Source organism: Aptenodytes patagonicus, chromosome 2 (assembly GCF_965638725.1).
Source record: "Aptenodytes patagonicus chromosome 2, bAptPat1.pri.cur, whole genome shotgun sequence".
Lineage (NCBI taxonomy): Eukaryota > Metazoa > Chordata > Aves > Sphenisciformes > Spheniscidae > Aptenodytes > Aptenodytes patagonicus.
The window spans coordinates 95,529,363-95,591,489 of NC_134950.1; the positions used below are offsets into that span (position 1 = coordinate 95,529,363).

At 43.7% G+C, this 62,127-nt stretch overlaps 1 protein-coding gene across 1 annotated transcript; it reads right to left on the reverse strand.

The window, feature by feature from the left end:
• Positions 1–12,933: 12,933 nt before the first annotated feature.
• Positions 12,934–58,214, reverse strand: DUSP22 (dual specificity phosphatase 22). The gene is made up of 7 exons (XM_076330454.1): positions 57,957–58,214; positions 51,755–51,788; positions 43,490–43,572; positions 27,427–27,476; positions 21,887–21,961; positions 19,616–19,787; positions 12,934–16,749 (listed from the first exon to the last, which is right to left on the reverse strand). Exons 1-7 carry the CDS (start codon positions 57,975–57,977, stop codon positions 16,564–16,566), a joined length of 621 nt encoding a protein of 206 aa, XP_076186569.1. The 5' UTR covers positions 57,978–58,214; the 3' UTR covers positions 12,934–16,563.
• Positions 58,215–62,127: the final 3,913 nt, after the last annotated feature.

The window sequence follows — 62,127 nt, forward strand, 5'->3', positions numbered from 1 at the left end:
GTATAATGTAAGTATTGCGCTTGGGTTCATTTGTATCTAAGTTCAAACCCACATCATTTCCTGGGTTCAAAAGATCAACTTGGTTTTGTATACATTTTGGGGTTGAGGTTCCACTTCAAAGAAACTGAGCTGCAAGGAACCCAGTTAAATCAGAAATTGACTTGGAGAGGGAAGGGATTAGGATGACACAACAAGAAAAATCACTGAAAACTAAACACTGAACATTAAAAAAATCCACAAGATCTATACTGCATAGGCATTACCCTTTCTGCTCCCGCTACCTACCACAGTTCTCCATTAAATATAAAACTGTCTGGGTTTTCCGTCCTTTTGAATTGGAGCATCTTTGTGAAAAGCAATGCAAAGCAGGAATTCAGATGATAAAGGACTCAGAAGGGAGGGAGCTTTGGGAAGTTTCACAAAAAGCATAGATGCGGCTGCCACTGAGATTTCCCTGCTTTAAAGAAGCTGGGAGGCTCTCCTCTTGTCTGTGGCCATTGTAGGGTGGAAATCACCGGTGGCACATACATCCCTTTGGAAGGAGATGTTTTAGAGACCATAGGTATAGCATACCCCGTACAATTTCAAACATGATTTGGTTTCATCCTATCTTGATTAGTGAGGGGTAAATCCTCAGCCTGGACTTACTGAGCAGATGGCGATGAGATGCAGATGGTTGTGAGAAGGAGGTGGTAGCGATGGTCTAGCAGTTTGTGTTACCTTCTTCTTTTTGATAGACAAAAGAGGAACTCACAGCCCCAAAGGAAAAATATTTAGTGAGCAAGGAGGGCTATAATCTAAATTATTTAAAGAAAAAAAATCCACTTACTAATTGCTCTTCCTTAGGCAGGAACACAACCTGCCTGTGTTTCTCTGTTGAGGAGAGACCTGACTCATCGTTCACAGCGGCACAAGGCAAGTTTGGCTGTATGCTAGAGGGAGTGAATGCGAGCCCTAAATGAATGTACAGTGGTATTTCACTTTGAAAAGAAGCGGGTCAGCCCTATTAGATGTGCAGAAGAATGATTTAAAAAGAAACAAGTCTTTGTAAACAAGGATTTTGGTGGAGGGCGAGAATGGGGGATAGCGAGTACATCCAGTCAGAATTTCTCCTGCTATCAATGATCAGTCTAGCACATACATAAATCAATGAATGCTTTCCGAAAGTTTTCAAAAACATGAAACACCTTCATTAGCTGCAACACCACATGCAATCGAACATCACTTTACAGCACGGCGCCGGATGAACCGCTGGATCCTCAGCGGTTTCAGCTCCAGCACTCGGATCATGGGGCAGCACAAGCCGCTCAACAGGCCAGCTGCCCTAGGCAGGGGCTTTGGGGCAAGCTCTTGCAGGAGGGAAATCGTCCTTCTACAGTCCTGTGATGATTGGGTCATTTGTGTTAACAGTCCTCCTTGCCAGGTGCCTCTATAAATGAGAGGGAATGGGAGCGTGGAAAGTGCCTGACACTACAAAGTTTTAATAAATTGCTCGAAGTAGTCTATCCCTTCTGGGATGTCAGCGTCTTTCTGCCTAGAGGAGCTTTGGCATGGGTTTTCCATACCATGGAGCAGGGTGGAAGGGGCAGCCTAACCAGGCTTCTCCTCCTCACTGATGCTTGATCCCCTGGGCACGGGGCCAGGTGGAACAAGGAGGTTGGAGCGGGGCTCCCCAGGGCTCGCCTTGCGTCACATGCTCCTCCCTGCGCAGGAGCCGGCCACATGTAAACTGGCCAGGGAAGAGGTGAAAGCTGGAGGCGCAGGTGCTCTGCAAACAGCAGGCTACTGCCGGGGACCGGAGGGAGAGCGATGGCTGCATCGCTCCTCAGTTGGGTACGAGGCGCGCCTCTCCCCTACGGCCAGTAAAGCCTGATGGAGGGAGGCTCAGGGTTGCTTCTCCTTCCTTGGAGAGCCTGGCAGCACAGTGCTCATAAAAGCCTTATTTCCAAAGATGCTGAGAGCGTACCATAATCTGCAAAGAGCAAGCAAACACCTGGGTGATGGAGGATAAAACTACAAAACGTGAGGGGAAAATACACAAGAGCTGAAATGTTGTCAGAAGTCCAGAGGAAACTTCACAACATTGTGGCCACTTTGGAAAAAGAGATTTGGCTGCTTTTGGAAACGTCTCCCTGAACAGTGAATATGTGAAATTACAGCAACAACATGTTATTACATCTCCTCCCACCTTTCTCCACTCCAGATCACAGCAGCTTTTGGTATCGCCGCGTAAGGAAGGGCCGTGGCAATCGTAGCGCTGCAATCTGCGACGGTCTTGTCAGGAGAATAACATTTGGGACCCAGTGAAGTTTAGGTAGAAGAAAATCTTACACCAGGTGCTAGTCTGCATAGGTGCTGGCAGGGAGAACTGGAAATGCCCTGCACAAGCGAGAGCGTGTACGCACATCCAGAGGGTTTCCTATGGGCAGTGTTTGGTTTTATACTAACTTGCTTCACAGTGGCTGAAGGAAAGCACTGACCACCAAGGGGAGATTTGCAAAGGGAGGGAGGGAAATTTTCGGTGGCAGTGGGGTGCTGCTTTCCTTTTAGTGACATGGGAAAAACTCCCCTTTTAAAACGCATTGTCCACCTCGTTTTGTTTCACTTTATCTCAGGAAAATTCTGAATATTCTCTGAATTTCACCTGACAGTTGATGCTGGCCCACACTACCTTCTGAGGAGTTAACAGCTGCAGCGACTGTTGACAGCTGATGCAGCCTGGATGGCCTATTGCATTAACTTTTGTACCAGGTTGCTCTTTTCTAATGGTGAAAAAAAAAAAAAAAAAGAGGTCTCTGCATGCATGGCTACCCTTGGTTAGCATGAACAGGAAGGATACTCTGAAGGGTGACTTACTAGCATGGGCGAATGCTTCCCTTTTGAAGCAAAATAAAGTTTTTCACATTGTCAATGATGCAAGCTTGGCCATGCACACTTCTACCAAAGGTGCTGCGTGCTAGAAAACACCAAGAATTTCCCTCACCCACTTAGCATTGCTCATTTTGTTACATAATTTTTTTTTTTTTCTTTCTGCTGTGAACTGGGTCAACAAATACAGTGCCTGTTAAAAATCCTGTCTGTTGAGCTTGTTTGTAGCAAATGCAGTTCTGGCTGTGACTGAGCGGGAAGGCACCATGGGCTACTGGTCAGAGCAAGAGGCTGGCATGGGTAACTTGCCCCTGGTTTTCCTGCAGCACCTGAGGTCCACCGTGGGACAGTTCATCCCTCCTTATTATCACCTCTGGATATTCAGACCTACCAGACTTACAAAGGCCTCCAAAATCTCCTTGCAGTGCTCCCCGGCTCTTATTGCTTGAGAAGCATACAAATCACTGCCAACGGTTGCTGTAAAGAGCTTATTATCAAACCTGCTAGGTGTTCTAAAGCTTCTCTAACCCTTTTCTTTCACAGACATTTTGTCCTTGCAGATGGGTGAATTTATTTGTGATAGTGCAATAGTATGAGAAGTAGAGAAGCAATGCAGTTTCACCTTATGTGAGGCAAAATCCTGTTACGTCTCTTTGGTACTACGTTAGCCTTTCCACCACGCTGGTGCTGCAGCTGCCTGCCTTGAGAAGGGGCGGGGGGGAGAAGAAAGAAGTGGCCACTTGGTGGCCTTAACAAACTGCTACTCAAAGCACGGAAAGCCAGATCCCGCTGTCACTGAGCTCGGGAGGAGTTTCCTCACTGGCTTCACCGGGGGCAAAGTGTCCCGGCCAGCAGCTGGCTGTTGCAGAGAGACAGGCAGTCCCCATCCTGCCGATGCAATGGGCTGCCTGCTGCTATACCGCCCCAGCAGCTGTGAATTATGAGGTTTCCCTCCCCAGCTGCAAGGCAGTGACTTTTTAAAAGACTTTTTGAAACAGGCAGGCAGCAGCATTTAAAGGGATGTGGACAAAATTCCCTGCTGGCACAGTGCTTCGTGAGTAATGGTAAATGCTCCGCACAAAATGGCACACGTATCGGGGCTTCTGAGGCATCTCTCGCGTGAGGACTTTACTGGCATAGTTACTTCCAAGCCTCCACAGCCCTGGCAGCACCATATTACTAACAGCAGTCCCAGGACACAGTTCCAGTGATGTTGTTCCCTATCCACCGAAACTCCAGTGTGAAACCTAGACCAATATCCATTTAACGTGTAATGTATCTCAATATGTTAGAGAGAGCAGTGTCTAGATACTCCAGTAATCCTATGTTTGGGATAGGTGTGCGTTTCCACATCGGACAGTCAGATAAATTCCTCTCTACTAAGGACTAGGAGAGCTCCAAGGACTGGTGCTTAATTTTTGTAAGGCAAATGAGAATCATACCATATTGTTAGAGAAGCAGCAGTACAAGCTGTCCTCATTAGGAAAGAAAAGAAATGTCTGACTGGGACAGGGAACTCAAGAACATCATTACTGCTGCCCGAGGCTCATTTGGGAACCCATATTACAAGGGCTGTTCCAGCTCTGCTTGAGACCAATTCTTTCCTCTTCCCTCAAAGGTCCCCTTGAACCAAGTTCCCATAATTTTGACGCTCACCAGAGGTTGAAAGGATCTTTTTGGGAGCTCCCAATCTATAAATTTACACTTTAAAATATTAACTCATGTTTCCAGAGCACGGAGACCATTCAAGGAAGGTCCATAAGGCAGAACAGGGTTGCTCCAGCGTGGAGAAGTGATACAGAGTGGCACAGAAGAAGCAGAGAGTCACCCCCGTCTTCGGTTTATGAATGCATGAAGCAGCTAGGGTGCACGGGATCGACAACAAGTGCCTCCAGTGCCTTGGGATGAGAATAACTGTTGGTGCTACTAAACAGCACAAAAAAAGGAACCACATTATACCTGCAGAACCCAGAAAAATTATTCAACTTAATGCACACTTTAATCAAGCTCCTCAGAGCTTAAGGGAGCAGAGGTTGTCCACCTGCAACATCATCTTCCAGCTGCATTTTTGGCTTCCTTTCACCCCTCCATGAAGACAGGACTTTAAAGCACAAAATATCAGTACAAAGAGTGGAAAGCTGGGGCTAGCTTCCCACTGTTCAGGAGAACATCAGATGTCAGCATGGGCTCACGTAGTCTAAGTCTGCAAGTCCTAAATCTTCTCTACCAGTGCATTCACGCTCTCTCCTCGTATTCCCACTCCTCACTAGAAGTCCTACAACGGTGCTGTAACCATTGCACTGCCAAGTACTGTTCACCAGCAGCCAGTTTGTCTATACACTCTGGACTAAAACCATCAGTTTGGTTAGTCATCGTGTTTTCATTATCGGGTTTTTTTGGTGTATTGAGATACAACGTCAACGTAATTCTTGAAGAAGAGTCCTTTTCCTTTCATCTTTCTGTTTACATGCAATATTAGCCATCTTTTCTGCCCTCTAGGAAAATCCAGAACAAAAACTTAACTCTACCTCACTGTATCTTTCTCAGAAAACTTACGCAGTTCCTGAAAGTTCCTCCAAATTTTCCTTCCAACTCCCACAGGTGCCGCTATTTGCTTGTAGAGCTTTCCCCTTGTGACAAAGCAGCAGGAAACCAACAGACCAAAATCAAAGCCTTTGCTTGGCTTTATTCTAACAACATCATTATGCTTTTCTTTTACCTTCACTGAGCCAGGCCACTACAAACCCCATTAAGATCAGGTTATCTGTTATGACTGTTCACCTTCAGGGTCTGAACAAGTGTGCACTCTGACTGTCCAACACACCAACAGTGACAGAAACTGAGAATCATTGGTGCAAAGCTCTAGAAGACTGTAGGAAAAAGAGAAATTTGATGACAACCCAAAGTCATACGATGACTGAGAGCTTTTCTTTTCCATTACATTTTACGTGTTACTTTCAAAGACGATCACAGCAGACATCTGCATAGGTCAAACAACTGTCATGTTTATTGTCCAAGCTATCAGATGCCAGGAGGATTTTAAACATGCCACCTTGCTGCAAGTTCTTTTGAAACCTTAAGATTAGGCTATACACCATCAGTAGTCTTGTTTAAATAAATAAATTACCCTTCTGTACACTGTAATCGTCATAAAATCTTCCCACACCTAACTATTGTTGACAAGTGGAAGGGAAAGTATATCATAATAGAGGTCTTCCTTTTTCTGGCTGCTATGACTTCCCTCCAGGAATGAGTTAGCATCTGCGGGGCCTAATAAAAGTCATCCCTGAAATGGGAAGCTCTTATTTCCTAAAGCTGCAACAACATGCGACAGACCAAGAATATTGATCACCCCCCTTTGAAGGGTGGCTAAAAAGCAAAACTGCCCAAAGCATCGTTGACTTCTGAAAATGTGCACTAAAGGCTTATCTTAGGATTGCACTCGATGTTTAAAGCTTCCCCTCCAGGTCTTCAGGCTAATCCTCTCCCAAACAGAACATATTCAATATTACCGATGCACAATCAGTTGCCTGGGGTACGGCTTATCCAGTTCGCCGGTAAACCGCGCCGTGGGTCTGTGCTCAGCTCAGCCTGAGCTGGGCAGGGTCATCAGCTTAGCCCTGGCCTGGCTCTGTGCATTCAGACCCAGCTGTGCCCGAGCTCACGAGCCCTCTGGAAGCCGGGGCATGCCGTGTGTCGAAGCACAGAGCCAGCTGGGATGCACAGGCAGGCAATCCTCCTCGCTGTGCAGGTTTTACTCTAGGTGATGGCGACACGACCATATTTATTACCATTTACCCAGGAGAAGATGGCCGTTACATGCAACTTCATTGTCAAAGATTTCCTTCAGGCACCATTTTGGTAGCTTCTATTGAGATGGGGTTTCTAATGTCTCATCCTGTCCCTTCTCAAACAAATGTTCTCCTTAACCGCAATCTAGCACCAGTTACAGAAGCTCCTGCTTGCTTTAATTGCAACCGCTTGCTGAAAATATCCACTGCCCATTTGCCCTCCCTCCCCCCCAACACGCACATGGGTGGAAATTCTCTTGCTCAGAGGTTCACGGGACTTCATGAAAGGTGAAATTAGAATACGGCTTGTTTAAAACAACTTTTAATGCCTTTCTTCTGTGGCCCACAACGCATTCTTGTAACCAAAGCCACAAAAAAGGAGGTATTTTTAAACGAGCCGTGCAGATTGATTCACTGATTACTGTCTCTTCCTCCCCATTATTATTTCCCATCATAGCTGGCAAATTACTCTCAGAGCACTCACCAAACCATGCTCTCCCTACTCTTACCTCGGCTATTTCCGCAGCCCCATTCCTCAGATGGGTTATTTTCAGCTAGGTAAATCATCTATTAGTTTCTAACCACCCCAATATACATGCTTCAAATTAGAAGTGGATAAAACTGTTTGACTTTGTTGAATGAACGAACAACACGGAGTTCAGCAACCACCTTCATTCCGTCCTGAAGGGAGGGAGGGAGGCCTGGAGGGACTAAACCAGTCCTCATCACCCAGCTTAGTCCTGGAGGCAACCAGAGAGAGATGATCTAGGAGACCTTGGCCACCGGTAGAAAGACAGAGGCTTCTCCGATACGCAGTTTGGATCTACTCTCGTTCGAAATCACAGGGAGTTTTCCTTTCTTAACTGAGGTGGCCACAGCAGGTGCTGCAAGTTCCCCAACCCTGCTTGAAGTTCAATGTGTTTCAAGGCACCGAGGCTCCCAAATCACTCAAACTGAGGAACGGAGGGTCTGAACGCACTAACCTTCCCTCAGAAATGACCTGAGAAGCGGTGCTGACTGCATTTCACACAAGTGCAATGCATTCAGAGAAAAACAGCTAAGTCAAGGGGGAGTCCCTTCCTCTGCTGCCTGGAGTTTCCAAGCCATCTTTGGAAATGAATCAAATTCATGTCTTCCATGAAAGAGTCCAAAAGTAGCAGCAGCTTGGCCAAGGAGGCGCTAATCTTGTTCCTCCTCCAGTTCTCATCTGCCAGAACAGGTTTTATTAGATGAATTCTCCATATGCACTTTCTTTCCAGAACAAGCCTAGGGGAAAATCGGGACATCACTTTTTCTATCGTCATGACCATATATCTAAAGTATAGGAAACAGCAGAGATTCCCTTTCATTATTTTTTTCACCCGCAGACTTTTTCCTGGAGTGCATGGAACGTATCTCAGCACATCTATCACTAGCCCTTACCACGTTACCTTTAGGTATTCCAATGCTTTAATTTTTTCCGTATGCTATTCCTCCTCCACTTGCCCCCACATCATTCTTGACATCACAGGCATGTTACGTATCCCTACCATTTAATTTTTACCTGAGATTTTATGTTCAACAGATGCACGTGTGGGATGAATTTTGTCTAGGGCAGTCACAACCAGAATTGCCCTGGACCTCTTCCACTTCACTCCGTCTTTTTCCACATAGAAATGACGACATCTGCATTTTATATAATTCACGTTGAAATACAGCAACCGGTACCTGGGGAATCAGACCTTGATTTTTTCCCTATTCCCATCAACACCCAAGCACCATCCTGTGCAGCCCAGCACTTCCTATGCAGGTGGGACTGAGGTGTTGAGAATAAGCAAGAAGCCACCACAGCTCCTTGCCCTGCTTCAGAATCTCTCTTGTTGCAAAGGTATTTTAACACCCCTCGGGGAGCTGATACCTCATTTAACACTACACAACCAACACTCACAGTGTTTGCAGTGCTTTGCATCGGGGGCTTCGCAGAGCTGTAGCAGGGAAAGTCGTAACACTTCTTCCCTGTTTCATTGGGAAAATGAAGCAAACCAGAACTGAAGCAACTTGCCTAGTCACACAGCAAGTTGTAGGAGATTCGGGAACAGCAGCCCAAATGCTTCTCAGTCCAGCATTTTACGGATTGGACAAAGGTGTCTGACTCAATATGCCTTCTTGATAAGCCAAAAACCACAAGACACTTGCGTCAGAAGGGACTCTTGAACTTCCTAGCCCGTCTTACTGCATCGCAAGTGCTCTTGCAACCCCTTCTATGCCATTTTGGAAATTCACGTGCATATCAGGGATGTATAATTCTAAGGGAGAAAGGCCCAGCGAGAAATATGTGAGATCTCACAAGACAAACATTTCCTCCAGTGCAATCAACTTGATGCAAGATGACCACCCCGGGGAAATGAAGGACAACTCTAAACATGTCACAAGCCCCACCTCAGTCCCTTGAAAAGAAAATATGGTTAAGGAAGAGAGGGAGTATTTAAGACCCTTCCAGCGACAGCAAAGTCCAGAGTGCGCTTGCAGTGAATTAGTACATTACTACAAAACACCCTGGTGGGTTTTGTATTGTGACAAACCTTTTCCCATTCCTCCCGCAAACTTAGTACTGATGGTTAACTTTAGAGTCATACAGCCTTACCCAGCTGAGAAACGATAGAGACATACTTGCACAGCCTCCAAGGTTTGCAAAACGCAAATGGTTTTCAGCATTCTCAAACAGAAAAGTCTTTTTTTCCCCCGGGGTAAATGGTAGCAGTAGCCAGTAAAAGCCCAACCAGTTCACTTGTGGGCAGCAGAGGCACCTTCCGCACCTTGTAAACGGGCCCAGGCTGCAGACTTCTGCAAAAATGAAGCTTTACTCAGAGGACGCAAGCTGTTGCGTGACATACCCTACCTTCCAGAGGAACGGAGATCTTTATCAGGTCTCATAAGAACCTCACTGCAAACCAGACATTATCAAGTAAATAAGCTACCTAAGAACAGAAGAGTCTCATGTCTAAAATCTGAGGATTTGACCAAAGCTTGCCTAGCGCTCAGTTTTTGGTTTGGGGTTTGTTTGTTTGCTTGTTTGGTGGTGGTGGGGGGGTTCTTTTCTTTTCTTCTTCTTTTGAGACATTGAGGGATTACGTAAGTAGTTTTGCTGGGAAAGTCACATGCTGCAGACTTACTTGCAAAGACTTCCAAAATGCAATCCTTGGGAAAATACGCAGCGAGCATGCATAAACACAGCCGTAATTCTGACATCTTCAACACCTACCTTCTCTAAACACGGGGCAGAGTTTGCCCTTACTTGCAAGCTTTCAGCAAAGTCCCACCTTGCCTTAAAAAGCAAGGAATAGAGAGAATCAAGCAAAACGCTGTTTGTAATCAGTAACCTGCATAGGATGCTGGTCCACCAATGACATTGCTTTTTGGCATACAAATAAAAGTTAAATATCCCTTTTTAGTTTTTCAAGTGTCAGGTTCAACACTGTCATGGATCAGTGTTACTTTTCCAAAACATCCAGTGCTGTACAGGAGCCAGACTGCCACAGAAGATGACAACACCCACAGAAGTCATGGCAGGCTTGGCAACCAACCACCACCACCGTAACAGGACAGATGCACAAACAGCAGAATTGTATTTGTTACCACAATCAATTAAATCAGCAACCTTATAACATAAGCTTTTTTTATTAATACACATTTACAGGAAATAAATTGTTTGCAAGCCACACATTGGCACTCACTTATCCTGACTCAAGAGCTCTGGGATAAATACCAGTTATTTAAAAAAAAAAAAAAAAAAAAAAAAAAAGGGAAAAGGAGGGGAGGAAGGGAAGAGATTCAAGAAACCATGCCCTGTATCTGACAAATTAAGTAGAAGCTCACTTGCTTTCAGAGAAAGAAGGGAAGAAGGGGAATCAGAACTCAGAGTTTCAAAGGGCCCATTTGTAAATGCATCTGCCCAGATCTAAAGCTGTGCTTTGCTAATGCCTGTGTGAATAGATGACCAAGCGAGCAAACAACTTAAAAGTAGCTGGGATGTCTTGGTTCTGATCTCTCTAGTCATAGTTCAATGAATAATGAAGGGTACAAACCTGCACATTCATAATTGCCTCAACTAAAATGGAAACTGGGTGCAGGTCTGGCTGAAAAATTCCATTTTTTGAGACTGCTTGCAAATGAATTTTACTCCCAGTTTACTGCAGATGTGTTTGGCTCACACGAGCAGAATTGAGTCTCCTACAAGGACTGAGCTATGCAGTAGTTCAATGGCAAAAAGGCACCTCCTGCTCACACTTCATCAGATGCTGACTCCCAGTAATTACCCTAGAAACTACATGGAAACTACAGGAAGTCATCTTGCTACGCACAAGCTACTCACTTTTGGTAAACTGCAGTTTGCATAATTCACTAGAGCAAAGCACACATTCAAACATGTATGAAAAAGAATTTGTTCCCTGGGTGAGGGCAGAAGAGTAATACTGGACAGCAGCTATACGTAGCAGTGGAATAGTTGAAGACACAGGAGCTGGGGCACATGGAAAACGAGAGCCACATTTAAAGCTCTGCTGAAGAATGAAGTGTGAAAATAGCTGTTTCTTGTCGCATGCTTTGTGTCTCCAGCAGTTTCTACAGAAACACTGTACAGCGCAAGATCATCCTCCTCATGCTGTCTAATATTTTCTAGAGACCATCACCATTTTCCTTCCGCCAGTACAATCTTCTTGAGGAGGTGGAAGGACTCTCAATTCGCTGGCAAAGCCCAAACTCCTTATCAGGTTATGAGCACATCTAAGGACATGCGGGTTTGCCCTCTAGTTCCCTCAGTTTACTGCATGGGTGGGACAGGACTACGTGAATCAAATCAGAACTGCCATTTTCTAGAACTCATGACAGTTACATATAACATTGCATGAAACAAGATAGTTGGGAACAGTAGTATGGCACCATGGTTGCAGCACAATTTTTACATGTGATTTGGATAAAAATTGCCCTTGAGAGGTGCTAAGTGGTCAAAAGGGAGACAAAGCAGCAGTGCATTTTTCATTTGGAAACTTGCTGTTTTCCTTTGGGGGTAGGGGGAAGCCTCCTCTAAAACTTAAGAGATTTTCCTAATTCACAAGGGATTATATTTTAAACATGTTTTCTGTCTCATCAATGCTACAGCACATGTATCTAAGACATTGCTATGGATAACAGATAGGAGAAAGGAGGTAATTACACTAATTCAAGCTTCACATAGCAGGCTGCATTGAATTTAAAGTCTTTTCATGGAAAGAGGAAAAGAACTGAAACACACTTAATAAAGTCACAGCCATCCCACTTACACTGAAGATGAACTGAAATATATTATGAACAAGGCACATCTAGCACATACAAAGCTATCTACAGACACATTAACTTTATTCTAGTGCAGGATATTATTTAGTTGAATCCCTGGGATCCCTTAGGAAACATTCACACACTCCCAGCAGACTATAAGCTAACAAGTGCTGGGAGAGGGAGGAGAGGGCAAAAAGAAAAGACCCAAACCCCACTGTGCCTGAGCATCTAACTGCCTTCATGATGAAGGAGTCCCACTCCAAGAACATAGTTCAGCCTTCAGCAACGACTAAAGTGGCCATGAGATCTGGCTACTTAGGCATGACTGATTATACTTTCAGGTTGGTGGGTTTGGTTTTTTGGGTTTTTTTGTTTTGGTTTTTTTTTTGTTGTTGTTGTTCGAATGCCAGAATTACCCTCTTAGCAGAGGTGGTGTCAAACCAGAAATTCAGTGCGTTATCTGTGGGAATTTAAATGGGGCTTTTTTCCCCCCTTACACTGTAAGTTTTAAATTTTTTTTTTTCCCCGAGAATCATCATCTGCCACTTACATCAACTTCCTCTGACAAACCACTACTGAGAGCCTTGAGTCTTGGCAGTCTGTAAGCCAGCTAAATTTTACAGCTAATTAAGCCCTAAACCAGTGTCCTATGGAAAAGAAGGTATTTCAAAAGAATAAAAAATTTGGATTCACCACATACCCTATCGCAACGATGGGCCAGCAACGATAAGTAAGAGAGCAACATGCAACAGCCTCTTGTGGGACTACTATCAAGAGATGCTTGTGCTGCAGATTCTTGAACTCACCTGGAAGAACTTGGTGAAGAGAGGGGAAGTCTCAAGAAGTCTCTGTGCAGGAGAAAAAAAGTAATCTAAATATCAAAATGAGTTCGTCTTGTACTCTTACTGTACCTGCAGGGATACAAACAGTGAGTAGAAACCTTCCAGAGACTATTATTTATTTAGAGAAATACACAAGCAGATCAGGTGTTAACATTTACTTTTATTTATAAAAAAATTGTAGAACATATTAAATACAAACATTTGGAAAAAGCAATCAAGGCTTTGCTAAGATGCCCAGGAAGAGGAAGACAGAATCAAGAAGCTTACCAGGTTTAGAGTTTTTAAACTAGCTGAAGTAATTACTATAATTTTTCACTGACTTCTTTATAGGCAGTGGCCATTATAGCAACCAACGTTATTACTGTCTTTTTTAAAAAACAGAGATATGATTTGCCATATCTTCCCACTCAACCACAAAACGTAAGGAAGCAACTCTTTCCAGGTTAAAAATCAGGGTAATAAATACTAATGCTTTTACCCATTACCTACATTGTATAACACTAAACATTTGCTTATAATCAGACATGGATATCAAGTTTAGCCCCCAAAAAATCGATTATACATTTCAAATCTGGATATCCAATAAGGTGTTATAAACTTTATACATTTTCCAGTGAACATCAAAATGAGGACAGTGTTTTGAAGTACAGAAACAAAATAACTGAATGCATCGTCTACACTATAAAGGCCAACTACTAAGAGGTGGACTGGGGTCTAGTCACGTTCCAGATAGCTGGAAAGTCCTACTAACTGCCACTGAAAGGCTGGTTGGAAGACAAATCATGTCACGTTCTCAGTCTGTGTTAGCTCCTCTCCCTTTCTAAAAGGCCAAAGGTGAGAACTGTTGCTACTCTCTTCTGCACCTTGTGGTAATAAAGGAGTAAACTATCGTTCTGCTCTCTACGTGGACAAACCAGATTCAAGTTTTCTCAGACTGCTGTTGCTCTTTTACCACTCTTAAATGCAGTGTGCAGTACATACAGACCGCTAAACAAGATGTAGAAGCAAGAGACTACAGAAAATACCTCTTCTGTCTTTTAAAAAGAGAGAAGCAGTTCCACTTGCTGACAATATGGCACTCCCTCCATCTTCCTGCTTTACCCTGTATCTGCTTTCAAGCTGCAGCATAATGCACACTGATGCGGCTATATGGCCCTAAAGCCAAATTCAGTTCTAAAAAAATTCTATTTGCGGGACTGACTCTTTGGGGATAGCCAAGCTACTAAAAAAAAATCCAGTACAGAATAATCTCGGACACACGAACATTAACAGATGTCTCCCATTCTGCCTTGTATTTGTCAGAACAGAAAAAAGAACTGCCAACTTACCAGCACTCACAGGGTTACTACCGCAAGGACGAGAGTGCCAAAAGTGTAATGGGATACATAGCGTTGGCAGTCAGCTACAGGATGGACTGACTGGATACCTGGCAAGAGCATAGGCAGAATGCTTCTGACAAAGCTGCCCTTTGGGGACAGGCTGAAGTTGCCCTACATGTCCTATTGTGAGTAGAGGGTTGAACAAGTGGACTAGCATCCTGAACGCGTGTCAGACCCTGTTACCGAGGAAAGCGTTTTCCAGTTACCACATCTGCCCTCACAGCACAGAGGGGACTGCCAACGTGGGCACTGCTGTGCTGGAATTCCTAAACAGCCAATTATTTGCAGATCAACGTCTTCGAGAAGAGCTAAATACTTCTCTTACCAGGCAAACACAGAGCAGTTGCTGGATATACCAAATAGGTGGTGGTTCATTTAGCGACAAGCTTGAATTCCAGCACCTTTCCCAAATCCAACAGCATCCCTTACTGCAACACAGACACGGTTATCCTGCTCTCACTGTGTTCAGTACACTTAAAGCACTTAGTGCACTGAGAACCCTGATGCAGGCTTGGACTCGGATGAAACGGTCAGGCCAGTTCCACCCCATTCCCTTTTTTCCTTTTTGGCAATTATTGATATGCAAGATCCATATTTCACAAGCCGTAACATGTATTTTTTGAAGATACTTAACAACAGATATTTAACAGCCAGAGCTTACTTGACCCCAAAAGCCTTGCTCCCATCCAAAGAATTCACTGCCACCCAAGGCAAGCAGGAAATCACATGAAGAGGAATCTTGTGAAGGGATGGGAGGTCAGAGAACCGAAGAAATTGAAAGAGACAACAGTCTATTTAGTATGCTGACTGCTTCTCGCTCAGTGCTCAGCTTTTGGCATGATACACACCACATTTAAACAAATGAGGGGTTTGGTTTTGTTGTTCTATCCTGGCTGTTTGGGAGGTATTTTTTATTTTCTGGAATCTTCAAGAAAAATAGGCCTTCCATCCTCTGAGTCAAAGACAAGAAATCATGATCTTGACATCAGTGCCACCCCCCATTACACCATCAGAAATCAATACGCTGCCCAGCATCCCTGGCGACATATTTGAAGTTACACTCTTGGAATACACTTGAGTCAGGCAATGGCTCCATTCCAGAAACACACAATGTTACAAAGAGCAGAGTATGGCCCCTACTTTTAACCTAGTTTAAAATATATTTTACAAATGCGTTCCTAAGAATCTGATCACAGCAAAATATATAGTGGTTTTAAAATGGCAGAAAGTTGAATTCAAACAACTCAATTTTTAAACCAGTGAGAAATATGGGCAATTTTAAAAGAAAACAATAAACTTTGCAAATACAGACATTTGTGAAATATACATGCACGCGCACACTCTCGCACACACACACCCCCACTTACTTCACTCAGTGTCAGATTAAGATTACACAAGGCAATTTTCAAGGTTGCATTTACAACCACAATGACAAGAACAGCATTTTTGAGGTAGCTGAAGTCAAAGAGCAAACCACAGCACAAGCAAAGAAACAGGTGCTCGCACTCACACCGAGCCCACTCTTTGGAGACACATAATCATGTGCGCAGGGGCGTGTGTTGAAGAGGCACACGTTCCACAGGGAATGAAGTGCAGCAGCACTGGAGACCTGATAAACTACTCTCCAGAGAAACTTACGCTGGGAGACCAGATGCACAATCAAGGGACCACGGCTTAAATCACTGCACATCAGCTGAGCTGTGGTAACAGTCTCGGTGCTCTTGGTCTGCGGCAGTTCTACCGACAGCTCTGTCTCACGTGCACTGAAGCAAGTACAACTGTGGCAGTTGAAGATGTTATTACTCAGAGCTGTCTGTCCCACTTCTCTCCTAGATGCTACTGTTGGTAGAAAGGTACATGTACCCACATCTCACCTGCTCCAGTTTGCAGCCTAGCATTCAAGTTCAAGCCCACCTCCACGGTATTACTTGCCAATGGACTGTGAACAGGAGCAGCAGAGACACAGACTTCCCTTCTTCAGGTGCAAGAACATCTTTGCCACATTAGTAGTGCAGAGATGTCAAACTGCCACAGCTTGAATCACCAGACTTCATCTCTCAGAGCCCTTTGCTAGCCTACAATGAAAGGAATTGAGCTAACCTCACAGCAAATGCCAGGCAACGTGGGCACAAGGGGATAATAGCTGTGGCTGGCTGACAAACTGGCTCAGCCACAGTAGCTGGATCTGGGCATACAGAGAGCTTGTTCCTGCCCAAATTATAAAACTGTGTCAAACACACTCATACACACACACATAATGTAGTATTTTCATCAAGAAGCTTTCTACAAATCAACTGCTTGCATGATTACCGCTGAGAGTCTTGAAGATGGGATGGAAATTACGGCAAGATGTTTTTCAAAGGTAGAAAGAAAAAAGTCAACCTCCTACGATTAGGTCTCTGTTGTGTAGTTGCTGTATGAGAGAGATGGCACAGATGAGAAGTTGTTATTCCACTGTCTTCCCCCAGTATTCTGCTGCAATTCTGCCTGCTCTTTATATTTGCTCAGAAGATTTTTGGCTTCTTGCAGATCCTGAGAAGAGTTTTCCCCATACTCTTCTTTCAGCCACTGCCTGAACTGCAGAAATTGAACATACAGATACAACACGATGAAACAATAACATGAGAGTAATGCAGAAGTAATAGTCCTTCCTGCCCTACAGAATTTCAAGAGCCTTTAAGAACGCAAGCAGTTTAAAGAAAAGCACTCCAAATATTGCCTGTCCTTCGATAGCAGCACAGAATACACAGGCACAGAACACATTTGAAATCACTGAGGTCCCTTACATCCCCTAAAATGACACACTTGCACAACAGCTTGGCTGGCTGGAGTAATACGGAGTAAGGAACGCCCACTGGGCAAGGACATCCTGGACTTAAAAGCACCCTCCTCCTGTTACATATACAAACGATAAGATGAATTAGCGTGGAAGCTAGTATGATCAGCCAACTTGCCCAAGTCACAACAGGCTGCAAGAAGGTTGAAGATCAGAAAGTGAACCACTCATGGTTTTTTTATCCTGAGCCCACAAATACCAGTAGTAAAAAATGTACTGTAGATATCAGGAAAGGTATCTTCTAGTCCAGGAGCTTTAAAAACTATAGAATAGGACCCTATACGTTACTGACATGAATGACTGAATATGGTACGTGGTAACAGATGGACCAGGTCCAGCTGAAGGTCAGTCCAGCTCTGTATCCTGGTATGAGATTAGCCAGATGCAAATGCCAAGGAAAGAATCAGGCAATGGCAGGGCAATAATGCTGGGACCTTTTCCCTGCTCATTTCCTCAGCTTCCAGCAATTTTCAGCTCAGGTACTTTTGGACGCTGAGGCAGTACCTTTGTGTTTGATAGCAACAAATGAGTTTTTCTGCCCTGAGATCGCTTTTTGAATCCACAAATTTTTACCACAAGATATCTGGATGCCAACAAGCTCCGTAAGTACATATTGTATAAAAAACCCTCCTTTTCCTTGATTGGGACCTCCCAATTGATAGCTCCATCTCACATTACAGGGAAGAGTGAAAATCACACCTGTTCACTTTCTCCATTCCACTTAACTTTATAGACCTTTATCACATCCTTCTCTGTCACTTCTTTGCCAGTTGAAGAATTTGAGCCCACTTAGTCCTTCCTGAAAATCTTGTTGCTCTTCTCTGCAGAAGCAGCAAGTAGACACAGACCCCAACTGTTCTGTCCCAGTGGGGATAATATTCATTTTTCAAGCCTTAACTTTCACAGCTTTGTTCTGTTTGGGGCTCATGGACAGCTTTATCCATAAAGATCATTTACTAGGACATTGGAAGACAAGACCTCCACATAGTTACTCCCTCCCATTCCTAAAAGATCATAAGATCCTGAGTCAAATCTGAAGCTTCAGACCACCACGTGGAAGTTTGGAATTGGTGCAAACCGTGTTGTGACCTTAGTGACTAAACCCCTTCCTGTAAGACCAAGATCCAAAGGGCCCCATTCCAGAAACCCCACAGGATACCACCCTACAGTGGCACAGCAAAACACCCATGCTGCTGAAATCAGAAAAAAGTTCACGCCCTTGGCAGATGGCATTATTCCACTGAAATCAGGTGTGTAAACAGACACCTGCTAAGGATGTGGTTGCTGTTAAGAGACAGTAGGAAACTACAGCCCAGCCAGTGACTACAGGTGGATATTTCTTTTTGCAACCTACTGCCTCCCCCTCAGTGAAAAAAGGCAGAATGTGCCGTCCATGGTGGATGAAAAAAGAGAGACGTTACTGTCTTTATCAGGCTATTTGCATATAGCCTTAATTGTCATTGCTGTTAGCCCAGACCAATTAGAGTAGAAATGACTGTAAGGGAGGAAGGAGACAAGTCTGGAAAGTCCCCCTCTGACTTTTGTCTCTTCAAAATCGGTTACTCTGCCATTTACACCAGTTCCAAACGATCCAGGAAACATTCAGTTAAATATTAAAAAAAACGCAAATATTTACAGTTGCAAACTGCATCATGCAAAACAAATGGTAATTTCTAAACTCTGAGCTTTCTGCAGCAGAATGACAGGGATGGAATTAAAAAAAAAAAACCACCAACATCCTTTGCCTCATGTATTTTGTTTTCCGACTTTGGTTTGCCTCTGTTGTTGTTGATTTTTAATAAGCACAACAGGCACAAAAGCCCAGAGAACAGCAACATGCTGAGCAATGGAAAACGGAGGGGATAGCCAGAGCAGGTTGTTAACATAAGTGGAAGTCACCTATCACCCACGGGGAGCAGGTCTTTTGCGTGGGACGGTTCTTTTTAGGGGTAAGAAACTAATTTTTGTTTTATGAAAACCACTTTGCAGTCTCACTGTTCCCTCAATTCTCCTAGTTCTACAAAGCCTTCAAAGGCTAAGAAGAAAAAAAGGGTCGGATTTGAGAATGTTCTACACATCAGAAAATTTATTAAGTCTCAGCCACAGACGGTAGGGGGAACACAACGCGTAAGTCATAATGAGAACCTAGTTTAACTCCTGGATAGCAAAGATTTCTGATTATGATTTCTTTCCTGCTTACTATTCCAAATGAATGTGCTGGGGGGAAACCCACTATTTTTATGCAACTGGTACTTATAGGTTGGTCTTTCTGCTGCATTCTGGGCAACTCAGTCTTTAGTTTTTAGCCCTCTAAAGGTGTCAGTCTTGTATTGTGTATTAGCACACATGAAGCAATCACTGGATTGAGAGCACAGCTGGGCAGGAGGTGTTTAGATGTTGTGCTTCATCTCTTCTCCCATCCAGCACTCCCTGATACCTTCAGTTCTATCCGTACCTCCCCAGTGGAGCAGGCTTGGCCAAGAAGCCACTCCCTCAAAGCAAAAACAAGAAGAGTCAGATAAACCACCCAGGCCACAAAATAATGAGAAGTAGCCCGTGATCCGACTTGGGGTTGTGTTTCGCAGCTCTCGTTTGTAGTTCATTTACCTGATCAACATCATGTTTTTCAAAGTCCTGTAGCTGCCTCTGGAAGCCCATGTTAGGATTGGCACAGGATCTCGCTGCGCGGACAACAGACAGTGCATCCTCCCAACCAAAGTCTGTGATGGTCATGATGTAGGCAACCACCAATGTTACACTCCTGGAGACACCTGCAAGGCTGCATGAAAACAAGGAGGAGCAATAAATTGAAGCAGTGCTGTGCTTCATCTATCACAGTTAAAAGCATCGCTTCCCAACATCACAGCAGACTGCTGTGTTGCTTGCCATGAGGAAGAAATATTACAATATTTGAGTTAAAGGGTTTTGGTGCTGCTTTTTCAAACCGATCAGAACAAATCTATGACAAGATCGATAAAGTAGGTTCTGAGTGGTAATTCATATGAGCCTGGAAAGGAAGAAATAAGTATTAAGTCTTCACACAAGCAGGGGACAGTGCACATGTTCTAAGTTAGATTTGTTTTTTAATAAGCTAGAAATAAGTCACCTGCTTTCTTCTGCTTATATAGATCAGAGCAGTGAAATAAGACCGTTCCCTCTCCACCATGAATAAAGGCTGCAATTTCATGGGGAAAAACCTGTCCTGGTTTCGGCAGGGATAGAGTTAATTTCCTTCCTAGTAGCTGGTACAGTGCTGTGTTTTGGATTTAGTATGAGAACAATGTTGATAACACACCAATGTTTTAGTTGTTGCTAAGCAGTGCTTACACTAGTCAAGGACTTTTCGGCTTCCCATGCTCTACCGACTGAGAAGGCTGCAGGTGCACAAGAAGCTGGGAGGGGGCACAGCCAGGACAGCTGACCCAAACTGGCCAAAGGGACATTCCATACCCTGTGACATCATGCTCAGTACATAAACTGAGGAAAGCTGGCCGGGGGGGCCGCTGCTCGGGGACTGGCTGGGCATCGGTTGGCAGGTGGTGAGCAATTGCATTGTGCATCACTTGTTTTGTATATTATTATTATTATTGCAATTATTAAACTGTTTTTATCTCAACTCACGAGTTTTATCACTTCTACTCTTCCAATTCTCTCCCACATCCCCCGGGGGGGGGGGGGGGGGGGGGGGCGGGAGGAGTGAGCAAGTGGCTGTGTGGTGCTCAGTTGCCGACTGAGTTTAAACCATGACAGGGCTGAAATGAACTTTAACTGAACTGTTAAAGTACGTATGTCTGATTGCTTGAGTTCTTTTCCCTTTTCTGCTATCCATGCACTGTGCAACTTCAACTTTCAGGACTCCAGTTTCCCCACATGAAACGCTGGGATAAAATAAGAATCATTCACTATTACTGGTTTGACAGTGCTGGACAAAAACTCCCAACTATTACTATTTTGAGTATAAAGAATGTGTTTGAGTTACATTTGTACCAGATTCTTTCACTTGGCATTTTGAGAACATTTTATGCTTTTGAAATGCTTCACAGATTTAAATATATGGTTTTTAAAATTCTACCAGAATTCAGGCTAAATATCCCTGTTTTACATACATGGAGACTGACCAAATGACTCGTGCACAGCCCTATCATGAGTCAGTAGCAAATTCAGGATTTATGCTCAGGGCCTGCGTACAAGTCCAGTGTTCAAATCACAAGATGACTCTGATTCCAGATATAGACTCAGATATGTCACTTGGACATACAGCACAAAGACTACAACCAATAGCAGAGAGCAAGAAAAAACCCAGGGTGGGATTTCCTTTTCTATTCTCTACAGTCCCAGGAGCATCTCTCCAGTCAGAGACTTGCTATTAACAAATGCAACATTTGAATGCTTCAACAGTTTAAAGAAAAAAAGAGGAAAAAAAAAATCAATTTCTGTTCAGAGGAAATTTTTTTTTAACAACTCTGAAGTCACCAAAATAGCTGTTATAGAAACTAATAATATTATTAGAATTATGGAAATCGCATTTAGAAATACAGTGATTAAAATAATGGGAAATAAATAATACGCCTCTAGTTAACGCATCTCCAGTCAAATCAATCCTACAGAAAGGTATGATAAGAAGAGAAGGTCAAGAAGAATTTCTTGGGCTCCTTTTATCTCCAGGCAGCTGCCCACCCCAGTGACTCAAAAGTCCTAGCATGAGGCTTTAATAGCATTTGCAGATCTTCTGGGGCTCTTCAAATAAAGGGGGCATTTCAGTCCAAGAGGATTTTGCTATAAAATGGAGATGAAAACTAACTTATCATTAAAATGATGAACATCCAAATCAAGGTAGAGAAACCCTTAAGACTTTTTTTTAGCACGTGGTATACATACCAATGAACTAGGCAGCCTTCACCTGTAAGCCGGCACTCGTGGATAAATTTGATGCTCTCTCTAAAATGCCTTGCCCTGAAAACAGAAGCAGAAGGAGAATAAAGAAAGTGGTCTATTTAGTAAAATCACTACTTAGAAAGAGAGAAACATATCCGAAAGCTCACTTAACGCTGTTTCTAGAATTTAGAACTGAATACAGGTCTGACAAGGTAAAAGTTACTGTCTGCCAATGAAACGCAAAACTCACTGGCATAGTTATTCTCCACTCTACCTGAAGAAGAAACTGGTATCTCAGGCACTACAGTGTGATAAACATTAACAAACACTTTATTCCGATGACTGTCAAGTCTGTATTTCAGTTTGAGTTTTATTCCTTTTTAAACCAGTAACTTGACCTTGCATGTCCTTGCGTATGCTCAGATGTCAGACGAAACTCAGCACGACTACATGAGCAGTTCTCAAGGTATATTGTCTCTCACAAAGAGGCATCCACTACCTGCTACCCAAACTTACGCTGAACTTTGACTTCACTTCCTCCTTCAAACCATGTACTAGGACACATTTAGATGTTACGACTTTCTTCTTTGCAACATGAAATCTCACCCTTTTGTCCCTACTATGAAAAAATTCTCAATTCAAGCCCTGACTTCTTCAGGTCCTTCCAGTCTCCTCCCCTCAGACTGCAGTACCCCTTCTGCCTGCCCGTATTCAGGGTGTCAGTCAACCCCTGCCTACAGCCTACCTTTTTTAAAGCAGTGGAGGAGAAAATGCGGAGAAGATGAAGACTCAGTTTACAAACCTTAAGGTTTGTACTCTCATTATCTCACATGCCTCTTCATTTTAAGTGGGGCAAGTCTGACGGAAAGTAACTGGGCAGCTGTCACCATCTCAGTAAATTTGCAGCATCGCCTCTTTGCATCCCAGTCCCAAGTTGCTCACCCTGCCTCTGTCTTTCAGACTGCAAAGCCTTTGGGACTGCCTGCAATTTATCGCAGGTGCAAGCAGCACCTCTTAGTTCAATAGAGCTGGAGTTCACTGTGGCCTTTGAGTGCTCTTGCAATTTAAGCTCGCAAGCAGTAGCAATGTGTGCAACACAGAGGAAAGAGCTTCTTAAGAGGCAGTCAGTACCGGGCTTATTGGCAAAGACGAACCTGAAAGCACACTGCGCTCAACACCCATGAAACACAACGTCCTGTATTCAAGATGTTTCCCCTCTCAGGGTGAATATTATACCACAAGTGTAGAAGAAGAAAACCTCAGCCCAGCACCAGCAGCCACACAAAAATCAGGAATACCCACATAAAAGGAAGGTTCCCTTCCTGCCCAACAGTGCAGCTGCTGATACTCTAAACATGCAAGACCTGGAGGAGGACAACAGTGATGCAACAGAGTGACAGTGCCTGTGGAACTTGCAAAGGCAATGATGCCTAAGCTGAAATATCCAAAAAAAGGGATCCCAAAGCCCAGGACTCCCTCTCCAAGGCAGTTCTTGCATCACTGGATACAACACGGAAAACACAGCTGGAGAAGACTTGAGTGACTTATTTGGAAAACCTCAAGGCATGATGCAATCACAAGCTTTAGGACGGCATGTGAAGTCAGGATTTTGTTTCTCAAGAAACCAATCAAGTATGTGGGATAAGTGAAGAAGAGGGACGAAGCCTCACAAATGCATTTCTACTCAGACTGCCACTCCAAAACATTTTTACTGGCTGAGTTCTAAAAAATCATGGCACTCAGGTCTGTCTGGGGGGCACGAGCAGCTTCACATAAATGAACTCAGAGGACAAATGAGATGTTGGGCTGTGTGCGCAAGAGGCATCGCTATTGCACAGTGCAGGAGTACTTATCCGAGATTGATCGGATTCAGTCAGAAGAAACTTGGTTAGGGCTGGATTGACAATGTCCCAATCTTCTCATACACCCATCTTTTTCTCTTTCTCTCTAGAAAATCTGGCCAACAGCGCAGCTCCAAGCACCAGTGAATTCACTTCAATGGTCTAGCACAAGTTTTGGTTAAACACTTCAGTGCTTTGGTTTGAAAAGTATCTGCGAATGAGCATAACACCTTTGCAAGGTACTAAATATAGCTAGCAGTGAACTCCATTCACTCAGTTTTATTTGCCCTTCCTTATTGCTGACACTCGGTCTGCTGAAACACTGTCAAGTGTAAGGGTTTACAGGCATTCATTAAAAGGAGAAGAGAAATAGCCAAGCTTAGAATTAGTGCTGCTCTGTAGAACCGTGGCCCCTCCTCACCTTGTGTCAGAGAAAAGGAGAAATGTACTCCTCCACAATCCTACGACATCAGGGTCTCTGCTGGCTCCAGCAGACACAGCTGCGTAAACTCATTTTCAAAGTTATGGTACAAACCATATTTACGTGAAAACTAAGATTGAGGACCAGTTAGCTGTGTGGCAAGTGCCAGACACAAAGAAGAATGGCAAGTCTTACATTAACCACAAACCAGTTGATTATCGCCTGTAACAGGAAAGCACTTGACAAATATGTTGATTTGCAGCCTATTTGTTGGACTGAACAGTTACTTTGAGACAATTTATTACATGATATCTGGGTTTTACATCTCCCAGCTTAAAGCTGGGTCCTGAACTGCATCATTTTCACAGTGGGAAAACACCACAGGAAGAAGAACCAGTCCAGTGCCCCTACCAGCATGTTGTAAAAGTTATCTAAACTTACACAGTAGCAAGCTGGATAATCCAAAACTAGGCTGAGGGCAGAGTTATGATACCAGATCTACATATTCATTCGTTGCTAGTCAGAATTCTACAAATATTATAGAGGTTAAAGAAAAGCATCCAAATCAGACGGGAAGAAGCATCTTGATGTTTCTTTCCTTTGGCAATGGAAATGCAACAAAGATCCACCTAAATTTTTTTTCTCAATAGGTTATCTGGCTTCTGTATTATCACCACTGACAGCCTGACTGTTGGAGGTTAGTTCCTTAGGAACACGTAGCCTAAGACAATTAGCTGGAACAGGACAGGAAGGGAAGATTTGAATTCTATAGAATTAACTTTTTAGCAACAGGTTCTATAGGAGATGACATTTCTGGAGAAGTCAATGGCCCAAGGTAAAATTCTCACAGTCCAGGGAAAACACTCATTTAATGCCTAGGAAGCACCTGAGTCTCAAAAGCAACTGTTTGATTCTTATGCTTGGTAGGGGCAGAACATGGGAGTAGAAGCAAGCTTTTGAGCCACTTTGGTGAACACCCACATGTTAACAGGGGAATCCCTGCTGTATTTCCCTAGCAATTCATTCCTCTGAGGAAAGGAGCTCCACTAAACAAGCTTACTAGGAGTAAATGTGCATTACACACATAAGAAACCAGAAGTTTCCCTCGCAAAAACTGAGCTGAAGTGAATTAAGAGCTCACAGTCCCAAAATTCAGTGTGTAAAGGCTTTCAGTCGGACCTTATCAACCTGCCAAGCAGTTGCAAAGTAGCAGCAAAGCTTCTGAAAAACTTGCTGTTGGGAGAGACAGACAAGACAGCAGTGCGTATCTGGTCAGTTGTGCCTTTCAACCATTGCTAAGAAAACACAAGGACCTGCAATACAGGATGCTGCTTTTTTTTTTTCCTGATACCACCAGGATCCCTCTTTTGAAAGAAGAGGGTAGATACACAAAGATACTGCAGAGACCGATTCCCTTTCCTGTTCCCCAGCTATCCCTCCCTCTGCAGAGGGCACAGGCAGTACGGTTAACTGCTCCTAGATAAGACTGTGTCAAATCCTCACAGACTGAACAAAGACAGCTTCCTCTTGCTTTCAGAAGATTGTATGTGCAAAGCAAGCAACATTGCTATTTGCGAGCATCATGATTTGATTTTACTTGAAGATCTGGACTGTATAAAGCAAAAAAGAAAAGTCGGTTACTCATCAAGTTTTATTTTAAGTGATAAAATGTATCAGTATTAGAAGTAATGACGTTTGCTTGCAACCACCTGATACCAAAGCAAGTATTTTAGATGTCTGCAGCATAACAGAAACAATACTCATGCAAATATCGTATCTTCTTACTGAAGCTTTAAGAGCTTTGGTACTGCGCCAGACAGCTCAAGCGCTGGAGGTGGTTTTTCAATATAACTCCTTGATATTTAACAGTGATACCGTACACTGATTAACGTTCATCACAAATGCCATCCTTTGTTTCCATTCCCAGATCTCTATTAACAAAGGAAGCAGATTTGCAAAACGTTTTCAGAAATGCTACAGATCTCAGAATACCAACAAGCAATTAAAATGACATGTGAATGTTTCCCTCTAATCTCGTATTTTTTCCTTCCCAAAAGGATTTTTTAATTTTTAATTTTATTTTAAGTATTAAGGCTGCAAAAGTTGTCCATGACAAAGGCAGTTAGCCATCTGCCTTCTCATTACAGACCTGTCTTGAAATGTAGGGTTTTGGGGTGTTTTTTGTTGTGGGGTGGGGGCGTGTGTGTTGTTTGTGTGGTGTGTTTTCTTCTTCCCCCCTTCCCCTAAAATCACAACAGAAATGCAGAATGAAAAGGCAAATCACCACACATTAAATGCCTCGCTGGAATCTTTCTAGGGTACAAGAAACACATACTCTAAAAATATCCCCCGAAAGCATGAGCTGGAATATTGCTGTGATGTGAGAGAAAAGCAGTGCTGCACTTCCTTCCGTACCTACCAGGCCTCTTTCAACTACTTGTTTCTCTACAAAACTTGGTAGCAGGATGTGGCTGAAACCCCCCTCACCTCTCCCCAACATAAACAGTGAGCTCTAGAAGAAAGAGTTGGTCACCATCCAAGTTCTCTTACAAAACCTGTTTTGATTTCTCTTTGGACTCAAGACTTGCTGCTCAATGGTTCAAAACGTTAAAAGCAAGGGCAAGTCAATTAGCGTTTCATGAACGTTAGCGGAGACGAGAAAGAGCAAGGCTGGGACACCCTAGTTTCAGTACATGTATCCTCAAGGCAAGAGTCACCGCAGGGCAGAAACTTCCCACCGTGCCAGCCTACTACTAAAAGCAGTGGGGCCTTCTAAGGCAGGTTCAAGAAGTCCAGAGCAGATAGTTGCAGGGGTAGTTTGCACGCTGGGACTTTACCTTGAAGGCCCACTGTGAGGAATTTATTTCAACCCTTGAAGCACCAGACTTCATACTTCTTTCAAATATTTTCTTCTTGTTAATGGCTGGAGATAGCGCCAACAAAAAAGAACAGCCAAGCAAAAAGATTTACAAAAACAATGGCTAGAATAAACTGGGACTAAATTAGGAGCAGACTCACTAAGGAGCTTCTGAAGTTTAAGGCCACAAATGAAGAAGAGTGTTTACATACTGACCCTCCTACAAACCCTTACACACAAAAAGCAGGGTCTGAATCAAAGTGGCTGGAATAAAGTGTTACTGTGTTTTCTTAACGGATTAAAAAACACATCTGTGTAACAGTTGTGAGAGATCAGAATTGGATCTTTCAGCTGCTTGTAAAACAGGCATCACAGTACTGAGGGATTTCTGGGGTTTTGTGATTTATTTTTAAAGAAAACTTACAAGTTCTGCGAGGGTGAGTCAGCAGCAGGAATGCACAGATACTTCACTCCCTGTGTAAAGAAGCAAAAAGGAATGAGAAGAAGATATCCAAGTTAAATACATTTATCTACCACTATGCAAGTCCTGCTCTAGACTGGTGCAGTTTTATTAACTTTGAGAAAGGCACACCATTATTCAGACAAGCAGAGATCATCTCTATGCAGCCAGATTTTAAACCACTGTTTTTCCATCTGCTTTGTTGCTAAGACACGAGCACATCGCTTAGTCATGCTTATCCCAAGGCCCAACAGCGAGCTTTTTAAAATAGAAGCATCTTTACTAAAAAGGTGTAAACCTCTTTTTCAAAATCTCATTCTTCTTACATTTCTAGAAAAACTAAGTTGCATCTTCTCCTGCCCTTCCCTTTCTCCGAACAGATGCTACAACCTAAAATTGTGATAAGCAATTTCTTTTGATCTTATGCAATCATTTTTCTTTACCTAGTTGATAAACCAAACAAAATGCATTTCAGAGAAGAAACATGTTTGTGGTATGCATTTTGGGTTTTATTTTTTGGAAACTTCAAGAAGGACAACCGTAAAACTCATACTTTTCTTCCACAAAGTTAGCCTCACTTTCTTAGTCAGCTATCGTAATAAGTTACAAGATCAATTAGGGAAGTTAGATAACCATTTCTGATGCATTAAAAATGTTACTGGGTATATTTAAAACAACACTATAATCATACACTACTGCCTTGCATTGTCAATGCTCATTTTAACTGCCATTTTATTTTCAAAGCTTGTTTTGCTCCTATGACTGTTAAGAAAAAGAACACTTCTGAAAGCATATTTAGCTAACTTCTCAAATAGGACTTCCAAGAATATAGGTTGCAGCTCAGACGAAAACTAAATCATTCACTGGAAGTCTTTCGAATTGTCTCAGAGGCGGAGTTATGAATTTTTGAGATGTACTTGTAAAGATCAGGATTCACAGCAAAAGGTCCACCATAAAATGCACCTTAATTTATCTTTCTGTAACAATGCAAACCCCTGTAATAATCCTGCATGTTAAACAACACACATGGAAAGTCACACATTTATCTATAAGAGATCCTTTGCTAACAAGATGGAACACAACATGCATCTACCAGGCATCTCATTTGCCAGCTGGGGTGGGGGGTGAAAATTCCATTGCTCAGCTGTGGTGGCTACCTGAGGCAGTATCTTCTCCAACACCGCCTTTGCTTTGCTGGCTCAGAAACCCCTCCTTAATTTCCCCTACGTGCACTTTGTTACTTTACTTGCCATCTTACGCCAAAGAGCAATCCCTTTTATAAGAGGTCCTGACCCCTGGCACCATGATACACCATCATGCTAATCCTCTGCAAGGTGCATGAACTTCACTACTATGTCATAAAGAATGCGGTGATACCTCACCCCCACCTCTTCACCACCACTTACTTACACATGGCACCAGCCATTTCCTCAACCTACCAGAACCTCATCAGCCAGTGTCGTCTTCACAGCCACACAGATTTGAGAGCCTGCCCTGTCCCCACCATGCTTTACCAGACTTCCTCACTCTGACAGGCCATCCCCAGTGTGCCACAACTGGAGTGGAGATGCTACTGTCTGCGGCCTTCTGGTGTGAGGAAGCAGAGTCAGAGCGGGGAAGGCTCTGCAGACAGTGCTAAGTGTGGAGATGGGGACGTGGCAGCGCCTGACGAGGGAGAAGGCACCATCAGGACAACACTAAGCCAATGACAGCACGTGGCATTTTACGTGAGAGCTGCATGGCAAAATGCAGCTGAGGGGAGAGAGAATGAGAATGAAGTCAGCATGCAAACCAAAGCAGCTTGCTGCCAGAGACGACGGTATCAACAAGTAACAGTCCCTCCTGCCTTGTGTCAGGAGAAGGGATACCTGCTGTGGGAAACCAGGATGGCTCCACAGCCATAAGCTGATCCACAACAGCTTGTACAGATACATTCATTTAGACAGACGATACAGCAGTAATACATATATTGATAGGCTGCTGAGCCAAGGATGATAATTATATTGTGACAGATCAATTACGATAATAAGCATCTTGTATGACACATCCGAGAGGTTTATCTCGGACACTAGTATCACTTCAAGTGAGTCACTCCAGTAGAATGAGGGCCTGTGACCTGAAAGTAAATTTACATGCTATTCTTTCCCCCATACCTCTAGACAACTCCATGCCACTAACTGCACCACCAAGGGAAAAAACAGGAAGGAAACTGAAGGTGCTTTAACTCCAGAGCACACTATATGCCGGAAGGTTTGCTCCTTCAGCTTGCATTGACGCAAGTTGTACCACAGATTTCAGAAGCTATGGGACATGCCGAGTGCTTTTCACAAGCCGAGTGCAGAGGGGCTTTCAGATCATGTTCACTTTAAAAGCAGAAGTAGCACTAGCACAAGTTTAAGACCCACAATGTTCTTTTTTTGTCATGGCTGGCTAGTTCCCAGTACCGCAAGCAAGCATGAAACTAGCCTATGAGAGACCACACATAGTACTGAATGGCTCATCCAGAGCCTGATCCTGGAGGTCTTCAGCACTTATAACTTGCAGTGAAGCCCACGGCACTCTTTTCACTACTGTGCTTGTAAATGCTTAGCATCAGCCTATTAGCCTCATTAATACAGCTTCTCAGACAGCAGATGGTTAAAGTTACTAGAATTTGGTATTTTGACCGACGCATGTCACTTGTATGGTGTTTTTGGAAGGCTGTGGTGATGGACTCCTCCCTGTGAGGAAATAATCACACACTCAACTCAGAAATAGTTAGAGGTGGGATTTCAAAAGTACTGTGCAGTGACCTAACCTGACTCTTACAAAAATCAACAGTGAAACTCTCAGTGACTTTGACCCAAAACACAGTTTGGCCAGAGTTGGTAACTCCTGAGGATCCCACCCTACCACCAAGTTTTGCTTCTATTGGTGGAAATAACAATGATAATAATAGGATCAAATATAATTCATTGTAACTGGATACCTGAAATACAACAACGACACAAGATTGTATGGGGCAGGTATTCATAAATGAGACTTCAAGAGATTTTCTGTGTAGATACTCATATGTTGATTGCTGGAATTAGCTTTTCTTCACATACACTGGATACCCTTTCTTTTTTAAACACATTGGCAATAGGAAGACACTTAATTACTGAACCTTGCTGTCTGTGACTTTTAAAAAAAAAAAAACTATCCAGGATCATAATATTATTTGTATATTTATGTCCCAAGACACTGCTGTCCTTCCTGTGCATATACCCTGCAGATAACATCTAAGAACTGTCCCAAAGGGACCTTTCAAAGCAGAACAGTTTATGCCAACCAAACAAGTAAATACCTACAACATTTTAGATGGGGTACTAGCATGCAAGAAAGATAGACACATCACTATTTTATTACCTAGCAGTTTGTTTGCCATTCTGAAACTGCAAAGCACAAGATGTAAGAAGGCAACAACCATTGAAACAGCAACTAAAACAGAGTAAACTAAACCAAAGATTGTTGAAGAGTCAAGCAGACCAGCTCCTAGTGAAGATTTCAACACGCTCCAAATCAGTACCTAGTCTACAGTTTCATTAAACAAACTTGAATCTGATTGCAAATGCAATACCCAAAGTTGAACCACAATTGCATATTAATAAAGATGGGAAGACAAAATACAAATTTTATGTCAACCATATGGAAGTCTTTATTTTATTTATTAATTTATTTTAAAATTAACTCTGTTTTGTTCCCTAGGAATGACAATTCTCTAAAAATTATTCAGTGGAGGGAGGACAGAACAACTCAAAACAGGTATTATACCACTTCACCTACACACACTAAATTAGGTGCCACAGAATAGCTAACTCATCCCAAAACATGGTATTTGTTCAAAGCAAAGAGAAAAGCTTGCAATTATAAAAACTGATGAAAAGAGAAATATTACTTTAAATCATACATGAAGTAATACATCCACTTTATTTATTGAATACTGCTGCTAATATATTGTTATTCAAACATTTCTTCATCTGACAGCTGTCAGTCGTGTCTTATCTCTGCAAACAAGCTTTTTCCCAGATTACCCATTTAAAAAAAAAAATCAATCCAACCTTTTTAATTAAAGAGAAGTTATGTATGTTCTCAGGTAATAAAACATTCCATACATATGGAATGTGTTAAACCCAAGCTCCTAGGTCAATGAGATGCTGAACACAGCTTTCTTCTGCTCCTCTCGATTCACTACTACTATCCACTTGTTACTTTTAAATCATTGCTCACTTTCCTTTCTCCATCCATCACCTTTAGCACCAAACACCCCCACCCTTCACACTTCTCTAAACTTTTTCCTTATTATCACACTATGATCCTAACCGATGCCCCCATCAAATAAAAGCAGCACTCCCATTTCTTTTGGTGTATTTAACCTGTTAAGATTACCTCAAAAAAATCAGTAAAATAAAATATAATTTACTTTTCTGTTTTCTGTTTCAGCAGAGTAACCACCAAAACTAGATTTCTGTCTCTCTTAGGCCCTGAAACTAAATGCTACAGTTAAACCGATACAGTGAGAGCTAACAAAACTAGGGCAAGTATTCTGATTTCAAGATTGTCAAAGTTGAAACAAGCGAGAGTTAAGTAAAATTTCTAAAATTCACTGTTATTTGAGAAACAACGACAACACATGCACAATTTCATCACAGATTCTAGAACTAAGTTCTGCTGCAGTGAATATCAAGGTATTAAAAACAAAAAGGTTAGGCGCACACATATATATGCAGAGGTTTTACACTACAGTTAATAAGGTATTCATGGAATTGCAGCCAATTTCATTTTTAATTATTTTAGAGGTCGATCTACTAAGATCAGAAACTGAAGAGTTATCTCACATTTGGAAAAGTCAGTAAGACTATATAGAACAACACCCTCCTAATATCATTATCTTTTTTAAAAAGATAATTAAATCTTTGTTATTAAATCCAGTATTTCATGAAGTGCTCAGGAAACTTAGCAGTCCAGTTTCTTAAGGAACACTGTTTCTATTCTACTTACCTATAATCTACTTTAAAAACTTGTAGCTTCATTGTAACTAAACTTGTAAAAACTGGCATTTCGGGTTTTTTAGTAGAACATGTAGAGTTTTGCAGTAGCAAAATGACACATCTATAAGTGCTACATGTCAGATAATGGGTCAGTGACTGAGAATAGGATCTCTAAAGAGCACACACAAATTTAATTGCACAATACCAAGAATAATTTCAACTCCAAACAGGATAAGGTGCAAAGAACAGTACTGTGAGACAAATGCAGCACCTACATGAATGTTTCCCCCTTTGTAATGATCAAAGATGTTCTGAAGTCATTAAGAATGATGCTCAGTTTGATTACACCCTAAATCATACTAACATACAGTTTATCTGTGAAAGAAAACTGTCCAGCGATTTTTACATAAAATTGAGTGCTCTAGCAAAACAGTATGCACGAGAATAAGGACAGACTAAAAATGTTACTCATTATTTCATGTTTAGTGGGTTTTCCAAGTAGTGTTTTTTTACAGATGTTCTTCAGAACATTGTCCCCACCACTGCTGTATATACAACGTTTCTGAGGTTCTAGTTAGCACTGGAAACCTGAATCTAGAACTTCAGATGTTAAAAGGCGAGAAGAGGGGGAAAGAACCTCAAATTACAAAATTTCTGTTCTCCAAGGGCAGGGGGCGGGGATTGTAAAAAAAAAAGTTTAAAAAGAGCAGGATTATATTTTTGGCATTAAGTCTCTCTATTTAAATTTATGTAAAGATACCATCAACGACTTCCAAGAAATTTTTTTTTAAACCTAAACCCCTAAACTTAAATTTGTGAACCCAGATGCAAATAGAAAACCTCCAGCACCTGGCAAGTTCTTTCAGGTTAGTCAAAAACCATGTGTTAATTTGAGTCGTCACATCAACAGATGAGGGCAGGAGGACTTATTTTTGTTTAGGGGCATTTCAGCAAAAAAGCTAAAGTGGGAAACAGCCGGCACAAAGCTTCCTCGAGCCAAACCAACAAGAGTTTATCAAGAGTTTTGTCCAGTAATGCACCAAACTGAACCTGCTAAACTGAAAACCGTTCAACCGTTTGTTTGTCCGTTCAGTTACTTTCTGTAGCAATCACCATTGGTGCTGATTTTATTAATGAGTCATAGAAAATACATTTTTGTTTCAGCAAAAAACAACACTAATTGGCTTTAGTGAACAACACACTCAGGTTTGGGTTTGAAAAATACTATAAATGAAATTGAAATTACATGAAGAATATGAACTACAGAAAGCACGATGCTCCTGCAATAGAATTTGTACATTTGGTTTGCGTTATCTTGAATAATACAATAGTTTTTACAAGTCATGGGAGTTTTTGCAATGTTTGCTCATGGTTTTCTTAGGAAGTAGTCCCGCTGACACTTTTGAAAAGTCCGTATCATTAAGGCTGGAATGTGCCAATCACAAATATAAAGTGTCCTGTTAAAGCCCTCCTTCCCCATCTCTCCTCTCTATCACTCTTTCTAAAATTGTAAGAGGGAAATGCTGAAGAGTTTAAGGATTTTACTTTACTTGCACAAAACGCTGCACATATTTCTAATTCTAACCCTGAATTCCAATTCTAACCTGGCTCATCTGAAGGAATGCAGAGTGGGAGAACACACTAATGAGTTTATACTAAATTGTGGTTTATCTCCTCTAGGACACACCAAGAATATTTACAGGACTACATACTTCAGCTGAGAGGAAGGACCTTGTTAGTTTGCCTTGACTAGATGATATATTCAAGCCCCCAAGGCGTGTCAGGGCATATCTAACATCTGAGCACTACCTATCACACCTTGTCCCTGAGCCCTCAAGGGGATCTCTGAGTACTACAATAAAACAATATATCCCACCTGCCTCTTTCTTTCAGGGAATGCTGGAATGTGATTGCTACATCTCTGGAATATGCTCACGTTATAAGCATAGATTAACACACTCTCCACATCATGTCCTCTGCACAGAGCGGGTCAGGGCATTTGCTCTTTTCTGGTCAATGCTGTATCCAAGCAATGAGAAACACCAGGTGTTTACTGGTCTAAACATCTCTCATGCAAACAGTTCGCCATTGAAAGCTTCAAACGGTCCTCATTCTCTCCTCCCTGCCATCTGCCACTACAGGGACGTGCTTCCCCTGACACAGCTAGCGTGTGCTGAGCAATTCAAACAGTGAACTAATTTCACGCATCACCCCAGTAGCCTTTGCCAAGGGTACCTCATGATGAATGCCCGGCCTGACACACTTTAAAAGCCGCTTTGTGGAAGTCTCTTGGAGGCAGCTTAGTGGGCTATCAAAGTCATTTTTTAAAAATTAGTCAAAGCTCCCAACTTCACAAGCAGAGCCAAAGCCAGACAGGGCATTACTTCAAACTAGAGAGAATCTTCTGGTGCCGCTACACCTGAAAGAAAAATGGTAGCTATTTTGCTCAGCATGGTCTTCTGAAACATCTCATGAGGGGAAACCCTTACCATGAAAAGGCAGTGAAACAACATAGAAGAAAGTTAAGTTTTTTATTAGAAGAAGCGCTTGTACACTTCCCCTTGATGGTAGCACAAAGGGTGCAAATTGACAGCTTCCAGCACTGGTGAGAAGAGCTTAGTGCTATAGATGGAAATGCAACAGTCTGACTTGACTAAATTATTAATTTGCAGAGCTGATCTTTATACAACAGCAATGACCTTGCGATAAGATATTAGCAGCTCTGATTTTGAAGGCTGTCTTGCCATCTTCTTCTTTAATAGTTCCCATAAGTCTTTGGGCTGGATACCAAAGACAGCAGAGCTTGTGCAGAGAACATGTTGCCCAGCCATACCCAGCAGGGACTTCTCTCATCATGTCATCAAGATGCAATTTTCATATATGAATAGTCTCCTACAGCTCAAGACTTCTGTATGTTATCCAACATCGTAACACAGTTTTAATAGACTGGCGGTTCTCACTTGCTGAGCAGCATCTGTCCAGAATTAGCATATGCTTTTTTCTTAAAAAAAAAAAAAGCAGGGCTGATTGGTTTCCCAGTATTTCCCTATTTAGTTATTTCGTGTTGAGCAGTGATACGCTTTAGAGTCCAGACAAATGTTTTCTGGACTGGTGTCTGTGTGAGGATATTCCTTCGGATTACAGAACCAAAGACGACAGCACTAAGGCAGCTTTCAGCACTTCCAGAGTTATCAGCTGGGGGAGCTGGGGACACAACACAGGAATTTTTTCTTTTGTTTAAGCACAGGGTAATCCCTGTTATACACACACACAAAAACTGAAGTCAGTCCAGAATGTGCAACCATGAGAGAAAGAAAGAAGGTTCCACAAACTGGTGATGGAAAGAAAGAATTAGAAGGAGATGAAGGATTAGAATTAGATGAAGCTTCAAAGCTTCAGTAAAAGCTCCCCCGTAGTAAACCTCACCACATTAAGTGCTAACAGCAGATATGATAGGTTTCTATGGCAAAACCCAAAATAGCTACAAAAATACTATCCACAAACTATGCTAAGCAGATTACTTGACTGTGCCAGAGCTGCCAGTTCAGTTCCTCTATAGCTTAGTTTGCTTTCCTCTTCTAAAAAACTGCACATGTATAGCCTAAAGATCATCTGTAAACATGCAAGACTATCATGCCCAGCTAAAACTGCATTAAGATTTACAACATCCAGCCAGGCTTAAAAAATATGAAATGAGATTCCAGATCTTAATGCAAGCTGATATGAATACATTATCTATACTAGGTCTGCAGGCTATGACCATTTGATCTTAGAAACATTTCTCAGTTTTTGATAGGTATTCAGTCATTTAGCTCTTCACTTTCCTCCAAAGGTCTGGATTTACCAGCCAGTCATACACATTTTTAAATTCATAAACTTGATCCAGCACTTTCTCTTGTGATTTCCCCAGCTGCAACTTTCTCATCCTTAACACTTATAAAACAGGTATATCACAGCATTCAGCAGAGATAAAACTGGTGCAGAGAAGTTATACAGCTTCTCCGTAGCATCCTTATTTTTCTACAACTTCTATTCCTCACACTTACTGGTTCTGTTCCAGTTACAGCATCTTTTTGTTGCCTGTATTCTATTAATGCATTTGACTGTTTACTCAGGGAGTATGAAAGATTGTTCTAAAAGATCAGCACAGATTTTTCTGCTGCGCTCTTCCCTTTCAGTTCAGCTTCTTAGAATCTCAGTATTTGAAACCCTATTTCTACTCTGATTAAAATTTTGAAGTTTGCAAGGAAAAAAAAAAATCTAAAATTCTTTATAAGATGACCTGGCCTGTGAAGTTTTTTATTTTCAAAGATACAGTTCATTTAAGTTGTGCTGGCTGCACAAGCTAACAGACTGGACAAGAAAGATGCTTAGTTCAGTCAGCAATTAGCTCTTCTCTATCTTCCCCACCCCTCCACCCACCTACCATATCAGCGCTTATTTCGGTAGCCATCAATTCACGAAAAAGGGGAGGAAAACCACTGCTCTGGAGATAGCATGTACCAGATTAAGATGATATTGTTAATGGCATCAGAATACAAAGAGAAAAGAGTAAATAACTGTCCTCTGTGGGTGCTCTGGTTAACTATGCAGAATAAGGGGGAAAACCCATAACCTATAAAGCTAATATTTTAAGAAAGTTAGAGAAAAAGAAGAGCGAATGTTTCATAGGCGTCACAGAGTATTTTCTCAGCAACCAGAAGACATTATTGCAACATTCAAAAAATGCCATACAGTGCTTTAAGATCACTCTTTTTGCTTGGAGAAGAAATCCTAGAAGTGGTAAGACTTGAAACAGAACCATCTAGTACACGAGTATCACAGGGACACAGATCAGCTATTCACATGAAATGAAGATGCCAAAAACTTATGACAGCTTTGGAACTGAGCAGAGAGAGATGACAATACCCCCCAACACAAAAATTGTGCATGTTTTGTTGGGATTTCATTTACTTACACTTCATCCAAATGACTTTAATTGAAACTATCACATATACTGATATACTCTTTCCTAATCTGAATAAAAACAACACACTAAAAATAAAAACAAAACAAATATTCTGTAGCAACAGAAAACAAAGAAAGAAAACTGACATTCATATAGAAGCAGCACACATGCAAAAGCCTACTCTTAATGCAATTTGTCATGAACAGAGTGAACAATGCTTTTGTGGCAGAGGACAGTACAGGAATGCCCAGGTAAACTCTTGTGGATTTAAGATCTACATTACTGTGATCGTTACGATGTCTCCAAGATGAGTGCAGCATACAGAGCTTCCTGCGATGCAGCAGTAGTCAGTCTGACAATGATAATGCTATAAATAAATTAATGCCAAAGGACTCCACAACCACAGGTGACTGGTAACAGGACTCATACATTTACTAGACCAAACCTCTGGCGCAGGTCAAGAGCAACAGCAAAATTACTAGTAACTGACAAATGTGTGGTGGACCGTGTGAAAGAAGCTGGTAGTTTCAGTCCATTTCCCGATTGATGGACAGGTGTCTACAATGCACATAACAGTCACCACAACTGGCACCTCAAAGCGTCTCAGACAGACCAAGGACTGTGAAATGCTCTGACTGTAAAGTGCAAAGCTCAGAGACCTCTGTAACCCAGCCTTACTTGAATCAACTTCCACACAAAAATGGAGCACGCATGAAAATCCACTGTTGCCTCTGGCAATATATTTCAGCAATTACTTACCCTCACGGTTAAAGCCTTGCTTACTGTCGTGGTTTAATTTCAGTCGGCAACTAAGCACCATGCAGCCGCTCGCTCACTCCCCCCCACCCGGTGGGACGGGGGAGAGAATTGGAAGAGCACAAGTTAGAAAAACTCGTGGGTTGAGATAAAAACAGTTTAATAATTGAAATAAAATGATGATGATAATAATAATAATAATAATAATAATAATACACAAAACAAGTGATGCGCAGTACAATTGCTCACCACCTGCTGACCGATGCCCAGCCAGTCCCCGAGCAGCGGCCCCCCCGGCCAGCTTTCCCCAGTTTATGTACTGAGCATGACGTCACATGGTATGGAATGTCCCTTTGGCCAGTTTGGCTGTGCCCCCTCCCAGCTTCTTGTGCACCTCCAGCCTTCTCAGTCAGTAGAGCATGGGAAGCTGAAAAGTCCTTGGCTAGTGTAAGCACTACCTAGCAACAACTAAAACATCTGTGCCTTGTCAACTTTGTTCTCATCCTAAATCCAAAACACTGTACCAGCTACTAGAAAGGAAATTAACTCTATCCCTGCCGAAACCAGGACACTTACTTCCAGTCCGAATCTGTGTGACATCGTTTGTCAGCCACGCATATCACGCTGTTCTCTACAGTGGGTTCTCTGCATGGGGACCCACAGACTGTCATCAGACCACCCCTGCCTCTCTCTGTGGATAATACCTCTCTGGGACAGGGCTTGAATGACTGTCTGACCATAAGACGTCCTAGCACCCCTTCCTCCCCCAGGACTCAGGCTGTACTCCTTCCTGCATTACACCCAGCAATCGCTGCCAAATGCACCGGAGGAAGCATTCTTGCTTTTGCCAGTATTTAAGCGTGTGTGTATGTGTGTGGTTGGGGGGCGGGGGGGAAGGGTAAGAGTGAGAATTAAGGATGCTGCAAGTTCAGCTGCTTGGACATAACTGTCCACCACAGCACGCACATTCCAGAATGGGATGCAGCTGTTTTTAAGCAGCTGCACAATCCACATCAACATCCTATTTGGTTTGGGCCCACATTCACCTCCATGTAACATCCCCCAGAACAGGGTCAAACACCTGGTAAATCCACAGAGAAACACTCTTAGCTTCAATGGATCTGCAGCCAGATTCTCATAGGCAAGATTAACAAGATTTGCCTTTACCTCCTTCACTTAGGTCAATTGGAACAAAATTTGTTAGACTCCAGATCTAATGCAGCAGAGTAACACCTAGCTGGCATCCTTTGAAGCAACAGGGGGAAGAATTGCTCAGGATTAGTTAAAAGTGCTTCCACATTCTCCATGGGCTCTGACTGACCGCACCAGCTTGGTTAGGATATATGGATATCACAACAGTCAGACCTTTTGGCCTCCAACCCCAACAGCTGTTTGTCCTAGCTTTAAAAAGGGAGTACTACCAAGAGATCCAACAAAGTCACTGCCAGATACACTGTTATGTAAAGCACACTCTGAGATAGCCGTTTCCCTCATCCACCTTTCAGTGTCTCTCACATTCTGAACAGAGGTTTTAAAACCTGAACTAGCTGAGAAATAAATCAGAAAGCAGGTGGCAAGAAACCTAATTATTCTCCTCTGTATATGGCTTTTGCGTAGATTTATAAAACATCTGTCAGTGTTCCATGGGCAGCCGTCCAAAGTGCTCTGGAGGAGCCAACTCGATTCACCAGGGCAATTGCCTTTGTGCCTCTGCAGGAACACACATGATGCTCTTGGACACTGCTCTTACTCAGGGGCTGACTTCTGTGCATCTGAAATAACAAACCTTGTTCCACGCGGCATGCAGTCCTTTAATGCTTACCTAAGTGGTTAAGATCCTGTGTAACAATGGTGTACTTCATTGGAATAATAGCCTTAGGATGCTCTCTAAATATAAATTAATTTTAGGTTTGGTTTTATTAGAGGACAAATTTCCTTGAAACAGTTTATACAAAAAGAACTAAGGAGCAATACTGCAATATAGTTCAGGCCAGATTTTGGCAAATTCCTTCCAGTCTAAATCACTTGAAGTCTTACAAAACAGTTCTATGTCTTGTACTTAATGCAGGCTGCCAATGTCTAAAGGTATAAAAAGTCTTAGAATCCAACTGATTTTTAAACCTACTTTTTCCAGTTATTCCAGCATGAAAGTATGCAATAACTTCCTAAGGCCAAACTTTGATTGTGAGCCACCCATAAATCAGACATCCATGAGGGTTTGTAAATGAACATTGAGATAATGTTCAAGACCAAATTTCAGTAAGAAAACATTCTTCTTTGTTTTAATTTACCTCAACAGGCACACACTATGAAACCTAAACCAATATAACAAATATATTTTTGTGAAACTCTTCATTCATTTTCTAGTAAGTTGGTAAGCTATGAAGAACTAAAGCAACATATATCCAAATACTGCAGTATATAAAGCACAGAGAAAAGCACACTTTTTAAAAGGTACTGTGAATATTTTAATCACAATCAAGTAAAAATGGTCTGTAACATCACAGAGAGGGGCAATGATGTAAGTTATTAAAGTAGAAAATAATTTTACAATCTGTAACAAGTTGGTGTTCACCATATACCGTGACATTTGCTTTTATTTCTTGAGTATGGACAATGAAGCCAAGTTGGTCATTTTCATTCTCTAGCCACCACTATCAGCTTTAAGTACTGTATCAGAAATATTATTGCATCAAAACAGTAATTACTGAAACTCCAAAACCTGACAAGCAAGATGTGGGCAATTTGTCACCTCTTTGAGAGCTATGGTATGCATCCATATTTGTTTGTTCCACAGACAGCCAAAAAAAGGCCAAATTCTCTTTGACAACATGTTACTACAACACTATTGAGTTTTCAATATCTAAAAACACCTTCCATGGCTCGCACAGAAAGCTTTGTTTAATGAAATATTTGTAGCATTTCCTATAGGTTGATTAGGAAATACTTGATATAAAATATTGTTAGCAAAGGCAAATGCAACTACTGCAGTCCAAGAAAAGGCAGCTTTTTACAGATGATCAACATTCACATAAATACACACAAAACAGGGAACTTTAGGGAAAAAAAAAAGATTCTCATACCACTGCAATTCCATGTTTAAAGGTCTGAATGACATCAGATGGATTTCTGAACACAAATATAAGCCCTCACTTTCCCAAGAGTGAGATCTGGGGGGAAAGGGGAAGAGGGAGACACGCAGGGAAAGCACTCCCATTTGACTTCAGTGGACTTGAGAACGAGCCCAAGCACAGTGTGGATACACAAGCTGTAAACAAACCTACCTACAACCTGGCAAAGATGTAAATAACAAAGGAAGTAACACAACCTAACAGATGTTTTCTAGGCCCTTGTTCCTAAGCAGAAGCATTTGCAAACAAGCAACGCAGTAAGACCATGAATGATAAAGTAATTAATAATCAGCTCAGCTCCCAAACAAATGGAACTTGCAATCCTTCCACTACTTTAGGAACTGGAGAAAAGTTTTAACAGTTGTTTTCCAGATCACCAGCACATAAAGGAGTATATTGCATGCTGAGAAAATAGAAGGCACAGTTGGAGAAACATTTCTTTTAGATGCAGGGGTGAATAAAGCAAGTCCATCCTCAACCAGCCACTACTTGTTCCCATGCCACTGTAACTTCTGAGACACTACTGCTAACCAGACTGGGAGCAGATCTGGGTAAATATAATCCTTCATGTCTTTTGTGGGGGTAGCTAGAGGAAGAAATGGTGACTTGGTTATATTTAACCCACAAAAGCTCCCAGATCTATTTACCATGCAGCCCCACACACAGATGCACCACCACAAGCGAGGTGGCGGCGTGTGGGCTGCCAAAACTACCACCACCACAAGAAACACTGGCCTGAGGCTGCAGCTGATCTGTGCCATAATTAGCCTTCCTACTTTTCTAATCATGGTAATAAAACAAAGCAAGCTTCTATTCATTTTAGAGAACAGCACCCTAGAGGAAACATTACATCCCCCTTACTCAGTACAACTGTTTCTCTCTTCAACTAAGAGCAGGCTTGAAATTCAGTATGTTTCACACTTAACAAGCATCAGGCACAACAGAAGTCAAATGGACAGTACAATAAAGTCAACAGCTAGAGCTCTGCTTCAGCACACTTCTCAGTTCAAGGTCAATCCTGAATTCACCATTAACTTGATTTTGGTTTTAATCGTGACATACTAGGGAGACCTTTTGTTCAGCTTACCTATTGACTTGCCTGGGAGAGGTGGAAATTCTGTAGTTTAAGGACTAAATTCACTAGAGACATTTTACCTGAAGAGAATGAAAAGCAGAGATTCCCACCAGCATCTGAAGGGCAACACCAGCAACTGCCCTACCCACTATTCTGCCGTATTTCATGAAAAGTGGAATGCAGGGAAGGAACAAACAAATTTAAGGGGACAACAGTTCCTAACATAAATCAAATAGCAAGATTTTAAGGTGTAGCAAAACCCAGCCAAACTCCCCTCCTTCCAAGGTAAGCTGGCATAAAGAAGAAAGCACAACAGCCCAGCACAGGAGACCTGCAGCCTGATGCCAGCTCTTTCGCTGCTCAAGATATCACAGCAAGTCAAGTCATTTCAGCTCTTCAGATCAGCTTCCCTTCGGTAAAATGGGGAATAATACTTTCATGTTAAAGTGCTGGAGACCTACAGACCCTCTGCTATATTAGATGTATTGTATGAGGGAGCACTGGTTTGTCCCACACCCCAAGCCTAAATAAGGCTATTTTACACAGAAAAGGACTGGAAACCTCTTATACAACCATCTGCTATAAAGATTCAAGAAAGGGGCCCAAGTACAAAGAAGGGTTGGTAATGGGGAAGGGGGAGAAGGAATGTTGTTGTTTATGTGATGCTTGAACTCCACACAGAAGGAAACTTACCTTTACTATTAAATTAATAACACAGGTGGAGTCCCCATCCCTGGAGGTATTTAAAAGACGTGTAGATGAGGCGCTTAGGGACATGGTTTAGTGGGCATGGTGGTGTTGGGTTGACGGTTGGACTCGATGATCTTAGAGGTCTTTTCCAACCTCAATGATTCTATGATTCTATGATTATTGTGTTATATTGATTGACACTGTAATTGTCCTTTCCTTTGTCAGCTAGATTTCTTTTGTTACAATAGCAGCAACAACGAAATCTGTGACTGGATCCCAAAACTACAGCTGTCAAACATTTCCACAAGAAAACTGGTCTCAAAACACCAATTGTACAGAACAAGAAATTAACCCCAAGATGACTATAACAGTCAACTGCAAAGTAAGGATTTACCATGGAGTCCCCCACACCTCTTACCTCCAGCATAGGGCGGGCACTGTCGTGGATTGAAAGAATGTGCGTAATGTTATTCTTACTCAATTGCTCTACATCTCGGGCATCTGTGATAAAGGGAAAAAAGGAAGAGAATTTCTTTAATCTCTTGAAATAGCCCACTCCCCTTCCCCTTGTGCATGTTGAAAATCACTTATCATCAGTACATTTCTTTTTGAAGCTTCATAAAGTAAAGCAAAACCCCAAATGCAGCTGTTTTAGAACATCATCATCCGAGCGGGTAACGGGAAGACACACTTCTAACTCCAAAACAAATTATATACTAAATAAAGAACAAGCTTAAGTGACTCAGGAATGTGTTCTTAAGTCAGAAGTTTCATGTATTTTGCATCTGAAATATAAGTCTGTGTATGCCTATGTGCAGGTGATGGCCATCTGAACAAGCAGTCAGAGCTGTACAAGAAATAGCTTACCTCCTCTCTACCCACAAATCCCCCTTCAGGAGATATATTTTCACTTGGGAGAAAGACCTTGCGATATCCAGGTCTGAGAAGTGAAGCCAAGCGTATCTCTTGAATTGAGGTATTAATGGGCAAGCCGAGAACTAGATTCTTACTTCCTGCGGACTAGTAGGGAAAAATGTGCATTTAGCCAATACATACCATAATTTTAAGTCTGAAGAGAGAGAGATCATAAAGATATCGAATGTATGAAAAAGCAAAATGCTACAGCAAGGAAGTGCAGTTGTGAAAAGGTGGTTCCTAGACCTGTAACCAAGAGGTTTCAAACATTCAAAACTGGAAAGCAAACTGGGGCGACTGAAAATTTGATGCTAGATATTGAGAAAGCATAGGTTTGTTTCTATGAGAAAGGTAAAATAGATTATCTGTCATCAGTGAGCAACTTTCCCCATACTAAACCATAAGCATGCCAGAAGATGACCTCAAAGAACCACTAATACAGGTAAAAATTAGTTTGCGTCCATTTACTTTTGACCTTTTTGCTTGAGAATGGCACAGCACACCATGGCAATTACAGCAGTGGTTTTGTGATGTGAACACCTGCCTTCCAAATCTGCCTGTACAATCTGTTCACATTAGCCTGGTTACACACAAAAAAAGAGCACTGACCACAAAGGTTTCAAACCGGCTCTCTCTAGGTACAAAAATAACAATAGCATCACCTGTACATTCTTTATGTACGTGCAAGAGTTCAATTAGCATCTCTTGCTTCATCTTATTCCACTCTACTATAAAGTTTCAATGCCTTTTCTACATCACAAAGAGGAATTGGACATTTAATTATACTGCCCCATAGACAAGATCCACGTGAGCACAATAACAGGCCGTTAAATTTAAACCTAATCCAATTATGAAAGCTTCTCTAAGGCTAATAAAATGGAGAGAAGAGTCAAAACTGCATTGATTTCACTTGCTACTGGTCAAGCCTGCTCAATCAACACAGATGTCTAATCCTTCAGGAGGGAATTAACACAAATTCCGTCTGAAACAGAATTAAGGTCTAGCTTCACAGAACAATTAAAATTTCCTAAAAATCTCAGAGTGAGCATTTCAAAGAAGAAACGCTAATGTTTGCCAGGAGAGGTCTTCTAATCCACCTGACCTTCAGATTTTTTAACAGTTTATAGGACAGTCTTGATTGCTCAGAGAACACTTAACCAGGCAAGGGTTTGCAAGCCCAGAAGCCAGCCTAAGCATCCCTAAAAAATCACTGCTTTCTGTTCTCCAAAGGCTAAGGGCAGATTTCAGAGCCTGCTGGCTGGAACTCATGGTGTCAACGCATACCTAGCACAATGAGACCCCAATCTCTAATTATCAGTATGACCCACATGATAAGAAATGGCTTGCCACACAAGGCAAACAGCTTTAAAAGGAGATATGATCCAAATTAAATGTTGACTGCTTTGAACCAGTCTGAAAGGCCTAATGGACACAGTACAACTCAAAAGGACTGAAAGATTTTAGTTCTTCAGTTAACCAAGGACTTAGGCTAAAGAAATTTCAACAAATCAAAACTATACAGTAAGACAGTGAGATTTCAGATATTCCTAGGAACAAACTGGAAATGGCTATCCTAGACCTACATTCCAGGGTAACCAGCAGGTCCTCAATATATTTAGGAAACAACCATTCAAATCACAAAAGTAGAGGAGAAAAAGCTTCCCAGCCAATGACTGTATTATCTGGATCTAAGCTTTAAACAGTTCACAAAGGGGAAATTCCCCTAGCACCTGCTGTAAGTCTCCACAGATACTACGACAAAGCTATTTAAACAGCAGTACAAATCAGATATCCTGTCACTCACGGTCTCATACCGTAAATTACAAAAGAAATTAAGGGGTTATGTAAAGGACCACCAAAAGCCTGAGGAATCACCATTACCACAGCAATTCTAACTTATTTACTGTAGCACAGTGCTGTACAACCACATGCAGGCCCACATTTTGAAATCACAGCATGAAACACCCCATTTCCAAATTTAAAGATGAAAGAAACCTATCAGAGTCCATCTTGTGCACCCCTAAAGGGTCCCTCAAATGTAGTATTATTCTTCACAGTAGGTTACCTATTATTCTGTTTCATACAGTGAAAACACTTCTCAGCTGATGTGGACTTTTGAGTAAAGCCTTCAGGAAACTCTCTCTTCACACAAAAGGACACAATTCACACTGGGGGAGTCTTCCTCCCCCCCTCCCATGCACATATTCAGCTTCTTTTCCCTCAATTTCATTCTATGACTCCGAGCTTAACCTCTGCTCATACACAGAGAACTGCAAATACTTAATTGCAAAAGCAATGGCAAAGTCATCAAAATGGGCCTGGAGGGAGTGGTCAGAATTTGTTTCCCTGCAGCTCTGGGAAGCTTTACTGTGTGGCTGGGGAGCAAATAACCTAGCATAGTGTGCTTCCATCCCCCCTAGGCAAAAGGGAGACAATACTGCTCCAACCACTCCAATTACGACACATCAATGACTGAAGGACTCCAATACTAAGGTGATGAAGTCTCAAACATACATTCAACCATTCTGTCTTACTTTACTATTTTACTACTGCCATAGAGATGCAAGGTGAGGAATAAAGATTTCTCCCTTTGTAGAGTTAGATGGGAAGAAACAGCTGTAAAGTCTTTTCCACCTCTACTGCTAACAACAAAATACAAAAGCATCCTGCCAGGAACGGGAAAAAAAGCATTACAGTGATATGGGCCTGACCTCCAACATTTAACTGCAACTCACTTGTGAATTTAGAAGATTGAATGTCCCCACAAAGTAAGTGAGATTAGTTTAAGTTTCTTTTCATTTTGTCACCTTTCCTCCCATTAGCCAGCTATCCCAAACTAAAGACATCCTTCCTTCTTCCTCCTCCAAAGCCCACCTTTCTGACTCTGTTGTTAGTCTGAAACGACAGATATACTCCTGTAACACAGTAAGCTAGTATGTATTAAGTTTTCAGTATAAAATTTTAGGTTATGTATACAAAAACAAGGTAAGCGCTTAGAGAAGGCAAGTCAGCCCAGTACGTACAACAGTATTGAGTCTCAATCTGCAGATGTATAGAGACTACATCATCATTGCCACCAAATTTTTTTTTTTTTTTTTTTAATAAAGCAACTTTTTGTCTACACTTATTTTCTGCTTTGGAGAGAACTAGAGATAGACATCTAAAGGAGAACCTCCTCTCCAGTGGTTTAGAGCACTAAGAGCTATTACTGAGAATGGTCTCCCATCGGGAGAGCTTTGTTCCAGAGTCCAGTGATTCACACTTAGAGAGAGACACACACACAGAAACTAAGCACACAAAAACTCCACATCTCCTGTCCCCACTTCACACTATGTTCTAATCGTATTTTGTCCCAGCCTCTCAGAAGGACCTTTTCAGGGAGTGAGAAAGGTGCGGAGAAGGGTCCAGTACTCTGTTTAATGAGAGTACCTGTAAAATGTCTTCCTTCAAAAGATGAACCTGAAAAAGGGGATGGTATCTTCACCCTCTCCTGTTTTCAGTACCTGAAATAAAGCTGTAGAAAAGGGAACTTTCCCCCAAAAATTAAGCAGCTGATAACAGGAATTAATTGGATCTAGAAACACAGCAGAACCACTTGGTGGGCACTGCCTTTTTATACACTTAGTAACGGGAAGGGCAGAAACTTTCCCAAGACTCTCCAGCTCATCCACAGTAACACCGGACTCTTTGGGGGGAATTAAACCTCATATTGTGGCTTTCCCCTTCAAATCAAAAAGCCCCCAAATATTCCATTGGAAAAACTTTAATCTTCCAAATATGATTACAAGCAAGGAAGGACACAAGCTCTTTAATATTCAAGGTAGAAACACTCTTGAGTCTCTGGTGCTTGCTACTGCTACACCTTTCGGTTTGGAACCAAACAAGCACCCATTTAGAACCTCCTATCAGAAGAAATGGTATTTTTTCTATTTGTGCAGAGAAACAGGCTAAAAAGCCCTGTCATATCAGTCTCTTAAGGAACAAAGCACCTATTTTCATCGTGAGCACAGGTGCCTTTCAAGGGACATCAGGTTTCCAGTGCAGAAGACACATGGGCATGTAATCCCACCATAAATTCTTTGGGTTTTGAGAGGACTGAATTTAATCTGTAAGGTACAACTGGAACAAACCAAAATTTCCCCTAAACTAGAGGTAGGAAGAAGAGTTAACTTCCTCTTTCTCTTCCCTCGTTTTTCTCTTAGCCCCCCATCCTCCCATTTGCAGAGAAATAAGTCCTCTTTAACTTTCACTGAAGAAGCCCAAGAGCTCTGTCTCCTTCTGAGCTTTCAGACCAAACTCAGTCTTGGTATTTTGTATGTACATCTGTGGTTCTTCTTGAATTTTTCTGCCCTCTAGCTGTGCAATCTCAAATACACTCTCTCAGGAACATACCACAATTTTAACATGCTATTGATGAGCAGAATCATGCTTATAGATCTTATAAGATAACAAGCACTTAAGCACATGCCGAGATCTATGCTTTTTCAGGAAAGTTTTCCAGAGACATGCTCAAGTCCTGCGGACTTAGGGGGATTTCAGCATGTACTTCAGTGCTTTCCATAATCAGGACTACACATAACTTTCTACCCTAAAGACCCTAGGGTGGTTACAAAAGCCCCTCTCATTCTATGTGCCTAAAGGTTCGCGCAGCAGGAGCAGACAAACCAGAAGCAGCAAGCTCAACTCCCATTTCTGCCAGAGATTTATTTCACAAGTTTTTCTTGGGCCTCAGTTTATCTCCCAGTCAAACGCAGAGGAGTTTGCACTTCCTCTGTCATGGATTGTTTTTAAATTCATTAGGCCTAAAAAGACAGTAAGAAACCCTATACATAAAGCAGACATATTGAATGATAATTTCCCAATCGGAACAATTGCTGAATGCCTTCTCCGGACAACAGCCCTCCAGAATTACAGCGTTTAACATCTTTAACATCCTGCTTTCACTCAGCAAGAAGGCACCCATCTGGAACAACTGTGCCTCTTCCCATTCTGTCAGTGTCCCCAGAGGTCTCCCATGCAGCAGGGAGACAGGAGTGTGCGCAGAACGGTATTTCGACCTAGCTATGGAAACCCTGCCTGCCCAGGCTCCCGAAAGAGTCACTGGAGAAAGGAGGGGAGGCTATCCTCCAGAGGGCAGATCAGAGCGATTCAGAGAGATTCCCCTGACTCACCTTCTGGAGAAGCTCCCTCCTCTCTACCCCCTGCACAGAGACCCGGAGGGTGCCACGATGCCTCAGCCCTGTGTCTGGGTGAGATGCACAACGCCGGGGATTCAGTGTTACTCTTCTTACTGACAAGATGTAACTTTATTCAATTCAAGCTATTGGTCTCAAGCTGAAGAAATAGGAGACTGCTCAAAAGTGCATTACAGGAAATAATTTTGTAAACCCATGTCTTTAAAAGTATCTAGACATTTCAACTGCCCAAATCAGGATACTCTAACCAATCCCAACTGTTTTGCTGCTGAGTATTTTTCAATGATCCCCTTCATGGCAGCTTCAAAATTCATTAGTCACTTTTCGAAAAAACACCACAAATCAGAACATGCCCCAAGAACAAGGTAATCAAACTCCTCCAGAAAAATACATGGGTGATTAACCAACAGCCTGCTCCTAAACGGGATGACTTCACTGCACAGAGAGCTCATTGCAATTGCTCTTAAGCAGCGAGGCAGAGGGCGGGGGTGTTGAGGGGCAGGAGATGCAGAAAAAGACAGAACTCAAAGTCTGCTTTTGTATTAGTGGAGTACTATAACACCAATCTTCTCTCTTCCTCTCCAGCTACGGTAGCTAATTGGAGATTATAACGACAGATACTCACGATGGTAGAACATAACAATTAAATGCAATGTGAGCAAAGGTCATAGCAATACATAAACAAACATTTTGTTTGTGTTTTTAATCAATTTGAAAAACAGACTCCATAACACAAACACTGAGCTTAAAGCCAACCCATCCTTACTCTCTTTTATGGAGGTAGCTGAAGCATTTCAGCCTCTGCTTTTTTTTAGCGAGACTCCCAGAAACACTGCCTCCTCACACCACCTTCATGGGCGCGCCTCTACTCTATGCACAGAAGTGGCCTGGCATGCCATTTAAGGACCATTTGCAAGGCGCAGAGCTGAGTGGCCAGAGCAGCACGAGCGAGGGGGTCACAGGCCCTGGCATCGGCAGAGATGCTGACTCACTCCGCAACCTGGGCCAACTCCCCTCAGCTGGTCAAACTATTCATCAGCTGAAAACAGAACTGCACCAAGAAACAGATGCTCCGGCTGAGTTTCACTCCCCTGGGCGGACTGTCAAGGGCTTACCAGCAGGGCTGCCACAGTGAGTGGGGCAGATTGAGCGCCACGTTCCCTGGGCCCATCCTGCCCACCTTGCCAAACAGCTTGAAACCTAGAGGACTCCACTATCAAACATCCTCCCATCCTGCCCCTCTCCTAAATTACCTGACAGGAAAGAAAAAAAAAAAAGACAACAAAAAGAGGAAGCAACATGGCTGCAACCAAGTTAGTTTTGTCACTGGCACATGCAGTGGTCCATCCTAAGTGTTTTCAAAACTATCCTCTTCCCCTTATTTTCCTTTTTTTCCTCCTTTCATTACCTACTTCCACCAGTGTAAACTCACCTCCATCCTCTCATTTTCCTTACCATGGCATGATTAACTCCCTCTCACACACTAGCCATTGTACTTGTGTTTGCATCCCAGTGTGGCAAAAGGCAGCTTTTAACTTCACATGTACCTCCGGGCTGCCTCTCAAGGTGATGGGCTCCACTTCGCAAGGGGCAGCAAGCACTGGACCAGCAACAGGGGTCAGCAGGTCCAGAGGCAGGTAAACTGGGCAAAAACCACCGAACTCACAGGTTTCAGGATGGAGGGGGGAGGAAGGGTGTGCACGAGGCAGAGAGGAGATGCAGCACCACCTAAATCCAATGCAGATGTTGTCCAATCTTAACAGACAGACCAGCTGTGACATCAGACAGACCAGGAAGGACAGGTTATCGCAGTAGCCCCTATTAGTCCTGCTGTGCTGTTGTACCCAACCATAGGAAATACAGGGTCTACATGTATCAAAACGACTGTAGAGGCACAACCGGTTTACTTCTGAGTAGGGACAGTCAGCTGGAACTGATGCTAACAGAGTGCTTTGAGAACAGGTCATTTATTTGGATGTCTACATAAAGTTTCCTGTGTTTTCTAAATATGGTTCTGTCTTTCTGTACACAAAAAATAAACCTCATGCAAAAAGGAAAAAAAATCCAGAGAATCTTAGATCCAAGACATGGACAGCACAAGTATCAGTGGTCAGACAGCAATCTGCAGACCTATCAGTCTCGCAAGCAGTGACAACAGAAGTCTTTAGCAGTTGTTATAAATAACCAAAATAGCGAAAGCAATGAGCGGGAGGCATACTAAGCCTTTACTTATAAGGAGGGCTTGAAATAAGGCTTACAAAGAATCTGCCCAGCTCACAGGCTTGCCTGCCAAGCACAGGAATCGTTTAAGGCAGGCCAATGTTTAGGAATTCCAGCTGGAGCATGCTCCGAGGAGATGGTGTTCATTTTTCTCTTCTTAAAGTACTTGCAGCACAGCGCACAGATGAGAGAGCAAACAAGTTCTTCTTTAAGTGCTACCAGGTGAATCCAGAAATGAAGCAAGATGGGGTTAAAGAAGCTGCAGAGACATCAGAGAATTCCATAGGCCTGCGAAACAACACCTTAAGACCCCTGCTAAGTAATCCTAGAGATAATGATAAAACTAATCTTACCTTTAAAGTTGCCAATGAACAAGCCAGGCAGAATCTGTGAGAAAGAAATATAGTATCAAATATAGATATCTTGTGGTAAGACAATTTGACAAAGTTCAATTTGCATACAGGATGGAACATACTACTTTAGCAGACTATTGTCAAATGCAATCTAAAAAGCACTGACAACATTTTATGCCTCTTTGCAATCTTCTCAAACTACATCGCTCTAGGTACACCACGCTTTGAGTGTTCCTTGACAGCCGGGGGTTGTTAATCATGTGGACTCTCACATAATGGAGGCTCTCCAAGGATAGCAAAAGTGGTTTACAAATGCGAAGTGGGCCTCGCAACACGCCCCTGCTCCCCCGCAGCAGGGTAAGAGTTACCCTCATTTAACTAATGATGAAACTTCATACAGAAAAGGTGATTTGCCTAAAGTTGCTAAGGAAGCTGGACAAAGCACTGCAAAATTACATCCTTCAAGTCTTCTGAAGTGCAAAGCCATGCAAGTAGGGGCTGCAGCACTGTGGGGCTCTTCCGATAGAGGAAATCACTGCAAACAACAAGTTGTGTGTTCACATAGAGAATTGATGAAAGTCCTCGAGTTGCATGTTTCTCTCCCAGATCTACCCACTCACCCCAACACTCCCAGAAGCCTGCACAGGTCTCAGTTACAGGACTTTCTTTAACCGGGGAGTTTCAAGGTCAGCCTGAGGACCAGCCTGTGCAGTCTGAGGACACGTGCACGCACACACACAGAGGCGGGTGACACTGCAGTGCTACCCCTCCCACCCTCTCATAACCCTCCCAACTTGGGAACAGCAGTAAGGACATGAAAAACCCCCAGGCACACCAGACACATTTTCTGGCTAAGAATTTTGTTCTCTGCCACCTGAAGTCTCTGACCCACGCCCACATCCTTTGAAGAGGCCAGAACTGTGGTGGTGAAACTGTACGATCCATTTTTCTTCAGTGCACGCAGAGCATACCACCAATACAGATATGTCAGCACTGACTTCCTAAAGCCTTAGCAACACCCAAGTGTCACCACAACAGCAGCAACAGTCTCTCAGGCACAGCTATTTAAAGGGAAAACTCCACCCATTTTGCTCGGTCCAGCAGCCGCGAAGTTCCGAAAGTCATGAAGGACTTTTCATCGGGGATTATCGCCCCAGCCTCCGTTTCACTACAGCCTTCCTGCTGAAAGGCGACCCAGCTTACCACGCAAAGGTTAGCAGACTGGCAGAAGGGCCTGCAAAACAGCTTCTGATCTGCCTTAACTCCAGGACTTTCACCTGATAAAAATGTCGTGTTCAGTGTTATTTATCTAGCCTTGCAGAAAACAGAAAGGCTGCAGCACTTCTCACACTCCCTGCAGCTTTGGTTTGTGCAAACATTCCTCCCTCTCAGCTTTGCTGGGTGATCTCTCTCTCCCTGCCGTGTCATACCAGCTCTAACCACGGGGCTCAATTCTGCTACCAATACTGAAAGAGCGCTTCTCTGGGATCCTTGCTGTATCCTGAACTGCTTACAAATGAAGGGCTGCTTGACAACACCAGCTAGACAAGAAAATGGTTCTTTAGTCTGGTACAAACAGGCACCTGTAAGTTTTGCAGATAAACTCAGACAGCTTTCTCTCCTTTCCTTCCCTCTTCATTTGTACAAATTCGACATTCCTACAAAGGCAGCAAAAATCAGCAGGGCAGTTTCCAATGCCAGGGTATCAAGTAGGGAAGAGAACCCTTACAACATTCTGCTGTCCCTTTCCGCATGCGCAAGACTCACGGTTTCATGGACTGATTCATTATTTTAAGCACACTTGATGACTCCGCTAGAAGTGCAGCTCAAAGGCCACCATCCCAGGCTAGGAATCAGAAGCTGGTAGCTGCTCCAGAGAGCAGAGTACCCAAGGACCATTGCTAAGGGCCAAATTCTGCAAATAAAAAACACGCTCTAAAGCAAAAGAGAGTCAAGTTATGAATGAATTTCACCAACCAGATCACCCCAGCCAGCTCTCTCAAGCTTAAAAAATTAAAAAAATTTAAAAAGTCTTTCTAATATTTTTAAATAGCTGTCTGGTATTTCCTATCTGCAGCACAAATCTCAAATCACACCACCACTACTGTAGATGGTAGCATTTTAGACTCCAGGACATTATTTCTGCATCAAATATGTACTCTCAAGAGAGGATAAAAGCTTAAATTCCAGTCACAGTCATTAAGGTTAGACGTTATAAATTAAAGATACCAAGAAACACTAGGGGATTGCAAAAATGAGGCTTCTTAGATTGCTGTTGGCAAAGAAGGAAAAATCCAGAAGTTTGCATTTGTGCATCATGAAGCAATGTTGTATGCTAGATAGGAAATTAGGACACTGTGCAACCAAGGACAGATGTTACCCCTGTTGTCCTAGTCATTCTAGAAGCAAGAAACATTACTATGGGTGAAAGCTACCTGGAAAGAAGTGAATTTTCATGCCGTGCTGACTAATACTTCGGCACTAGACTACGGCTGGGAACTTTCAGCTGTGTCATCTCACACTGCCTTCAGCAACTGCAACTCCGGGCTGTGCAAAATGAAGGCTGATGGCTGCTAGGGGCGTGTGAGAGAGAAGGGGTGGGAGTCAGAAGAGAAGAAAAATAAGGTCGTTGTTTTTGTGAACTTTTCAACTACTGCTTTATGAATAAAAACAGTAGCCTCTCTATATCATCCGAAACATTGAGAAAATGACCACGGACTAAATAACAGATGTAGAAGAATGCACAACCAAGCAACAAGGACACAACAAACGCCTGTCTCCGTTCATACCTCGCATGCGAACAGCTCACGTTCTCCACCTTGCACAAAGACAGAGCCCTGCAATGGACGATAGTTGCTCCAGTTGCTAAAGCTTCTCATCAGTCCTCTCTGAAAATCCACCTCCCTGGAAAATGGCTTAAAGGGCTACTTTGCCGCTGTTTCCTATATAGACACACACTTATAATAAAGTATCTAACTCCTTCCCAACGCTGCTTCTAGATGCACTAGTACTGATGGGCACTCCGCAGAAGTTCATGGGGCTTTCTGCAGAGACGGCCAGGCGCTGTAGAAGGAGCAGATGAGCCCACCTTGTCCAGCAGTACAGGAGAGTGGCACGGGTCAGGCAGAGGGATTTGCCGCTGACATGAACTGGCACAGCTTCACTGGCTTCCATAGAACTGGTTGCATCAGCTGTAACTATCCACACTGATTTACATTTCTCATGAATCAACTCCTACAACAACAGGGCTTATCTGCCCTTTTCATAGAGATAACACTCAACTCGCCCCTTCAGAAGAGTCTGCATGAATAATGGGCAGTTAACTGTAACAGGATGAACAAGAACTAAAACCCAGGAAAAACTCCTCACTAAGCATATCCTGTTCACAGATAATCAAATCTAAGTACTACAATCTCTTGTCACCATCTCAGCCGCTAGACTTCAGCTCCTGGAAAACATCTTTGTAATTTTCAACCACAGACTTCAACTTGAACTTTGAATACGACTCGAAGTTAGACATTAAGCGTGAAGACAAATCAGGCCACCCAGACAATTTCCTAAGTGAGACCCCATTACTCATCCTGTACTTAAAAGATGTAAGAAAAAAAAAAGTAAAGCACTGAAAATTAATAGTAGCTATGTCAATGCACACTCACTAGCCAATTCTCCTTCTCTGAGCAGAATAAGAAGGGTATTTATGAACCAATGCTTTCAGTTTAATTTGGGAAAAGTCAGGAGGCTTGGGCGGGCTTAAGTAAAAAAACTGAGCACAGCTAATTTTACAGAGAAAGCTAGCAACAAAAGACAAACCCCGCCTAAAAAGAATGCCAGCCCTCCAGCCCTTGATCAGCACTCACGGCCACAAAGTCAGGTGCAATTGCTATTTGCTACAAAATACATCAATATCATAGGACAGAAAAATAGGAGGGGACCATGTCACTGAGAAAGGCTCAGCATCCAAGAGCAGCCACAGCAGCTGTAGCAATCTCTGGAGCTTTTCCTTACCATACCCGTTACAGGTCACCACTAATCCTCTTCCCCTGGCATCAGTACAAAGAGATTCCCTAAATGAAATAATCCACCATTGGATAAGCTGCTTATTTTCTCCTACCGTCTGCATATAGTTCTACCACCAAAACCACATTTCAGTTGGAAACCAGGGCAATTTGTATTGATAGCGTCAGGCAAATACCCTCCAATATCGGCGTTGATAACTCCACACCTCCCCTTGCCCCTCCGGCGTTCACTGACTCACAAGATCAAAAGGAACAGATGATCCAGGGGCACATTCTACAGGTGGCAAGTACCAGACCTACGCGCAGGACCCCTACAAAAATAAACCCTGATGGCCAGGACCCAACATGGTTATGGGCTCCTTAAAGGAGCCAGCTCCTCCCAAACTGCTGAACATTTCATCCTCTCGGATACGGCCCTAAGAAGGGAGGAGAAAAATCAAAGCAGTGCTATGCTTGTCCCAAAAGCTCCAGTTGGTACATGTCAGGAGGGCAACACTTAACAGAATGAAAATGACCAAACTGCCCAGAGTCACAGATTGCCAATTCCTGCCCACATGGTACCATAGTAAGATGTAATGCAAAGAGTGCTAAGCTTCAAAGGCTTGAGAATTGTCCTTCCCCCACCCCAGATTGCAACTTTAGCATCCCATATCCTGTCCCTCTAAATGCTTTGATAATTTCAAACATTCCCAGAAAAATACTACAAACATACCAGAAAGTCTAAAAGAAATCTCTCCAGCTGTGTTTCTTCCTAACTGGCCACTCCTAGAAGGCACCTCCAAGGAGCGGCTTCATACCGCAACATTATCCCCAGACTTTGAAACCAAAAATGGAGAGAAGGACCAAGGGAGGTTCTACCTCCTACCCGCTAACTGAGTTGAACTAACCAGACAGACCTTTCCCCTGCCTAAAGTTTCTATTTCAACGTCTCTATCAACAGGATGAAAAGGCTTCACCTCCCAGGTGGCACACTAAGCACTCTGGACGTTCACCAATCTGACTTCCAGGGGCAAGAATGTCAGATTTGGACAATTTGTGAGCAGTTATTTCTAGCTCTTCTCCTCCGCTTTTTCGGAGGCCACACTCACAGCAAAGCTACTCCTAAAGTACTCAAAGCAGGATGTTAGACAGAAGAGATGACTCAACTTCTGTTCCTCATAGTAAGCTATATATAAAAGGCTAGTTACGACCACACTTTCAAACCTGGGTTTAAAACAGAGGTGGAGATACTGAGAAAAATCACAGTTATCCCTTGATAACCACCACAACATGCCAGGGGAATCGGCGCTTACAGTAAGCCCCCACTGCCAAAAAGCCAACACCCTTTGCAAAACAGATCCATCTTCCTTCCTCGCTGTGATCTCCACTGGGGCCAAGCGCTTTCCTGTCCCACCAGCACCCGGGGCCAGCCCTCCAGCGACAGCCCGTATCCACCAGCTGCTCTGCGCCCTCGGAGCTCGCACTGGCCGGCGCGGGCAGACCCCCGAGGGGGCACGGGCCAACGCCCGCAATCCTGTTTGAGGGAGGGGGGAGCAAGGGATGGAGAAGTTAAATGATTTGATCCCGCACTCGCTGGCTTCGCCGGGCTGACAGCACAACGCTCCAGGTCCTGCCGCAAGTCAGGGGGTGCTGGCTCCACCCCACGCCGCCCCCAGGGCACCCCCAGCGGGGGACACCGGCGAGGAGGGAGCCGGCCCCGGCCCGCGGCGGTGAAGGGCTCGGCGCTGCGGCTGACTGAAGCACAGCGCCGGGGGGCACGGCGGCCGTTAGCGACCGTTGGGGGCGCGGGCCGCCCCCAGCCCCGCGGGCTCGCTTCGCCCGGGGAGGGGAAGCCCGTGCGAGCATCACCGAAACCAGGGCCCCCCTCCCGCCCGCCTCCTCCCTGCCCGCGCTGCGGCTGGGAAGGAGGCGCGCCCCGAGGGAGCGGCGCAGCCACGGTCTCCTTCCCTCCCCCCTCGCCCCGGGGCGGGGGACCCCCAAAGTTGAAGGGAAAAGCCTCTCCTGCCCTGGCCTTTGTTCTTCAAGCGGGCGCCCGCAGACTGCCCCGGCGGCGCCCGCCGCTCAGGGGCGAGACAAAGGAGGGGGCGCCGCGGCAGCCCGCGGGGAGGGACCGCCACCCCCGGCCACCGCTGCGCCTCGCCCGCGCACATGCACTCACGCGCAGGAACAACGACGAGCGGCGTTACCTTGTTCATCCCATTCCCCATGGCTTAAGCGACCCGCACGCCAGCACCGCGGGAGGAGCCGTCGGCTGCCGGCTAGCGAGCTGCCGGCGGCGGGTCAGCGTGCATGGGACAGTGCTTGCCGGGGGTGACTGGGGACGAGCTAATTGTTAATTAAGGATGGCCGCGGCCCGCCGTTGTTGGGAAGGGTGAGGCGCATCTCCCCCCGCCCTGGCCGGGGCTTTCTCCTGGCTGGAGGCGGGTTTCCGCTCGGCCACCCCCGGGAGCGGCGAGCCGCGGGGCCGCGCCACCAGGAACTGCCTCCCGCCACCGCCCCCACGTGCGGTTAAAGCCCCGGCGCGTCGGCCGCGGGCCACCCTGGGGCTTGTAGTCCGCTCCGCCGCGCCGCCCCGCCGCCGCCCGCCCGCCGGAACTACACCTCCCAGCGCCCCCCGCGCCGCCGACCTGCCCCACCTGTAGCGGCCGGCGGCACCCAGCGGCGCCCGGCGCGGCCCGGCCTCGCCCCATTCCTGAGGGCATGAGTAAGCGCCGGCGGCGGGGTCGGGGTCGGGATCCGTCTCCGTCGCCCCGCAGAGCCGAGCTGCGGCTCCCCGGCAGGAACGGCCCGCTGCCGGTGCGCCCGGGGAGGGCAGGGCAGGGCAGGGCAGCGGCACGCGGTGCGGGCAGGTGCTGCCTGCCTGCCTCTGCGGTACCGAAACCGCTTTTGTTTCGGCCTCAAACGGGCCATGGCAGGCGCAGTGGCCTGTCTGGCAGGAGGCACCAGGCCTTGGGCGCCGGAGCTGCCGCCGCAGCCTCCCGCTTGCCGGCTTGTCCCTCTCCGGCGTGCTGGTGCTCAGACGTTGGGCCGAGGAGAGGCGCTTGGCCGCAGGCGTGAGGCCCGGGCTGCGCGGAGAGCAGGGCCTCGCAAAGCGGCCTGTGTCCTGTCACAGCACGCTGCCTTGGTCTCCTGCTCTCTGATCCCAGTCATGCCACAGGCACGGTGGGCTGGCAAGTACACGAAGGACATTCATGTCCTTAACTGAGATGAAGAGAGAGGAGAAAGCAATAGTTTGAAGCAAACATCACAGAATCAGACTGGCTGAGGTGGGAGGGGACCTCTGGAGACCATCTGGTCTAACCCCCCTCCTCTGGCAGGGAAAGATGCTCATTGCAGAGTCTCGGCAGGTGTGGTTTCAAAGCCATGCTCAGTCCTTCCAAACCCATGCTTTTGCTCCCTAGTGCACAGTTAAACGTGACATGATACAGCCATATCCCGCTAGCCACAGGGATGTGTTTTGGGAAGTGTGGTGATTGGGGATTAGGTGGTTAGTGAAGGAAATTTACTCCAAAGAGTTAATATAATCAGGAGTGCAGGCAAGGACTTAAGGGATACACACAGTTTAAATACGTGGGGATAGGACAGTACTACGTAAGATCTCTCCCACTAACCAGCCCAGTAATACCCCCCATAAAAGTGAAATCCTTAGTGGCTCAAATGCAAAACAAAGACAAGAGGGATGCTGCTCTGTAGCCACCTTCAAGTTCCCTATGCATTTATACATGCATCAGTGTGAAATGTGTATAATATTTTATAGAAATACTTAAAATATCCTACTGTGGACAATTGCATCTTTATTCTCAGCAGCTGTCATTACATAAACAAATACTATACTGAAAAAAGACCCACAAAAATCAACAAAACATAACTACACGGGTATTCATGTGTCACCTGTGACTCAACGCTCTGTCATGTCAAGATGTCATTTGTTGGGCACACTTCAGTAGGACCGGGCAGGTCAGGGGCATCTGCAGCCCAAGGTAGGCAGTGGAAACGTGAAAGATGGAGAACAGGGTAAAGCTGACAGGCAGCAAAGGCAGGTATCAAATAATTGATGGATAAACTCTGAAATGATATAGATGAGTGATGGGGGACTGTTGCGTAGAGGCAGTGGTTGCCAGTGCAAGCACACTCTAAGGGGATGATTTCACAACCTCCAGTTGCAATTGAATGCCAGCTGTTGCCCAAGAGGCGGTCGCACGTCCTCCATGCTACCCTCAACGGTACAGCTGTGACCCTTTCCTTAAGCAACTCTGACACTTGTCTGACCCAACACCGAACTCGTTCAGAGGACTAACCCCATAGAAAGCCAGGGGTGACAGCCCGCTCCCTGTGGGGTCAGACGAGCACACACGGAGACAGGGAGGAGGACCACCCGCCTCTGCAGTGGCTTGTCACTGGATTGCCACGTCTTCAAAAACCGGTGCTGTTCCCACAGAAGCCAATGACACGCTTGAAAGCCAACAGAAGTTAAGCCATCAGTTTAACTGCCTAAGAAGCTGGAAAACTCTTGCCTTGAAACAGCCATGTCATCACCACAGATGCTTAAATTCCAGGGGAAGAGAACACGCCTGAAAGCAGCGCTGCTGGAGGAGTGCAGCCCAGGGCAGCTGAGGCAGGATGGGCTCCCGAGTGGTCTGCAGCTGGCAAGCAGTTTAGCACCAGCTTCCGTGACAGTGGTACGTCGAGTGACCGCCAAGGAGGCAGAGTGCTAGCAAGAGGTTTGCTGAGTGATCTTACCCTGGGGTTGTAAGAGGAAAGCAAGCAGCATGGACTGCTGAGGCTAGGCCACTTCGGCTCGATCTGAATTGGGCGGCCCTGGGAGCATTGCTGAGCTACACCTCAACCCATGTTAGGAGAGGCTCAGTGTGAGCCAGCCCCCACTGCTTTCTGCATACATGGGTCTCCCCCATGGAACCGTGCCAGCAGGGCAGTAGGAAGCCAACACATGCTTCAACCTGGATCGTTTGGGATCAGGACCTTGGCTTCACCACATGACACCCCCCACCAGCCTCTTGGACTTAGCAGTATGCCTGGCCCTGCCTCAGCTCGCAGCAGAACAGGGGAACACCAGGGAGATGCTGCTTTTGCTTTTGAACCATTCCCGAACCTCCTCCTCCCTGAGGCTCCACAGAGTTTGGGGTGTGTATCACGTCATCGGTGGCCACAAAAACATCAGAGCAGTCTCCCTGTAAGGCCAGGAAGGATAGCTACCCGACTTAATGTGCTGCACTTCTCCCCTTCCGCTGAAAAGCACAGCAGTGAGCTTTATCACAGGTATTGGCTTTAATATTTCATTGGCAAAGTTCTCCAGAATGTAATTTACTTTATTCTCATGCCGTGCAAAATATGACTGAGGTCCAAAAGGTATGAATCACAGCTTGCGATAATAACTACTAAACACATTCTGCCCCCAAAATGAAAGAATTCCTTGTCAGCAACTCTGGCAAGTAGTTTCTTTTTGTGAGACAAAAGGATAAACAATAAATAATATCCCTGATAACTGCAGGGATCTGTGTGTGCTAAGAGGTCCACAGTAACTGGAAGGCCTTACGGCCAATAAGCTGGAAGTCTGGGCTGGTCAATTCAGTTCCCATAACTCTCTTTCTTCATTTGTAAAATGCAAATAACTATTTCTGATCTTTGCAAAGAGCCCTGAATAGTACCGTGCATGGGCAATTCACATGAAATTGTTGTTATATTAGACAATACAGATGGAATACAAGTATATAGATAACTTAGTCATCTGCCATTTTTTGAATGGGAAGTGTCACGCGTTCCCATTCTTCTGAATGGGAAGTGTGATTCTCTGTTTTATTTTCAAGTTTCGTGACTCCCTTCAGGATGCCTACTTCAGCCTGCAGTGCTTTCCCTTATTACAATTCTATTGCATGCATGCAGCTTTTTACAGTGAAAGAGCAAAAATTAGAGTGGGAGAGTAACATACCAAGATTAAACAGCAGTGGGAGGAAATCCACTTCTCTTAAACATTTACCATGACGCATAGTATCTCCTTTTTCTCCCCACAGGTCTAGAGGGGGAATCCTGATACTGTTGCCAGACCTGTCTCTCTTGCCAGTTATTCCCAAAAATGATTGTTTTAGTTCTTCAGCTGTTGTGTAATAAACAACTACATAATGCATTTATGGGGGCAGGTCTTCAGCAAGCCTAAATCATCACAGAGTGTTTATTCATTGTCACTTCTCAAGATCCTTGATTCAAGATTCCTTGTGCTAGTATCTGCACAAAAGCAAGCTATCCTGAGATGACTGGACTGAATAAATGAACTCAGAAAATAAGAGCAAAAAACTCTTGCTGAATCTCATAGCTTTCAGTATCCCTGAAAAGAGAGATCAC

Excerpts from the sequence above, each read along its gene's own strand:
- DUSP22 (XM_076330454.1), bottom strand. The coding sequence starts at position 57,977 with ATGGGGAATGGGATGAACAAG. Across the intron at positions 43,573-51,754 it reads GTTCATTGGCAACTTTAAAG|ATGCCCGAGATGTAGAGCAA; the intron begins GTAAGATTAGTT and ends CCTTTATCACAG. Across the intron at positions 21,962-27,426 it reads GACTCACCCTCGCAGAACTT|GGCAAGGCATTTTAGAGAGA; the intron begins GTAAGTTTTCTT and ends TTCTGTTTTCAG.